The following is a 72,089-nucleotide window of genomic DNA, read 5'->3' as shown; positions in this document are numbered from 1 at the left end:
TTGACTTCATGATTTCTTTAATAGCTTATATGATAAAGTCAGGCCAGAGGGCCTCAAAAGGGCATACCAGGGCCAGTATGTCAGCCCCAAAATGCCAAAAGCCCTTTTTCCTGCAAGCAGAGGAGAGATGATTGCAGGGTGATTAGAGACACCTGGACCCAATGAAGGGCTAGTCCAGGTGTACTTAAACCCTGCCTCCCCTAAAGGGGAGGGGAAGCCCAGGAGAAGGAAGCTGGCAGCTGGCTTGTGGCAGCTGGAGGAGAGGCTTCCCCTGGGCTAGGAGATGGTGCTTCTCTGCAGCCTGAGGACCAGAGAGGGGGAAACTCTTGGCCCCAGCTGGCAGGAGGAGCCCCAGCAAGGTACCTCCCTGGGGAGACGGGGTGACTGGTGACTCCCTGGCCCACTACAAGGGGCAGAAGTGTGGGACCCACTACGGGGAAGCTGGCTGTTTGGCACACTTATTAGGGCTGTCTTTGTCACAGGCTTATTGCAAATCAAAATATTATTATTATTTCTATTATGGTAGCGCCAAGGAACCCCGGTCTGGGATCAGGTCTCCATTGTGCTAGACATGGCACAGACAAGTAACAGGGAGAGTCTCTGCCCTGGAGATTATACAATCTAGGCAGGATTCACCAGGTGAATGGAAAAAGACATAATGTTAGTGGAGGTAAAATGAGGTAACAATGAAAGTAACTGCATCTTAGCAGAGAAAACAGAAATCTCCACTATAATGCAAAATAACTGATTCTTCTCCATTGATCATTATGCCGACACACAAAGAATTGCTGTAGATTGCACCATTTTCCTTACAGAAGCCAGGCGGGCTAGTCTTGTTCATCTAGCCGTTCTATATTTCTATTTGCCCAGTTAGATGGGGATGTGAGGAGCTGCCAGCTTACGCTACAGTTACTCACTAGCTAGCACACGGCATCTGAATTTAGCTTTTAGACTAGAAAGTTAAGAAAGGATGATTGTGCTGGGGCTAATGTTCAGATGAATCAGACTTAACAGAAATCCACTTTGAAATTACGATTCAGCAAAGTCCCGAAAGAAGCACTTAACTTTAAGCATGTGAGCAGCCCTGTTGAAGTTGATGGGACTTATGTGCCATAAACCGTATTATCCATTGTACATTTGTTTCCAGGCATCACAACTCCAGCAAGATGTTGACAAGTTGAAGGGAGCTCAGAGAAGAGCAATGAAAATGATCAAGGGAGTCTGGAAGGGTTGATGTATTTGGAAAGATTAATGTAACTAAATGGGTTTAGCCTGGCAAAGCAATGATTAAGAGGTGGCAGGATAACAGTCTATGGGTATCTGAAAGGTGTTGACACAAATGTGGGTGAGAGAAATTGTGTGGTAGACAGGGTTATAGCTGGGAGCAATCGGATGGAATTAAAAGAGGAAATTTTAAACTGAACCTCAGTAAAATTTTCTTGACTGTAAGATATATTAGGTTGTGGAGCAGTGTCCCAAGGGAAGTGATTGAAGTCTTTTTGATTGGGTCATTTAAAACTAGAGTTGACAAAACACTAGCAAAGAGGGAGCAATCTTGCTTTGGTCTCTTCCATCTCTACATTCTGTGTTTCTGTAATATAAGATTATAAATTCACTACACAAAAGCTGTATTAGGAGAAAGAAAGACAAATATATTCATTAGTAACCAAGAGAACATAGAAAGATACTGGTTGAACAAATTCCGTGTTAGAAGTGTTCTGATTTCCTAGTCTGTGTGAAGCTCTCCGTCTTAAATACCTAAAGTGCCACATATAAGCATGATTGAAAGCCATGACAAGGCATAGTTTCAGAACAGCAGGGGAGGAAATCTAGATATTTTAAAACAAAAGCAGGAGAAAAAGTTAAAGAGAAGGGAAGAATGGATTTCATAAGGTAAAGAAAACAGGACATGGCTGTAAATTCAAGAAGCCAGATCAAATCAATGAAGCCACAGTGATTTACACCAGCTGCAGAGCTGCTTGACTTTCACTGTGATATTACTGCAGACCCCTTCAATGTATTCACAGCTTGATAACTCACAGTGCAGTCTCATTTCACTCTCATATTAATGCAGACCCTTTCAGTGTATTCACAGCTTGATAACGCATAGTACATTGTCAATTGCAGATTAAAAGTGCACAAAGCAATGCAGCTTATTAACTATTGTGATCTGCCTGCATTGCTTTTGGAGGGGAGGAAAGTGTAGGGAAAGATGATCTCCAGGTGATAATCACAGAGTCATGCGATAAAACAAATGGTCAAGTATTTGTTTTTCTTAGCTGCACCCTGCCCACTAATCTAACTAGCCCAGGATGTATTATAACTTCCGAAATACCCAGACCAGTTTTAGACAGATGACAACATGGAGAGAGCTGCAGGGAGCTCAGCAGCACCTTTGAAAATCAGTGTAGCTATTTGGGCCTGGACCCACCAGGGGACTTAGCCATTGTGATGCTCAGCATCACAATGGCTAACTTCGAGGTGCCTAGAAAATTGTAGAAACAACACTGCGGTCCACAAGGTCTGAGTGAGGTGCCTAGGCTCCTTCCATAGTGAATGGAGAAAGAAAGGTGCTTTAGAATGTGATCCACACAAACCCACACACTAGATGTCACCCCACCTAAGCTAGCCAATGGATGATACCAAGGAGAGGGATGTGTCTGTCAGTGGGAACCCCTCCTCCTGGAATCAGACAGTTTAGCCCCTAAATTATTGCTTCTGAGAATGAATGAGGCACCTGTCTAATTTGAGACAAAATGGTAGGGGGGTGGGGCGGAAGGAAGAGGAGATTGATATTTTGATGTGGGGCTCCTTCAGTCTCTCCTGTTGAAGTTGTTCCACTGTGTATAAATAATGAAAGAGTCATTGGGCCAGAGGGAGAGTGAGCATGGGGGTTCAGGCATCAAGGTGGACGAACCAAGGTCTAGTTCCACTAGTCAAATGACTTTTTAATTATTTAATCCAAACTGGAACAGCTTTAACAGATGAGATTAAGGCAGCCTCACCTCAGAATACCCTAAAGCACAGTGGTTAGTGCAGTTTCCTAAGAGACGAGAGACCTTTGTTCCAATCTTTTCTCCCCCTCTGGCAGAGCATGAGGAATTGAACTTGGGTCTCCCACATCCCAGGTGAGTGCTCTAACCATTGGGCTAAAAGTTATAAGTGGGGCACCACCCTTTCTTCCTCCAACCAGATTTTGAAGAGGGCCCAGTCTGGTAGGCAGCCTCTAAGCAAGCCTAATGGGTTGGGCTGCACATGCAAATTAGGCATGCGTACACCTACCTTCCCTTAGTTTGTGGCTTAGTCTGTGGCTTGGACAGGAGCCAGATGCCGGGAGTGCAGCAGCAGCGCACATGCACATGGGCAGAAACGTAGGTGCCGATGAACTTTTACCTGACAATATAGGCAATGACTGAGTTTAGGTAGATCTATGGTTCAGTGGGACTTTTGTGAATCATGGTAGAGCATCAAACTGGGATGTAGGCACCTAAACCCAAGATTTAGGTGCCTAAATACTATTGTGTATCTGGGCTGCAGATGCCTAACTATGAATTAAGGGCCTAACTTTAGGCACTGTTTGTTTGTTTATTTTAAGTCTTGGCCGGTGTGTTTATGTGAGTGATTCTAGGATCAGTGAAACAGCCTTGAGATGATATGGCAAAGCTGTATGGTCTTTGCTTCTTGCTTCTATACTGTTTAAGCCTGACTTACAGCTGTAAAACCAGAAGTGCAGTGAATCTGTTTATTCACATATTCATGAAACATATGATGCATAGGAATCATTCTGTTTTTCTGTAGGCATTAAAATGAGATGATACATAATTCTACCTAAATTTATCTGCTTGGTAGTAGAAAATTCCTTGCCCCTGTCTAGACCAGGTACAGCAAATCAGAGAACTACTATTTAAATATGGAATAAAGTGTAGAATGACTTTTCAATGAACTGGGGAAGTTACTTTTTGGGGGTCTGGGGGTGGGAATAAGATGTAGTTCACTGAGCTCTTGAATACTCGGATGCTGAAAAGCTCTTAGTGAAAAATGCGAAACCAGTTTAGGATGCCATTGTTTGCAAAGACTAAATGTTTTTCCTAACTCTTAGTTACACCGAAGTATATACATATTTTCTCCACTCCTTTATGAGACTGCCAGAATTTGGCATTCTAGCCTGCTTCAAAGCTTCCTCAGGAGGCTCATTCCAAGCTCCTGTGTTGCTCTTAAGAAAGGCTGGAGTGCTGAAATGTTTGGCAGTTTCATGAAGATGATTGAATAACAAAACCCGTACAATAAAAAAAGGAGAGAAAAGGGAGAACAGAGCTGTTGTGCTCTTCGTTCTTTTTATTAAAGTGGGAGGAGTGTGATAAGTTCTGCTCAAACTTCAGAGGAGCAGAGCCACTGGGTTATCTTTAACGGGACAGCACGGCTCCACACAGAGAAGTATTGTTCTGAAAACAGTTCTTCAGCCATTAGAAAAGAAGTTTACTGCTGAGATTCCTGCGGTGCACTTAGACTTTGGACCAAACTAAAAACACAATCACTAAAGGCCCAATGAGAGTTGGGTGTGTATTATGTAAGGCAAAATATGGGAATAAGCAAATAAATATGTCGCCATGCTGGAACGTGCTACTCGCAAGAGCTGAAATGGGGGTTGAAAATGACTGCATTTGATTAAAACTTTACTGGGCTACTTCAGCACACTGGTCAGTGTGTGTTACATGCCCCCCCTGGGCTTGCACCACAGATGCAAGTCTGTCACCGCTGTCTGGGTGAGAGTGTTGTTCTTTAGCTCAAGCTGTAGAAATTCAGACTTTCTTCTGGGGAGGTCCCTGGGTCATTGGTGGCCAAGTTGGTGCCTGTCTCACTAACACGGTGAGGTGGGCACCAGAAATGCTACCCTTTTACTATTACTATTATACCTGATCAGTGTCACTCATGTAGAGTGACAGCCACACAAATTACCCCCAGCTGTTTCTCCCTCTCACATGCCAGCCAAAGTGTTGCTCATAAGCCAGATTGCTGCAATGAATGAAGTTTCCCCTAGAGTTCCTCCTGAGCCCCTCGGAGCTGCTCCTGGGGCTTCTGAGCAGGCAGATGACTTCCTCCTCTTTTCCTTCTCAGTACTTCCCTTCTCTTGTGTCTCTCAGAGCAGCATGGTGGAGAGAAGGCTTAGCAACCAGTATTGCTGCTTCCTAGCTGTGAGGAGAAGCACATTGCACCTCTAGGACGTGGTCCTGGTATGAAGGAGATAGGGCCAGAGAGATTACAAAGAAAAATTTGAAGGGGAGAAGTAGGAAGATAGACTGAACCGGATTGCTGTGGAGGAGAGTCAGTGGAAAAGTGGGGAAAGAATGCCAAATAGTAGGCAAAGAGCGAGCCATTGGTGAATAAAAGAGGGAAGAGATTGGGACTAGGAGGCAGAGAAAACACATGGGTGACAAATGGGAGACGGAGGGTCTTGTGACTAGTGTTCAGGGCCAAGAATAAGGACTCTTGGGTTCCTTTCCCAGCTATAACTCACTATGTGATCTTGGAAAAGTCCTGCATGCCCTTCTTCTTTCCCTGTCTATAACATGAGGATTATACTGGCCTACCTCAAGCAACATAGGTGAAAGTCACATGACAAAGAGGCAAATTGAGGGGGTACAGGAAGGCAAGGAGGGTCAGGGCCAAAAGGTAAGACTGAACAAGCCATCGCAGGCATATTTTACCTGAGCTCAAGATGGGATATAAGTAAGATATTCAGCTACTGTATCTTTTTTTTTTATCCCAGTGATTTCTCTTAATATCTTTTACTTGGACTCTTGCATTTTTGCTTAAATCTTGCCCATCTCTTTTGTGACAACATCTTCTATTGAAATCTGACAATATTTTTTTTTCATGTTATACCAAAATTTAACGTTAAAACCCACCATTCTTTAGCTGACAAGTGCTTCTTCTCAACGTCCCTCAGCTAAACATCTCAGCCAATAGTATTTCGTTTGGGCAAGAGAAGAATCCTCCAGCACAATTTCATGTCCTCCTCCATCTTTCTTTATTATTATTATTTAACATGGACACTACAATAGAATGCAAAGGCCACAACCAGTTTGGGATCCCTCATGTTAGGTACCCTCCAAACAAATAATTAATGATGGAGCCCAGCTTAATTACTGTGATACCCAGAGGCCCTAAATTGATTGTGGTCCCATTGTGTGAGGCACTGTAGACACATAGTAAGAGTCTTTGCTCCGGAGAGTTTACAGTCTAAGTTGAGACAACTCATAATAAATGGGTGTAACAAACACAGGATGATGAGTGGGAGAATGGAGAAGAGTGACAGAAATACTATTTCAATTTCCTTCTTTGTGGTTTTACCAATGTCCATATCTTTAGGCCCTAGACCTGTAGAATACAGCTGCTGTGCACTTTTCCAAGACTGATGTTTTTTTAAAGGGTAGATGATAGCTCAAACAGGCATTATGGACTTGATGCAGAAATTATCGGGTGAAATTTTTTGTCCTGCATTTTGCAGAAGGTAAGACTAGGTGATCATAATGATCCCTTTGGCCTTAAAAATCTATCAGTCAAGTGTACAGAGAAGCCCACCTTGCATCAGTCCATCCTTGAATTAACTCCTCGAGATCCTCATGCACTTCAGAATCTAGTTCAAAATTGCTGTCTATGATTTTAAAAGCTTCCATGGACTTGTTCCAGCCAACCTTTCAGAATTGCCGTGCACTGCTCACTCCAGGAGTCTAACACCTCCCCCTCCTGACCTTGTACACAAACTCAACACTGTGTATGGCAAGAGATGTCTCCTGTAGAGTGCCTGACATCTGGAACAGCATTCCCACCCCTCTCTGTCCCAACAGCTTTCATCTGTATTCAAATCTTATCTGGAAATTTCTCTCTTTTCCCCACCTTATCTTTTTCTCGCCGTTCACTGATTTTCCATGTTTAACTGCATGGTTTTGCCCTGTAAAACGTTCTGGGGTACAGCATGTATGGAAGACACTAGATAAAATTGTGTTTTCGAGGCAATTTGCCAGTCTGCTCTGAGGGGAACTGGGAAGGTTGGTAATAGGAAAAGCTCCCAGTCTTTTTTAAGGCAATGCCTCTCTTCAGATGCTATGGCTATTTAAGAGCTGATCTTGGATTAGCAACAGCAGCAACAAAAATCACTGGAGCGAAGAAAGACTGATCTCTCTATCTCTCTGAGTAAATATTTCACAGTGATCACAGGCATATCTGACCCCCTTGTTTAGGGGCCCAACTCTGCAAGGTGCCCAGCCATTTCTGTGAGACGCTGAACATCTTCAACTCTTGCTGACATTTCTGTGTCCCCCACCACCACTAAACGAAATTTAATGGGATGAATGCTGAAAGCCTTACTCGTTATTATAGGTACTGGGAGCTGAAGATTCTCAGTATCTTGCAAGATCACAAATGCGTATAAATATTCCAGATTTGAGTTTGTCTTGGGGAAGTTTTCCTCCAGGATTATACCAGCAAGCCAGATTCTCAACTGGTGAAGTCAATGGAGCTACATCAGTTTACACTAGCGGAGGATCTGACCACTACTTAAATCCTAGTACAGGCTACTTTGGCATAAATAACAGTGAAAGGAGCAGGTTAACTCTTGCATAGCTAAGATGACTTTTCTAGACTTGATGTTCTGTGACTTGGCCACTCCATTACTTTCTGAATGTTTTCTTCCCATTAATTTCTCTGTAAATTAACCAAGAATCATTTAAAATGGAAGTTTTCCTCCCTTCAAGCTGTTAAAGAGCAATATGGGAATACAACGTTAGAATTTTCACACTGCCATGGATGCTTTGAATTTTCATTAAAAAGTTGATGTTCTCAATGCCTCCAGCCAAAATTCTAAACAACATTAAAGCAGCACCATTGCTATAGGAAAAGCTGCCTCTGTATTTCCCTTATATATTTGATTTCCAGGATTTCATCAATTTGCTGTAAATATGTACTTTGAGATGAAACTTGGTATATCGTTGTAAAGTTTTAGCCTGGGATTGGTTATCTAAAATGGTGAGAATAGTCAGGTTTACGTTCAAGAAAGATGTGTTATTCTTCCAGGATGAGGACTCTCATGTTGGGGTTGGTCCTGCTCTGAGTGGGGGGTTGGACTAGATGACCTCCTGAGGTCCCTTCCAACCCATATATTCTATGATTCTCTCAAGCCCTGCAGAACTTCTTTCCCACTTCCACCCATGCCTCCCAAAGACAAACCATGAAACAAGACAAACCTGGGCAAAGGGGCAACAGTGCATTTACCTTTATGTCTTTGTGACAAGCCACAATTTTCCCCCATTGTTCCTTCTTCGCACAAGTGCTACTTGTCCTAATAGCTAAGGCAAAATTGGAACTGCAGGATGAGTGATTCCCATACACAGGTCTACACGGCAGCAATGTCTTGCAATCAAAAGGGCAAATCATCTCTCGTTAATGTCTTGAAATTAAAGAGGCAGATCATCTCTTGTTAATGAATCCTCCCCATCCCATGGTCACTGGCAGAGCTGCACCACAAAAATTAGATTTTGCCTCCCACCCACCAAGGAAGAAAGACCAGACAAACTGAACAGTGATGCATCATTGAGCTGTGCCTCCTCCCTGTTCCACCAGACTCACCATACTTCCCTGTACATGGTTGTGCAGAAAGCTGCCCTTCTGACAGTCTGTACCCTTCCGTTCACTCTTTTTACCAGATTATGATAAATTTTGCACAAAGTATGCCTTGTGAGGAATCATTTGAAAACTCACAATCTGCTGAACATTATTGTCCTGGTAAAATGTGTGTGGCATCATTGTATGTGATGTTATAAAATTCTACTGTATAAGACATGTTCCATAGCTAGGGAAACAGCTCCAAACTAGTTTTCAAGAAACAGAAGTCTAGTCAGCACCTCTGCCAGGTGTCAGTATAATCAAATGGACTATCACCTGATTAAGTGACCTTCTTTGGTAGGAAAAAGGGTGTGAGTGAGAAATGTATATGTTGGCAAAGAAACAGATGGAAATTCCCATCTCCCAGACTTGCTGTCTCCTGAACCCCAGCTGGAAATTATTATCAAACAGGAGATAAAGATATAAAAATGAGGAACAGAGGACACAAATTGCCTCTTCCTTCATCTTTACTCATGGCATCGATGACTCATGAAAGAAAAAAGAAGCATCATTGAACTAGAGAGTGATCCTGGCTGAAAGATTCAGCCAGTATGACTGCTAGAACATGTGGTGAGAGAGATCTTTTGCTTTAAATTGATTTTAGCTTCTTAAGTTAGCTATTAGTTGCAGGTAACCAAAGTCTGTAACCATGTAGCTTTTATTTTCATGTAACCAAATTCTGACTTTTATGTCTCATTACTTGTAATCAGTTAAAAACTATCCTTCTCTAGTTAATAAACTTGTTTTATTGTTTTATCTAAGCCTGTGTGTTTGGACTGAAGTATTTGGGGAACTCCATTTGAAATAAGGCTTGTGCATATCATTTTCTATTAATGAAACAATGCATATTTCTGGAGGAAAGTCTGGGACTAGGAATTTTGCTGGTGTCGCTCTGCAGTGTAATTCAAGCATGGCAGGCTGGCTGGCTGAAGCACTCTTGCAGTATAGCTGGGGGTAATTTACAGGCTGAAGGCTATTTGTGAACAGGTCAGGAGTGGTTGCTTTCACAGCGAAGCAGTGTAAAAGGCACCCAGGTTGGAGAACTGAGGAGATTGTACCCCGGGTAATGTGACATCCATAGTCTATAATCTTTGCCTCACAGGAAGTATACAGATACTGGCATGTGCTAACTGTAGCCTGGATCCTGCCCAGCGTAGAACTCGGAACCAGCATCTGAGTCCATGCAGGCAGATTCCTTTGCAGGGATGAGGCCTGTGCCATTATGAAATCTTTGAGCCATTAAAAAATGAATGTAGTGAGTGCAAACAAAAGAGAGTAGAGCTTCCAGGTATGGTGTAAGTAGAGTAAATGTTGGGCAAGTTTACTCTGCACATGTCATTCATAAAGTGTAACATTGTTCCCCAAATGGTGAGCTACAAAATAGTCCTCCACTATGTAGGAACTTAATATAAAATCTCTCCTTTTTTTTTAAAAGTGATAATCAGTAACAAAACCAGACACCTGAATTTAAGTCAAGCTGCATTTAGTTGAAAGCAAAAAGACATCTTAAATTTAAAAACATCTTTTTTTTTTTTTTTGGTTTTTTTACACATGAAAACTGTTGCCAGTGGTGTTACTGGTGTTGGTGCTTTTCAGTGTAGGATGCATGCATGTGTCCTTGTGTAGGTGCTGTCTTAGTTCTGCCGATAGCTGAGACAGCGCTCATGATCGAATGAATCGACACAACGTGGATTAGCTGAGCAATGGAGGCACCCGGGCCAGGTTTTATTGCGTGCGGCACAATGAGAAGCGAGCTACCGAGTATCTACAGGTCTACTTCACATTTAAGTGCGGCGTTACAATGGATGTGGCCCAACAGTGGGACTTTCTGTTATCCCCTAGGCCGGACGAAGTCATTCCCTCTGACACCCTCCTTTATACACTGTCACAGACCATTTCGTTCTGCCCCCTTCGACGTAGGTAGTTGCCACCCTCTTGACGTAGTCTAATACCACCCTTTACCGTAAATTGAACAATCTGGGCAAAACAACTCAATTTATCAACTTATTAGACATTTCTATTCATCAAAATGTCATTTCAGGGAGTCCATTATCTCTTTGGTGTTAGGATGTCTTGGTGCCTTTTGCACCTGCTGTGTATTTTTAGTAATATTTTGATATTAATAATATTTTGGAAACGTGTATGCTTGCAGTAGCAGCATTTTCTCTGTGCCAGTTTCGGTTAGGTCGTACGTTCACAGGTTGGTTTCTGTTAACTTGACATTTTCCACTTAGGCCTTAAGCCTTAGCCTGTTCTGCTAGGTTGCAGGCCTTAAGCGCTGACTTCTTACTATAAAAACAACTGAGCCAAATTTTAGCTTTGAAAAAGTCAGAGTTTTAAGTTAGTGATAGAGTGGGTTTTTTAAAACTGTCTGCTCATCTGTCCACTCCAGATCTTTAAACAGCAAATGTCATGTTGATGGAAATGGGTATGTTTGTCATCCATTGCAGAATGATGCCTACTGTGACCATAAAGCCAAACTTCACTACCTTGATAAATAGTTCATCATTTGGCTGCTCTGCAATGAGACATTCTGGAGCCCTTAAAATATTAAGCTATAGAAAAACTACTTTGCAAATGATCATTTGTCTTTCTATTTTTAATTTCCAAGTGAAATCACCTCTCAATTTAAAAAATAATGAGCATGAAACTGGCTATTTAACTAATATCTCACTTTTTTTCTTGGCTAAGCAAAGTTAACTGTTATACTGCTATACACATTTTTGAAATGTATCCATTCTGCTATAATATACTCCTCATGAGGACCAGCTCTTGGGATTGAGGTAAATTGCATTATATAGCAAGGTGTACACCATGAAGGGATGGTCAATATAACAGTTTTGGTTATCTGAATTCTCATGAATTCTACTGCTGCCATTTTTAATGCAAAGCACACAACAGTAGTCAAATTAGAAATATTGTGGTGCAGATGTTTCTATAATTTAAGTATCAGTAAAACATTTGGATTTGTGTATTCCTTTCCAAAATATCCAGTGTGTCATTTAACAATGGCGAGTCAGAAAGCAGAATCTATCACACACAGCAACAAGCAATGCTAGAAACAATACATATCATGTGCCTAGTAGCTATTTTATAGACTTTGGGCCAGATATTCAACTGGCCTAAATTGACCTAGTTCCATTGAAGTAAATAGAGCTAGGTCAATTTACACCCGTTGAAAATCAAGCTGTAGATCACGCAGACACACACAACACTGTACTAGGATGATTTTGTGCCAAAAAGCTTTTCTATTCCACTTTCTCACGCAACCTTTCTCAGCTCCTGAAGGCTATAAATATCCTTTAGTTCACTTTCCACAAATCCAGCTAGCTGGAAGGAAAAGTTATCTACGCCCTGGATAAAAATCCATAATAGAGATAAAGACATTTAAACAGGACAAGGGATATGTATAACCAATATGAAAGCAATTGCTCTTAGCAAGAGCAGCTCTCTCCAACATGGACCCAATAAGCAATAGAAACGTGGGGAAAACAACCAGAGGCAAAACTTCCCATAGTTTTTTTCATGCTGTCTGCCTTTCAAGGGCCATCTGAGGCATAAATCAGGGTGCCATATTTGGAATAACCATCACTGAATTGGTGGTTTGCATGCAGTAATCAATTATGAGAGCTGCTGTGAGCAGAGGGGCACATTGTAACCTTCTGAAGGGCTGCACCTTTAACTCAAATGTTAGTGGCTCTCTGTTGTGGGATGAGTGGCAGATTGGATTTTTATGGCTCTGGGGATATGGCCCTATCTGGGGCATAGGTTTCCAGCTGTGCACGTCTGACAATATTGTATAATATGCTCTTTAGCCATACACCCATGATACCATCCTATAAGAACATAGGAATGGCCATAGTGGGTCAGACCAGTGGCCCATCTAGCCCAGTATCCTGTCTTCTGATGGTGGCCAATGCCAGGTGCTTCAGAGGGAATAAACAGTACAGATAATTAACAAGTGGTCCATCCCCTGTTGCCCATTCCCAGCTTCTGGCAAACAGAGACTAGGGATACTTCAGAGCAAGGTTTTGCATTCCTGCCCATCCTGGCTAATAGCCATTGATGGACCTATCCTCCATGAACTGTTATAGTCTTGGCATTCACAACATCCTCTTGCAAAGAGTTCCACAGCTTGACTGTGCATTGTGTGAAGAAATACTTCCTTTTCATTCATTTCAAACCTGCTGTCTATTAATTTCATTTGATAACTCCTAGTTCTTGTGTCATGAGAAGGAATAAATAACACTTCCTTATTTACTTTTTGCACACCAGCCTTCATTTTATAGATCTCTATCATACCCACCGCCTTAGTTGTGTCTTTTCTAAGATGAAAAGTCCCAGTTCTATTCATGTCTACTCATATTATGCTCATGTGGTTCCTCAGACATCCTCCATACCCCTAATCATTTTTGTTGTATTTTTCTGTACCTTTTTCAATTCCTATATATATATATATATATATATATATATATATATATATATATATATATATATATATATATATATATATATTTTTTTTTTTTAGAAGGGGCAACCAGATACGCACACAGACCTGAGGATGTGGGTGTACCATGGATTTATACAGAGGCAGTTTAACCAACATCTGAACATATACATGACCAGGAAATGAACTAAACAAAATATCCAATACTAACAGTATTCGTATACCTGAGCCACCTGCACTGCAACATTTTTTTTGCAGCAGGAGATGTAATGTTTTCTGGTCTGTAGCATGCCTCCTAGTGAAATGAAAGTCAAACCTATCAGCTGGCCTGTCACATTGATTACTGGCCCCTGATCCTCTTTTAATGCAATCTATCCTACCTGTCCTGCCACGAGGCTTCAGTGTGGGCTTCAGGGATACCCCTCTGTGGCACAATTTCTGACCTTACTACCTTTTGTTCTGAGGTGGCAAGTTGCTGTTGGCCTGTACTAACAATGGCAAATTGCAGCTTCCCCATGCTGGCTCAGCTGAGCTTGTTGAGGTATTGGGAGGCCCTGCCAAGATTCCACCGATTGCTCACCCCTGCCTGCTTATTCCCCTACCACCTACTTTGGGTAGGAATAGCTACCAAGCAATGACTGCTTCCTCTTGCATGCCTGAACCCACTTACATCCCTGCACAGGTGTGTGGAGTATAGGCCAAGTCCCCACCTAGCCCTATGTAAAGAGAAGCAGTTGCGTGAGTCAGATACGGAGAGGTATGTGAGTCAGCAATTCCAACATCTGAGGAGCAATCTCTGTTTTGTCACCAATTCCCTATGTGAGCTTGTGCAAATTCCTTTACCTATCTGTGCCTTAGTTTACCCATTTTGTGGAATGAAACTAATGGTATTTACCTACCTACCCGGTGCAGGGGCGGTGAGAATGAATCAGAATCTGAACAGTACTGTGAAGATGTAAAGTGCTATAAAATGGTAAGTGATATTATTACATTCTTAGAGAAAGTGTAATTAGCAGGTACTTCATACTTCATGATCTCCAAACTTTCCCATGTATGACCTGTGGTCTCTGTTTAACACTTTGACAATAAATTGTCATTTGTGTGTTTGTGCCTTGTAAAGATTGTCATTAAGATTGTGTCTCATAATGTTTCGTATTGGAAAACTGACTTACAGCCAAGTGATTGGAAACAGCAGGAAACAATTTAATATTTTTGCAATTCATAAAGGCTCAAAAAAACCCCAAACAAACAACCCCCGCCCCAGACAGGATCAAGCAGTCACTAAAAACATGCAGAGCAGCAGTTTTATTCAAAGAATTGGGTAAAAAGTAATCAAATATATAAATATACTTTGGAAAAATCTGCCACTTCCTGCTTTATGAAATATAATGTGTCAAACACAACAATATGTCACATCTAATCAAAAGTAATAACAAGGACATAAATGCTGTTTCTGCCTGTAAACTTGTAAGCCTCCTTTCCTCACCCTAAATTGGCTGGCTTCCAAAATTTGCCACGAACGAAGTGCGTTTTGCACAGAATGCAGAGAATCATCAACTGAAACAAACATTGAAGTATTTTTTTTTTATTCCTTGTATGGAAACATTAAAATAATTGGCTGTATTGGAACAAGTATAATGTTAAGAAATGTATTTGTGCTTCATACTGCAACAAAACTATTTCAGTAGGGTTTAGCACAATTTGAATGCCAATCAGGTACTGGAGCAGTGAAACATAACCGCCAAGCCTTATTCAGGGTTTAGGATTTACTCAGCTTACTACAAAATCAATAATGGGATAGTTTGTAACACAATCTATTTGCTGAGAAGGAATGTCAGAGTAGGTATTCATCACAGGAATGGGATGCATACACCAAAATGCCAAAACCAAGGATACAAATGAAGGTCTTTTGACAGTAAACTGGCTAATAGCTTAACAGATTCAAAAGCACAGGAAAGAAGAGGGATTTTAATGGAAATGAACAGATGGGCTAAGATTGTGGAGGGTAAATGTTCACAAAGCTAATGAATTACATCTTTGAGTTTACAAGTTTCACAAAACTAGTTGAGTCATAATCCTTTTATTTTCTGTAGTTTTCTGTGGTTTCTCTCAAGAGTAAAAATAATACTATTTTCTGGTTTAAGAGAAGCCTGTGATCTTAAGAAGCCGCTTTCCTCCCCCCAAAAACCTAGCCTGGCCCAAGAAGGACTCGTATACCCTGTATGTGTCCTGTGTTTATTTTTTTCATTACAGTTTTATTCACTTCCTCTCTCTCTGTTCTATTCTATATAGGTTCTTTTATTGCACTGATCACTGTCGTGCCTAAGTAGCCTTCCAGAAGTGAGTGTAGTGCCTAAGAAGCCTTCCAGCTAACATCTGTCATATGCTGTTTGTTCTCTCATCCTCTCCCCAGGGGGAGCTGCATGTGCAGTGGAGTGTCTTGTTTCGGTAGGGTTTGTTTGTTTTGCTTGTTTTGTTTTGATAAATAGACCTGTTGCTATGTGTTTATAGAGAAGGCAAGGTCAAAGTAATATGTCTTGCACTTGGAGAAAGAAAAGCGATGAGGTTTGTAACAGTCCTTAAATTCCGGGTGAGTTCATTACAATATCTCAGACCAGTTCCCCGACAAAGTTCTGTCTCCCACACAGACAAGCTTTACTTTTACTGTTAAGAGTTTCATTGTGTCAGGGTACAGAGCTGTCCACCATGGTCTTTTCCTGGACCTCTAGACCAGGGTTTCTCAACCCATGGTTGGGACCCAAAATTGGGTCGCCAGAATGTTTCAAAGGGTCACATGGCAGTTCCTGTGGCTCCTGTCTCACGGGGCTGGCTGGCTTTGCCTCCCTGCTCCAAGCATGGCAACCTCTGGGGTCCCAGTGCCACTCAGGTTTGGACCCGCTATCATGAGAGGAATCCAGATAGGTAAAATTTGAATGAGTGGCACTGCAACCCCATGAGCCATAACTCCTCTCACAAATTTGATCCAGTTGGGGGGGCGGGACCAAACCTGAGTGGTGCTGCAACTCCAGAGGTTTCAATGCCCAGAGCAGAGAACCAAGTCCAGCCAGTCCCACAGCACAGGAGTTGCAGGAGCTACCGCTGTGGGGTGAGTGCCGGACAGGACCCAGCCTCCTGAGGGGCAGGATTCAATCAAAACCATTCCAGGGGCTCCATCCCCAGACTATTTGCAAAAGGCCATAAACATTTACAAATGGGTTGTGAACCCAAAAAGGTTGAGAACCACTGCTCTAGATGATCTTTTAGATATCCTGGACTCAGGCTCTGGAGCGCCTTGAAGATAAGGACTGAGACCTTGAACTTGATTCAATATTCCATGGGGAGCCAGCGTAGAGAGCAGGGAACAGATCTGATCTGTTCGTGGTAGCCTGAGTTGCTGAGGAGATGTGCTGCGATGTTCTGTGTTAGCTGGAGTTACCTTAGCACTGAAGGCTTCATGCTCAGGTACATTGTGTTGCTGTAATCCAGCTGAGAGGTGGAGAAGGCATAAATAACTGTGGCCAGGTCTTCATCCACCAGGATGGGACAGAAACTCCTAGTCAAATGGAGATGGTAGAAAAAGCATTACTTGTGGAGGCTGCTATGTGAGAGTTTAGTGTCAGTGAGGAATCCAAGAGTACAGACAATGGACTGAATGAACCAATTGTGGATTTGAACCTACAACCAAAGGAGACTGCTTCATGGCAGCAAATTCTTCAAAATACTTCTCTCTGACCATGAACAGATTCAGCTTCAGCCAGCTGTTCTTTACCCCTGGATTTATGGCATCCGACCCAATGCTCATCTGTGATGATGAGGTTAACCTCTCAAGAAGGTTAATGATTGTCCAAGGTTTGAAGAGAACATTTCATTTGTCCCCATTAGATCTCTGTGCCCTTTAGGGTCTGTTTTACCCATTATTATTGTCATCCCCCTTGTGTTGCAACTCACCTATATTAGAGAAAGTGGACTTCTAATTTAGGAAATAACCTGGTCAAATTTATATTAATACAATGAAGAGAAAAATAAAAGCAAACTCTTCCTTTGTTTCACAGGATCTCCAAAGCAGAAAGCAAACCAACAACATTGGATTGTGTTCAAAAGCAGGTGACATGGCTAGGATTTCCAAAAGACTAGTTCATTTGGGTGCCTCAGTTAACCCAATCAAATCTCTACTTACTCTTGAAAGAATTAAAGGGGGCAAATTTTGAAGTTGGACTTCCAGAAATTGAAGCACCGCAAATCCTGAATTCTTTATTAGTTTAATCATCTCTTGCTACAAATGGGTAGTGTTCGGATCAGGGAAGAAATTTCCTGAGTCTTTTGCCCCAAAGCAAATCCTTCTGAGGTTTGAATTTTTTTGTTAATTTTATTAAAATATTGTTTTCTTTTGCATTCCTTCTGAACACCCTGTTTTCAGATGGGATCAGTGGAAGCAGAGGTGCAGAAGCAGCTAGAAAAAAACCTTGTTGTAACATTCTCCATCCTACCTGGAAGCACTGAAATTCTTGTGTGAAAGATCCTGCTCTTGTGAGAGTTCTGGCTCAAGAGTTGCAAGCTCAGGAAGTTCAGATGATTTGGATTAAGCATTTGTGTTCTGGGTGCTTATTCAAACCCATCTGAACTTCCAAAACATTTAAGGTCCATTTTTGATGAGGAGGATCCTCTCCTAAAAAGATTTTCCAAGTGTTGAAGAGCATGTCTCATTTGTGCCTAGTAGATCTTTGTGCATTAGGAATGGGTATGGCCTGTTTTTCCCATTATAATGGTCTTTTCTTGTGTTGCATCATGACTATATGAGAAGAAGCTAATATGTGAAATAACATGTTCAAATTTTAGGTTAAATATGAGGGGGGAAAAGAAACTAGCTGGAGACTGCCTAACCACCAAGGACTAGATTGTCCCTGGTCCTTATGTGAATTCATTAGACAGGGAAGAAGGCATCTAAGGACAACTGCAGTCCTTGCACTCCTGGAATGCTGTTTCTACTCTCTCTGTGCAACAACACAAATTACTTCAAAGGGAAGAATGGACTCTTCACACCCCAGATCCAGCATGCAGAGCTGGACAGGTGAAATAGGAGAGTAGGCTGCACCATCCTAGAGGACAGTACGTCCACTGCTTTGGCATAGTTGGTTGCTCAGACACTCGTGCTTCCTGGAGGAAGAGAGAAGGGGTAAATTAGGCCAATTAACTGATAGGCTGCACCTGGAGAAAAGCCCAGGAGCATTTAGGCCTACTTGGGTGATGAAGTGCAGCTGGGAGAGGAACTGGGCAGGTTTACAAAGCCAGGAAGCTGGCAACAGAAATAGGTTGCAGAGAAGGGAAAACACACACCGAAAGGAAGAAACAAGCACCCCGAAAAATTCTAGAATGTCTTAGGGAGCATGAATGAAAGGAAGAGAGTTTAAACTTTGCTAGTTTAAGAATAAACAGTGTTACAGATATATGTATGTTATTCCAGGAAAGAGACTTTTTCTATTCATTGTTTCTGACTTAATTTCTACTATGTTAGCCAAATAATGTGGGCCAGTATCAAATTTTAGAACAGGCAGCTTCTACATCAAACAAATCACCTGGGTCAAACTAGGTATGCACAATGGGTTGTCTTTTTGTGAAAGAGGCTGTGATAGGTCATATTGTCAAACAAATTTGAATATTTTTACCAAAATAGAGCTTGAATTTGAAAGCAAAACATAGAAATAAAATCAACTTGAATTTTCAAAAATAAGAAAAAACCCGAAAATTAGCCAGTATAAGCAATCTAGAAATAAGAACATGGAGATCACACAAGAAACAGATTTGATAACAAGTAAGATGTACTACATTTGTATGAGTGAGATCACCCATCCATTGTGTGACACATGGGTAACTTGTAAATTTATTTAATGAACAGTGATATAACTGACTACATCTGTCTGGCCAGGTGAAGTGGAAAAATCTCTCAACTATGCAGTTATTGTTGATAAATTCCCATTTACATGCTGAGTTTGTCTCATGAAAAACAGTTGTACAGGAAATGAACTGCAGAGAAAAATTCTCAAATGCTGATATCTGCCAAGCTGATTCAGGGTCCACAGTACAAATCTTTGGGCAGACAGGTACTAGGGAGGGAAAGGTATTGGGGAAATACAGTTGTAATCTCACGAATCTGGGTAACTCTGGAATTTGCAGACATGGACTAGACTCTCTTCAGCCCCTTGCACTGTTCCAAATGCCTCTGCCCTGATTGGGGAGCTGAGGATTCCCTTGGCATTGTGAAATGCCTGACTGGTGAAGAGTCAATGTAAATGACTGTATGCCACCCCTCCTGGGCTCCTCAGCAGAGGAGTCATGTTGAGGACGTATGGGAGCATGCTAGGAAGAGGATTCCAGCAATCCCCACCCTGCCCTTTTTAGGTACTTACTTGATGTCATAGGTTAGAGCATTCCTGATGCTTGTCCTAACTTGCGCTGAGAGCTGAACTAGCCATGGTAACCGTGTGGATCAGGAGGCTACAAGAGTGGTACCAAATTAAATTCTTTTTAGTCTCACGGCCTGGTTTTTGTGTCACTTACAACTACATAACACCATTCACTTCAGTGACATTACTCCTATTTTACATAAGTATAAATGACAGGAGAATCCAGCTCCGTGATTTCTCTGCAGTAACCTGACTGTTGCCTGGCCTTTTCCAGTTACTGCATCTCATAACCTGAATAGTGAAAGGGCAGGGGACAGACAAATAGTTTAACATAACGCTGGGTGAATAATACTTCGTGTTCAAAATATTTGAATTAGAATTGGAAACAGATTGCAACTTTAGAACCAGCATCACATTGAATTTAGGAGGATTTTTTTCAATCGACAGCAAGACAGAGGCATAACAGATGTATACAAGGCACCTTGTCCAGGTCTCACTGCCCCTATTTATGGAGATCATTCCTCATCCTTAGCTCTCTCAAATATCTTGTCTATCCTATCTATTGTCAGAGACGTTTCTTCTTGACAAACCTAGTTTAGGGGCTGAATCAAGCATATTAAGCTCTCACTGATGGTGGGTGGTTCAGGAGAATTCCCCTTCCAGTTTTGTTCTGTTCTTCCCTTTGGATATTTTCTTAGATTCTTATATTAAAGTTGAGTTAATAGTTTGTGAGAATTTAAAAATAGAGATACGATTCTTTCTCGGGAAGTTCATCCATGCACGCTCTACCTCCTTCCAGCAAGTAGTATCCAATAATCCTGTCATTATTAAGCAAGGAAGGAGAAACTAATGACCCTTAGACTGGCAGGATGTGTTCTGATGGACTCTATGTTGACATTGTGACAATAGGTGAACAAGCTGAAGTTCATCAGCTACAAGGGTACACTATTAACTTTTGCATAAGGTCTCTAGTAGTGAAGCATTTTTAAAAGTGGTGTCTCACGTTTTTAAAGTGAAAATACTGTGAAAATAGATTTCATTAAAAATGGCATCATGGTTCTATGACAGAGATTTAGTTACTTACCAGTAAATTTTGCTCAGTTTATAAGGAAATACAATGTTTTAAAGCCTGGTGACCTCTCTAACTCACCCCATAGGAGGAAATTTGGATTTCTTTTTGGTTTCATAGAATTTTAAGGCCAGAAGGGAACATTATGATCATCTAGTTTGACCTGCTCCATAACACCGGCCACAGAACTTTCCTGAACTAATTTTTGCTTCATGTCCAATAGCTGTGATTGAACCACAGCATATCTTTTAGAAAAATATCTAATCTTGATTTAAAGACTCCAGTGATAGCAAATCCATCACAACCCTTGGTAAATCTTAAAATGGTTATTTCCATCCACTGTTAAAAAATGTGCTTTATTGCTAATCTGAGTTATTTTAGCTTTAACTTCCAATGTTGTAATACATCTTTGTATATTATCACCCGTAACAAAGATTCTACACACCAAATTCTGCACTCTGGTACATTTGTGCAGCTCCTTGATCTTCAATATTAATTTAGCCCTGGTCTACACTACAAAATTATGTCAGTAGAACTAAGTCACTTAGGGGTGTGGAAAATCCACACCCTTGAGCAATGTCGTTATATCGATCTAACCCCTGGTGTAGACAGCGCAATGTCGATGGGAGAGCTTCTCCCATTGATGTAGCTACCACCTCTTGGGCTGGCAGAGTACCTACACTGAAAGGAGAAGCTCTCCTGTAAGTGTAGAGAAGACTTAGCTAACAATTCTGTTGATATATGGATAATAACATATACAGTTACTTTAGATAGGATCATAAGGCTTCACACACAAGAGTTTAGATCATGTTCATGGCATACGCCAAACCTCTAAACTGTGGGATTTAGGAAGAAGCTTGTCCTAATGGAACTAGTACCCTTCCTCTGAAGCAGCTGATAATGGCCATTCTGAGCAGGATACTTCACTAGTCTGGTGTGATACGCAATTCCTATGTTCCCACATTCTTATGTTGATGCTAATGTCAGCATAAACTCCAAGTCCCTCTTCCATAGCTGTGCTGGCTTTGCAGGGCTAACAGAAAGAAAAAGTGAAACATTTTTCTCTTCACAAAAGTCATCAGCTGGGACTCAGAATGCTATCTGAGAGCAGATGTATGGAGTATCAAGGTGACATTTCTACAGCGACCATTTCTTGTCCCCAACTGGGCTTTGATGGTTAAACGCCAGATTCTCTTCTGCATCAGGATCTACTCAACATGGAATGTCATGGCCAGTGAAGGCACCATCAGTGAACCAGCCCAATTCTCTGACTTTGTCAGAAGTTATGATGGCCTAGGAGATTCCTACGATTGTAAGGGCCCCTGTGCCATCTGAGATTTTGTGAAGTGCAGCTACTCTCTGCCCCATCTACCAACATGAACATGATGCACCCCTGAATCCTCCAACATACCTCCTGAATCAAGGTGGTGGTGGGGGGGGCAGAGAAACCTTGCACCATCAGCTCCACCAATTTTACTCCATCTGAGATCTTTCCCACCCTGTGAGAATCCTGAGCTAAGCAGCGGTAGCCAGAGTCTGGTACCTGTGGTGCCAAGGGGTCAGAAGAGGAAGCAAGAATCTGGCCTTTAATTTCCCAAGGGTGTGTTGCTACTAATTCAGACCATTGTTTCCTCAATACAGAGGAGCAATTAGAGTCTGCACCTGAGGATCATATTCAAAGGGAGGCACAATGAGATACACGTGAGATGTGGCTGAAAAAGTTGCACCTGGCAGGAGGGATGTGGCCAGGGGCATCCCTCACCAGAGATTTTAAATGGAGAATACTTGGCCACTGGCATTTAGAGGCCAAAATATCTGACCTAAGACTGCATGCATAAGTGCCAACACAAGAGTCCCGATTCTGTAAGGTGCTGAATACCTGGAGAATGGCTGTCAAAGGGGGGTCACAGTTCTTAATAAGTGGGCATCGGTTCACAAAGATATGCCCCTCTCACCGCAATTCTCCTGCATTCTCCCTCACTGCTCTCCTGCTCCAAAAGACCCCATGCAGAAGCTGTTTCTCCATTCCAAGCACTGATCACTTTTCTGCCTGCTGCCGCCACAAACTCAGCCCATGTGCCATTAATCATTCCCTAAACCCTGCATAAATCCATTCGCATTCTTCACACTACAGCAGAGGAGTGCTTAGAAGTACTGCTGTAATGCTGGCCTCAGGCCCCAAAGTTGTGTTCACTGCTATTCATTTACCATCCATTGCCATGGCAGTCTGTTAGACAAACAGAAAAGATAAAAGCATCTGAACAATATTTCGCTCATCCAGTTGGCTACACCTAAGATTCTGTTTTATTGATTTCATGTTGCTTATACTGCAATAAACTTGGCCTCATTTAATGCACCCTCCTCCTCAGCGGAGCTACCATGATTGAACCCAAGACTTCCCAACTTAAAAGCATAAGCTGCTGCAGCTTGAGCTAAACAGTCAACCCTCTGTAGTGGGTGGCTATAACAACTCAGATCCTCTATGTACTGGCACAGTTGGGGGACTTAACACATACTCACCGGTGTTTATTCATCATTCCAAGTCAAGGAATCAGACAGAGATCTGCTTCATTCAGTGTCTGAGTTCTGACTGGCTGTGTGTAACAACGTGCCCTTGCCCAGACTCTCTCCAGGAATTTAGCCCTTAAAGGCACAGCCTCTAAGATCACAGAGTGTACCTTTCCATCGTGGTTTGTCCCTCCTATAGATTCTTGATTGTTTGTTGCTCAATGCAATTAAATTTTGATTAGTCCTTTCAAAATGAGGGCTTCCTCCTGAAATATTGCTTTGGCCATGAGTACAGGTAACATTATTCTTTAACAAAGCTTAAGAAATCCCAACACTCCCCATGCCCTGTAAACCAATACCATTGGTTTAGTGCTTTATAGAAGTCAAACCACCCATCTCTCTGCTCATGTGTTGGACCAATTTATCAGCAACTCCTAAAGATAGGATGCCATAATTACTAAGCTATAATTGTCCTAGTGGCTGCATTTGCTATGTCATGACTGAATAGTTGCTACCTGGTAGCCAACAATATATTGACATTTTACTTTTTCAGAATCAACAGATAAATGCTTTCTTTTTAAACCCCCATCAACATATTGCTTCCACTGAGTCTTTTGAAGTGAGAATTGTAGTACTTGTATGTAAGTAGATGCAGGTACATTGCTTGCTTGTTTGCTGTTTACTGTTAGACTGATGCTAGGTATTCTGGTACCATGTTGGTGCTCTGATATTGCTGTCAGACTGGCACCATATGAAGGGAAATAGAGGACATTGGAGTAGAGGTTACAAGGTTGGTGAGTCACAAATGTATTATCCTTAGATTTTACACAACGTAAGCAGGGTCTGAATGAGCTCTCCCCTGCCTACCTGGCTGGAGGGAGGGGAACAGGCAAATATAGTCTGGCCCTGAAGCATGAGCACACCCACCCTGCCTAGGTACTCAGCATGGTGGGACTGCTTTTCCCAAATGATCCCTTTGGCTGGTGTTGGGTTACAAATTACTTTAAATGCAAGGGTAATGAAATATTGTTCTCCTTATTGCATGAGTAAAGGGCAGAAGAACTGTGCTTAGCCTGTCCTGATTACTGAGGAGATCATCCTCATCTGAACTGAACTTGGTAAGCTGGGGCCTCAGATGCAGACCCCTGGGAAAGATAGAGTGGATGGGGCCAGGTGTCCCTGCTGGGAGGTGTGGGCTTTGCATAAGAGCCCTAGGCATAGTCTGACCTGCCTCTCCCCACTGTTCAAAGATAGAGCTAATTATGGCTCCATTCGGAGTCTTTGTTTTGTTAAATGATCACTAAAGCCGAAACCACTTGCTGTGGGACAGCGGTCTTGCCCAGCCTGCTTCAGTAATGATGTTCTCCCATTAAGAGCTAAAAGTCACTGAGAGCTGCAAATCACTGAGTACTGAGAGGACCCTCAGGAGACTGACCTGCAGAGGTCACAGTAGAGGAGCAGGTGGCAGCAGAGAGTTTTGGTGTGCATCAGAGCAGCTGGCATGATGGTCAGCAGAGTAGAGCAGTCGGCAGAGCGGAGGGGCCAGTGGAGCAGCAAGCGGCCAGCAGGGCAGCCACCGGGTGGAGCAGCAAGTGGCATGCCCAGAATACTCTGAGGTGGGAGTTTTGCTCATAGTTTTATGCATGTGAATCCTGCTGGCGGTACTTTCCCAAGTTAATGCCGGGTTACTTTTCCCCTTTTTTATTAAAAGTCTCTTTTCTACACTTTTCTAGACTCTGTGCTTGCAAGAGGGGAAGCATTGTCTCTAGAGGAGCCCAAGGGGTGGTGTGTAATTGTCCCAGGTTACTGGGTGGGGGCTTGAGCTAGTTTTGTGTTGTATTGTTGAAATGAACCCCTAGATTTGAACCTGGCTCTTTTTGCTGCTGACTCCAACTGGCAGAAGGGTTACACCTAGAAATGTAGGACAGGAAGGGGTATTGAGAAGCCATCAAGTCCAGCCCCCCGCATTGTGGCAGGACCAAGACTATGTCTTCACTAGAAAGGCTGCAACAGTGTTACTGTAGTGCCTCAGTGCAGACAATCACCACTGCAATAGGAGGGGTTCGCTAAGGATGTGACATAGCTGGGTTGGCCCAATTTTTAGCGTAGACCTGGCCCAAGTAAACATAGACCATGCCTGACAGGTGTTTGCCCAATTTTTTCTTAAAAACCCCCAATGATGGGGATTCCACAATCTCCTTTGGAAGCCTATTCCAGAACTTAATTAGCCTAATAGAAAGTTTTCCCTAATATCTAACCTAAATTGCTCATGCTGAAGATTAAGCTCATTACTTCTTGTTCTCCCATCACAGTCCTCTTTATAGCAGCCCTTAACATATTGATGATCAGCTCCGCCCTTAGTCTTTCTTTCTTAAGACTAAAAAAACCTAATTTTTTAACCTTATCTCATAGGTCAGATTTTCTAAACCTTTATCATTTTTGTTGTTCTCTTTTGGATTCTCTCCAATTTGTCCACAACTTTCCTAAAATTGTGGTGTCCAGAACTGAACATAGTACTCCTGCTGAGGCCTCACCAGTGCCATGTAGACAGACAACTACCTCCTATGTCTTACATAAAACACTCCTGTTAATAGTCCCCCAGAATGATATTAGCCTTTTTCTCAGTTGCATCACATGTTGGCTCATATTCAATTTGTGATCCAGTATAACCTCCAGATCCTTTTCAGTGGTACTACCACCTAGACAGTTATTCCCCATTTTGTAGTTGTGCATTTGATTTTTCCTTGCTATGTGAAGTACTTTGCACTTGTCTTCACTGAATTTCATCTTGTTGAATTCAGACCATTTCTCCAATTAGTGAAAATTATTTGGAATTCTAATCTTGTCCTCCAAAGTGCTTGCAACCCCTCCTTGCTTGGTGTCACCTGCAAATTTTATACGCATACTCTCCGCTCCATTATTCAAGTTATTAATGAAAATAATATTGCTCAGTACTGCACCCAGGACTGAATGCTGTGGGACCTCATTAGATACACCCTTCCAGTTTGACACTGAACCATTGATAACTATGCTTTGAGTACAGTCTTTTGACCAGTTGTGTGCCCACCTTATAGTAAGTTCATCTAGGCCACATTTCCCTAGTTTACATATGAGAACGTCATGTGGGACTGTGTCAAAAGCCTTACTAAAATCAAGCTATATTACATCTGCTGCTTTCCCCTTACTCTCTAGACTAGTAAGCTGGTCAAAGTTCTGAACACCTGCAGCTTGGCTCCCAGACGGTACATTCACCAGAATGCACAAGCTCCTATTACCAAAGAAAACAATTGTTTGTACCACATTTTTATTCTGTGTTTGTACAGTGCCTAGCACAATGGGATGCTGGTCCATGACTGGGGTTCCTAGGCACTACCACGGTACACATAATACATAATTATCATATAATAACTTTACTTCCATGTCCACAGTGTGGTGTATATACTGAAAGATTTACAAAGGTCAAAATAAAAGGGAGACCCAGACCCCCCTGTAAGAAATATTTATTTGTATCTGAAATAATGGAAAGAAGGCTGAGCTTGCTTTCTTGGACCTGCCTTAAAAACACTACTGTATTTCTCATGCAAAGTTTCCATAGCAGCCTCTGCTGGCTGACAACAATTATTTTGCATTCTATTTGATGTTGACCATATTGCCTGTCCTTGTAAAAACCTCACTACCTTGGCAGCCCAGGAAAGGATGCACTTTACGAGAAGAAACGTTTCCTGTCCAGTGGTGCCATTAGTGAACCAGTGGGGTGTTGCACTTGTTTGGAGCTATTCCATAGTTTCAGGATTGCAGATATGCTGTAACAAGGCAGAGAGAACTGTGGAACTGGAATCAGGTTGTAAATAGAGCTGGTCATGCATGCAAGCCACATGGCTGATGCATGCTAGCACTGCAACACTTTGTAGCCAAGATGTAGACTCTGCTGTTGTTGCTGTGGTTCCCTGGGCATCACAACTGTGTAACTGATTAGCACAACATATGCTTTTGATGAAAAGGGGGCCATGTGTTATGCTGGTCCATCTGTGCATGTATTGCACTTACTGCTCTGGGTTATATTGTTCTCCACATAAGCAGGGAAGAGAGATCTCATTAATGTGCGTAGTTGATGGGCCTGATTTTCTTCTTACTTACAAAGGTGTAAAAGCAATGTAACGTCATTGACTTGAGAAGTGCTACTCCTGACTTACCCTGGTGTGAGTAGAGAATCAGGCTAGGCATGATTAATTATGTGCTAGCTTATTCTCAGTTTCAGTGGTTAATACACCTGCCTCTTAGCTGTGAAATTTAAAACAGTTACAAATGTGTGCGTGTCTGTATAGTGAGTGAGGCAACATTCATTTTAACGTAATGACATACACCACTTCCAGAAAATAAGGCTAGCACTTATTTCTACTTAAGATTGCAAAAGACAGTGGAATGAAAACTCTTCCTCAGCTCCTGCAGAACTAGGAAAGTCCAGCTGGAGCTGCTGCAGTACTCCAATGGGCTTTATAAGGGCTGATGGAAGATGAGAGAGCAGCTCCAGAAAGGCAACTGCCTTCTTTAAAGTGTGCAAACATGGGGTTTCCTTTGAGTGCAAATACGTTTCTGAAAGCAGCTGGCCCACACTGATTAAATCAATCTGACATCATTCCCTGATCCACAGGAATTCAATTTGCTTTTCAGACTCTCTTAAACATTGACAGAAATTCAGATCAGCCCCTAATCACTAAAATATTGTACCATTTCCCCTGGGAACTGGATCATTTCATGTAGAGTTTTTTTCCCAGGGTAAACATACATCCAACTTGATTAATTTCTAAGGCCTTGTCTTTATAGACAAATTGTACTCACGTAACTAAAGCAATCAAGTTATGCGGTGCAAACTCTTCATGTAGAAACACTTAAACCAGTTTAAATCAAGTTTATATTGATTTACATTAAATCGAAAAATTCCCAGCTTGAGCTAAATGGGTATTAATGAGCTTTAAATGCATCTACATTCAAAGTTTGCAGGAATGTAACTAGGTCAACCTTAAATCAATTTAGTTACTCTGCTGCAATTTTTCTAATATAGACAAGGCCTAAGGAAAGACTGCCATTGACTTCAGTGGGCTTTGGATCAAGCCCTACTACACTACTTAATGCCCACTCTGAATTGAGAACATACAGGATATCTCCCTTTGTAGTAGTGGCTTCCTCCAGATGCATCCAGTTCCTGGGCGGGTAACTTGTTCATAACATTCCCGTTTAGTTGTAAGGGAGTCACAGGTCTCAAACCCAGCTCCCCAGGCATTGCTTAGGCCATGATCGCCAGCCATCAGCTCAACTGAGCAACCACAGAAGGGAATCAGTCCAGCTTACAGAGGACCCCACCCCCTAACCTCTTGATTGAGGGAAACATCCAGCATCTGCGATTGGCTGAGGGGATCTATATAACCCAGGAAGTAGCACAAGATATTGTCTGATCAACTAGAGGAATCTCTGGCTGGCTGTTGTTATAGACTTTTCCTGCATACGTGATTCCTGAAACCTGTATTCTTCCCTGATCTTGGTTCCTGTCCTCCTTATCCTAGACTCCTGTCTATTCCCAGTTCCTCCCTTACTCCAGGTCCCTGCTCCTACTCCTTACCCCGACACTCTCTCCATCTCTGACCCCTGGCTTGGCACCTGACACTGTCTTTGGTGCTGACCTTTGGCTCTGACCATTAGGGCCTCACTGCCTGTGCCCTAGTCATTGCAATAGTTTACCTAAATGCATTCAATCTAGCTAGAGATGTTGCAGACAGGAGGATGTATAAATGTTGTTAACTATGTAAGGAATTACATTGAGAATGAAATTCTACAATCAACTTTGGCAATTTTTATAACAACAAAGGGATAGCAAGGCTAGGTAGAGGGCACTCCTCCTCTGCCATTCTCCCCATCTGGTGGAGTCCCTGCTGGACACTCTCCTTAGATTCCCCCTTCTTCCTTTCAGCTATTCAGTCCCATGGGTTCAGCTCTCACCCAGGATGTCCCAATTTCATTTTGGACCTTTCACCTTCTGTCTAGTTTGGCTTCTCTGACTGTCACTTTGTAGTTTCTTCTTAAATGTTTCATCACTCAGCATCTCTAAAATGGGCTCATTGCTGTAGAGACGCTTGCTCCTCTTCTCCATTCTCTTCACTGTGAGTAATTTCACCATCCTCCCTGTCCCCAATATTCTTCTTTGAAGCTTCATTTCCCTCATACCCGTTATCTTCTCCCTTGCATTCGCCCCCTCTCTAATATTGATAAAGCCCATCTTGTCCTCTGCCTCTGTTATGCAAACACCTTGGTTACGTCTTGTTTAACTGTAGCAGCCTTTTCTTTACATCTCTCTCTCTCCACCTCCACTCTATCCAAAGATCATTTCCCCTTGCGATGACCGTAGAATTGTAGGACTGGAAGAGACCTTGAGAGGTCTTCTAGTTTAGTCCCCTGCACTCAAGGCAGGACTAAGTATTATCTAGATCATCCCTGACAGGTGTTTGTCTAATCTGCTCTTAAAAATCTCCAAAGACGGATATTCCACAACCTCCTCAGGTAGTTTATTCCCGTGCATAACTACTCTGACAATTAGGAAGCTTTTTCCTAATGTCCAGCCTAAACTGCCCTTGCTGCAATTTAAACTCATTGCTTCTTGTCCTATCCTAAGTAGTAAACAAGAACAATTTTTCTTGACTTTCGTAAGGCTCTTGATACTGTCTCGAATGACTTTCTCATAAACAAACCAGGGAAATACAACCTAGATGGAGCTATTATAGGGCAAGTGCATAACTGGTTGGAAAATCTTTCCCAGAGAGTAGTTATCAATGGCTCACTGTCAAACTGGAAGGGCATATGGAGTGGGGTCGCACAGGGATGAGTTCTGGGTTCAGTTCTGTTCAATATTTTCATCAATGATTTAGATAATAGCATAGAGAGTACACTTATAAAATGTGCAGATGATACTAAGCTGGGAGGGGTTGCAAGTACTTTTGATTAAAATTCAACATGATCTGGACAAACTGGACTGAAGTAAATAGGATGAAATTTAATAAGGACAAATGAAAGTACTCCACTTAGGAAGGAACAATCAGTTGCACACGTACAAAATGGGAAATGACTACCTAGGAAGGAGTACTGTGGAAAGTGATCTGGGGGTCATAGTGGATCACAAGCTAAATATGAGTCAACAGTGTCACCCTGTTGCAAAAAAAAAATCAAACCTCATTCTGGGATGTATTAGCAGTAGTGTTGTAAACAAGACATGAGAAGTAATTCTTCTGTTTTACTCTATGCTGATAAGGCCTCAACTGGAGTATTGTGTCCAGTTCTGGGTGCCATATATCAGAAAAGATGTGGACAAATTAAAGAAAATCCAGAGGAAAGCAAGAAACATGATTAAAGGTCTAGAAAACATAACCTATTTGGGAAAATTGAAAAAATTGGGTTTGTTTAGTCTGAGGGGGCAGTCAGACTGATATCAGTTTTAAAGTACATAAAAGGTTGTTAAAAGGAAGAGGGAGAAAAATTGTTCTTCTTTATCTCTGAGGATAGGACAATAGGCAGCAAGAGCGGTTTAGTTGGACATTAGGAAAAACCTTCTTAGTTGTCACGATAGTTAAGCACTGAAATAAATTGCCTAGGGTGGTGGTGGAATCTCTGTCACTGAACATTTTTAAGAGCCAGTTGGACAGACATGCTTCGGAGTTAAAGCCACATTTTAAGCTCTTTATTCTCCCCTTTAATGTTTGCATAGTCTGCTCTACAGTCCTGTGCTGATAAAAATATGTAGATCCACATCCGATCTGCATCCACTGGAATAAACTTTTACCCGACACGCAAACTGCCCTCCCTCTTTTAGATTTAACCACATCCACATCCGCGCATTAGCTGTTTTGGAGCCAGCAGCCCTCCATCAGCTGTTGAGCCCCTGCCATCCCAAACAGCTGATCAGCCCCGCCCACCTAACAGCTGCTGAGCTGTTGAGCCCTGCTGGATGCCTAACAGCTGATCAGCCCCACCCCCTTCCTGCTTAACAACTGATCAGCCCCTCCCCCGGCCTAACAGCTGATCAGCTGTTTGCTGCACCCATGGCTGGCAGCTGCTCCAGCCCTGCCCCAGAAGTCACAGAGATCCCGACCTCTGTGACCATCTGATCCACTATCTGCAAGAAATGGTCCCATGGTTATCTGCATCCGCATCCACAAATGTGGATATCCGCGGATATAAAGTGGATATCCATGGATTTGCACGGCTCTAGTCATTATCCATTTTAAGGTTTTATACTAGCATTATTCCTCTCCTCCCTATGTTTCCACATTGATTTCACCATATATTCCCTCTTGCTTTTTATCTCTCCTCCTAACTTGTTGTTTTTGTTTTTTCACCTTCTCTAAGATTTGGACCCTTGCCATATATCACTGGAACAGCTTCCTACTTTCTCCCTTAAGAAACAACTTATTTTACGCTGCCTTCTGGTGAACTTCACTGACTGGTGCACCTTCATTTGATTTAGATTGTAAGACCCCCATGGAATTTGGCTTTCCCTGGTTTTGGTAAATGTTAAGAGGCTACTTGATCACAGATTGGATCACAGTCCATTCATGGGGAACAAACATTTGATAACAGACTCTTAAATTTAGCAGACAAAGACATAACAAGAGCCAATGGCTGGAAGTTGAAGCTAGACAAATTCAAACTGAAAATAAGGTGTAAATTTTTAACAGTGAGGGTAATTAACCATTGGCCTTCACCACATGCATGGCTCAGTATAAGGTGGAAATTTCATGTTAAGGGAAATTTAACTGGCCTGTGGAACTAAATATAGGTTAATGTGTAAGGCCAAATGGGTGGCAAATAGCACATTATCTCAATTATACTTTATTAGAATAGCTTTATAACTGGTGATGTATTTGAAACAGCATACAGTGACCTTCACAACAGTGACTGCAAAGAGCTCCAAAGTAGGTATCTAAAGTAATTCATATACGAAATCTCCAGATCTGGGATCATGCCCAGGTTTTTGACAGCTATATCCATCATGTAAAGGTTGAAAGGTAGGAAGGAGCTTTAAGAAATAATGAGAACCTAGAAATAAGATATTCATCTTATCACAATTTAGTTAGAGGAAATTGGGCATGAGCCAGTATTTGAAATTGGAGAAGAAGAAATTAATGGCAGAGAGTGATAAGGGTTGTAAATCACATAAATTTACATGCCATCACTCTTGTCAAGCCAGGGGATTGAACTATGATTGACAAGTGAGAAGGTATTAATTTGGCAGGATCAAGATTTTGAAGATAATAGAATTTGATTAGCTGGCATACCAAAGGCATGGAACTGGATTCAAATGGCTTCAGAATAAAGCACAAAATAGGTAGGAAGAAAACCAGTGCTGCTGTATGCCAGTCCACAGGGTCTGTGTTGGAAAAGGAGACACACTGTAGTGCGTCTGCTCCATCCTTTCCTCCTTGAACTTTCTGCTGCTTTTGATGCAATAAATTGTAACCACTGACTTCTCTGCATACATCCAAGCTGCATCCAAATGGTGTATTGGCAATGTGCTAGCCCCTCTGTACAAGGATGAATTTCACCCCCATATAGCACGATGAACCATTAATTATACTTAGTGAGACAAGGAACATCACCACTGGGTATAAAGAGGTGAGTCTAACATGAAAATGCATTACCTCTCCTGCCCATAAGCTGGTGGTTACTCTCATTCTGACTTGATTGCCCCCGCGTTTCCATTGCTCATTGGTATATGCAGGGTAGAATACCTAATGAATGATCATTTACTCCTACTGAACCGTCAACTCAAACACTTGACTGAGAGAAGGAATGGCCCAGTGGCCCCGAGCACTGGCATGTGACTTGGGACGACTACTTGTCTTGCTACAGCCTTCCTGTGTGTTCTTGGACAAGTCACAGAGCTTTTTTGTACTTCATTTCCCCATCTGCAAAATGCAGAAAATAGTTCTTTCCTGTCTCTCCGGGGAGTTGTGAAGGTAAGAATTAGGGGAGGGGGTGCACAGAATTAGGGGAGGGGGTGCACAGACATAGATAAATATGTCAGTCCTTGGAGTATCGGGACCTAAATAGGAAAGGTAAAGACTATGTAAAAGGGATATAACATGCAATCAGTTGACACATTTTTTCCCCTTTCTGGGACAGAACTCTCAGAAGATTGAAGCACTTGGACACTGTGGTAACGGGAGCAATAGAAGTAACACCAATAGACTCAGCACCTGTTCTGTAGGTACAGAACAGGCAGCTGAAATAAAGTTTTCAAAATAAAGTTTGAAAAGTAACAGCAGTTCACACAATTTAACCAGTGACTCAGCGAACTGCATCTTAAAATTTCCCAGCTTTGACACATCATGGGGTGACTTTATGTCCCACTGTTTTCACATTCTTGTTGATATCTTGAATTAGCTGAGCATCTGTTACTCCAGTGAAATATCTATTTTAATACAAAAGTTTTCAGCTCTATGGTCTTGTTCAGATTAATCCTTTTGTATTAAAAAAAATCCCTGTATTCCAGTTTCTTCTTCATCATCATTACAAAAGGAAATTATTTGTTCCAGTTGCTACTTTTTTCTTTTAGTTCAATCAGTTTTACTTACCAGTAGCTTTTATCAAAGTTTTTAGTTATCTTCTTTGGTGTTTTTTATATGAAAGAATAATTACATTCAAATAGAAAATAAATTTTGAATCATAGCTGAACTCTACTCACGGAATAGCTTTCTGTAAATGTCCCTGCACCTTCTGGTGGCCCATTAATAACATCAGCCCACGTTAAAGAGAACGGATGGTCTCTGGAGATCTGGGTTCAATTTCTGACTCTATCACAAATGTCTTTTGTGTCCTTGAGCAAGTCAATTAATTTCTCTGCGTCTCAATTCCCCATCTGTGAATGGGGATCATGATCTTTCCTGTTCCCTGCAAAGTGTTTGTCTTGTCTATTAAGACTGTTAGCTTTTTAGAGCAAGGACTGTCTCTTATTGTTGACTGGCTGAACACCTTGAAGTGCCCGACCCCAAGAAAGGGGCAGTGCATAACTGCATTGCCCTAGGAGCAGAGCAGGCCCTGTGTTGTGACCCTGCTTTCCTCTTGCTCCATGGGGAAAGAAATCTGTGACAGCCTTCCTCCTGGCAGAGCTTCTTTCTTTGTTTCTGTGGCTCAGCACATTGGCATGTGAGTTGTGGGGCGAAGCCAAGGCTCTACTTATTGCCTAGCCTCCAGCCACCCACCTGCACAGGAATGTGAATTGTGGCCTGGCAACTGCTCTATGCTCCTGGCCCCCCCACCCCAGCAACATCATCCCGTGATGCTGCCTATGATATGGGTGACTGGTACAGGGAACTAGTAGGGAGTTCCTTGCACCCGATTGTTCCCTGTATGGGAACACCTACCCCTATGTGTTTGTATGGTGCCTTGCCCAACCAAGCCCCAATATTTTCGTGAGACTGTAATCTAAATAATACATAGTACTGCTAATAAACCTGAAAGGCCTTACTTATTATTTACTCAGGAAAACATCCATTGGCAGATGCTCAATGCCTCTCAGGGTTGGACCCTCATAGACCTGCTCCTGCTTCCACTGATTCAGTGGGAGTTTTGCTATTGTCTTTAATGCAAGCACGATTCAGTCCTGCAGCGTTGCATACACAAAGGTGCTGCAGTCCTTGTGTGCTGTAGACTGCTTTCTTGGTAGTCCTGGTTCTTGGGAAATTCTGTGGGGAAAGATCGTAGCTAAGTGCCCTAACTTCCTAGCTGCTGCTGGAGCTTATTAAAAATACTAGCCAGATTCTGCGCTCAGTGACACTGGTGAAGTGATGGGCATTATTCCAGACTTACCCCCCTGTAATTGAATGCCACTGTTCTAGGAACGCATAAAGCTCTGGTGTCATAGGTCCAGTCACGTGAGGTGCTCCGTAGGTCTGGCCAGAGGTTTTGAAGTTTGTTTTCGTTCTGATGCTCCCTGCTCACCTTGATTTGGAACAGGGACTCGAAATGTGGGTCTCTCCCATCCCACATAAGTGCCTGGGTGGGAAAGGGGCTCCCCCTGAGTCCCCACTTCAAGTTGTATATAATGCCCCTCCCCCACTTCGTAGCATATGAGGGGTTCTCTAAGCAAAACAAACAAAAGAAACAACCTTTTCTCTCTCTTTCCCTTATGAGAGAGGGGAAATCAAATGAAAGAAGGAAAAAAAAAAAGGCAAAGGCAAAGGCGGCCTGTCTCTTAGGAGTTGCCCTTTCTTCTGAGCTTTTCAGCAGTCTGTCGTCTTTCATTAAGGTCTATCTCCAGCCCCTCCTCGGGGCATTCAGCTTTGCAGCCTGTTGAGCCGGGGACCAACTCGGATCGATTAATGTACTCACAGCTGGGCACTCAGTGATCATGCCAGTGAAGACCAAAAAGTCAGTATCTTCAATGCAGAGCTATTGCTTATTGAAAAGCAGATGTCACAGACAAAGAGAGAGGGCCATACAATGCCTCTCCTTAGTAAGCCTCAGTTTCCCAAGCATAAACCCTCAGTAACTATGCTGGCCCCACAGAGTACCCTGGTTGGTAAGCAAAGCAGGATAGCTACCACTCCTAGGTGACGACTGTCTCTTCCTCCTTCAGGTTCCCTCAAGTCCCTGGTCTATTTTCTGAGTCCCTCAGTGCAGTTTTGGTTACCTTGAGGCCCTCTGATCTATGATCCCTCGGAGCAAAGTCTAGGTTACCCTGAGGTCCTCTGGTCTTAATCCTTCTTCTGTCTGACAGTGTCACTGGCCCTCTTGGATATATGAGATAGAAAATTTAGATACCATGTGATCTTCTCAATACTTATACCCTCTTCCCAAAGGAGTCACATGTCCCCAAAATATGCTTTGCCAGCGAATTATGTGGCATACGCCAATTAATTCACGATTTGGGAGGGGGCTGCAGGGATTGGCTGATATTCAGTTATCATGGACTACTCCCCTCCAGGCACCTGATGTCACGTCATTCCATAGGGTCAGTTCGCCCCAGATTCGCTATTACGCTATTACACATGTACACACTAAGAGAACTGGCCATTGGCTGACCATGACCATTGGTCTTCCACATCAGCATAGCTGCTTACACAGGATCTGGACGAACCATTTGTGACACATGTTGATGCCAAATGCAAGTTTGGCCTTTTCAGTGATTTTTCCACAGTTTAGTGCTATGAGGCCCTGCTCCCAGAATCCTCTAGCACTCAGGCTCACCCGACTTGTCCATTGTGATACTATATAGTGATTCAGTGCCATCCCAACAACCGGTCTCTGCAGTTCCAGGGGCACTGAGGCCCGTGACTGACTGACTGACTTCCTCTCGGCTGACCTCCCTCTGTGGTCAGCAGTCTCTTCTTGTTCACCACTCCTTCCTGCGGCAGGTTTTCCTTTTTAAACTCCCCCACCCTCCAGGCAGAGCTAGTCTCATAGATGAGCCTCTTTAGTGAATAAGAGCTCGTTAGTCCCCTCTCCACCAAAGTGAGTACAGCAGGGTCTTCATCATGCCTTCCTTGCTTCCGCTTCTGCTGCGCTCACACAGTTACTCAGAGACCCTAGGGTTCAGTAACCACTGATGCAGTTTTATTTACGGGTTGTGCTCCCACCACCTTTTCATCATATACAGCTTGCAGTTTAACATCTGCATCCAGGAGGGAAAAGCTATCATTCTGCTTCCACTCTCTGGCTCCTTTTCCCCGGCTTCCTTCCTCTCAGTCCTTTTATACAGCCCCAGGCAAATTGGGCAGGCCACTGTCTCCCATTCTCTAATTAGACACAGGTTTTCTCCAGCCATTTCCTTCTGGAAATTGGAGCTGGCATGACAGAGGGCTGACTTAGCAGTTCTTGCCCAGCACCCTATCACAGTGAGGGGGTGCCAAACCATTTGCTTTTGCTCTCCTTTCCCCCTCTGGTAGTCCATTTTTTTTCTTTTTTAGTTTGAAGAAAGTTTCATTGCCTTTTTTTTTTTTTTAAAAATCATGAATTGTAGTGCTTAACTCCTTCACAGGTCAATGGCAACTTTTCCTAGTGGACTCTAGAGAGTGGACCACATCCTCCACTGGGTTAAATGAGTGTACTGACTTACACCAGCTGAGGATCTGACCCATCATCTTGAGGGTATTTTTAACGACTTCTAATACTATAGCACAATAAACGTTCTCAAACCTTATGGCTTATTTCTGAAGTCACTTATGCTGTTGCACCCCTATGACATTTTGGGGTGCAGCCCACTCCAGTGAGGGGTTTTTTCACCACCGGCTCTGCAACCCTGAATGTCTTAGTGCTTTGCTGCTGCAACATCAAAGCTGGACCATTCACCAACAGCATACAGGTCACACCAAGAGTCTGTATATAGCTGCAGCCTGCCAGCACACCCATGTCACACTCTGGCTTCCACCAGCCTTGGTGACCACTTGCAGGGTGACCCCAACACACTCCCAGTCCTGGATTTGCCCCCCAAAACGTGTGTTCTGCATTGTCCAGCTCTCTCCTGGGCAGTTCAGATATTTTAGGTCTGCTGCCCCTGTAAGGGAACAATATACCAGGGTTTGCTACTTTAAATGGAATTACCCAAACAATTCACAGCACTGGATTAGTATTGATTAAAAAATAAAACAAGTTTATTTAACTACAAGGGGTTAGATTTTAAGTGGTTACAAGTATAATGCATTAAAGTCAGAAATGCTTTCAAGAGAAACAAAGATAAAACCCTTCCTAGCACTAAAACTTAACAAAGTAGACTTGCTTCAAGGTAAAATCCTTTACCACATGTTTCCAGTAACATTGCTGACCAAATTCTCAGGGCAGGATCTGTTCCCAAAGTCAAAAGCCTGTTTCTTTTGTCATCTTAGGTGAAAGAGAGAGAGATAAATAGGGGAGAAACTTTGGAGTATTTTTACTGTTCACTTTTATAGTCCAGCCCCCTTTGAAATGGACTTTCCTGATGGTTACCCCTAGATAAAGGTCATTCCTGGTGTGAAGATGGAGACAAGGATTCTGATGGTGAAAGAGGCTCCATGCTGTTGTTTGCTAAAATGCAGATCAGTTTGTTCCTGCCCCACTTCCTTGCCAAAGAATGGCCACTTGACAGGTGAATACCCATTAAATTTGACATCTGGCTAGAGGTGTCAGCTTGTTGTTTGTCTTGAAGAATCTGGTTTACCCAGACTTGTCTGATAAACACATAAACACCTTCTGTTTATAACTTTACATATAATGTTGCTACACACAGTTCATCATGATGTTATTGATCAATGAGTTATTAGTTTTCAAGGCACATTACTACAATAGTATGTAGGATTGTGGATACAGGATTGCATTTAGTCACAAATGCCAATGATTTCCTGCCTGACCCTGCTGTGGATGAGATCAGAATTAGGTACTCATACTTAAGCAAAGTGATTCTGTTCAATATACTTCTTGCTTAATCAGGGTTTTTAATAGTTTACCATAGAAGAACACTCACTATGGGTATTGTTGAGGCGGTCTCCTCCAAAGTGTTTCACCTAAAACAGGTGTGTGTGCCAAATAGGTTTGGCATTTGGCAATGTATCACGGCTGGACTTATACCTTTAGCTGATGGGGAAGGGACTGACATTTTTGGGTTGGGGGAGGGAGCAGAAAGAAAAGGTTACCTCTTTTAAGGCTGGACCATGTATTTACTGAATGTCATGCATGATGAGGCCCCAAACATTATGGAGATGTTGCATTTTTAATCCACCTGTGTCCTGTTGCATTGTAATCACAATACTCATGATGATGAGAACTTCAGAAGAATTAGTACAAAGCTGAAGAAAGTGTTGCTGATTGAAGCATATCATAGATCAAATGGAAACTTTTTGATCCATCCACCCCAAATTAAGAACGTATTTGTTTTCTATTAGGAATTATTTATTTTGACATAAGAAACTTCTAAGGCCTGATTCTGGGAGGAATTATTTAAACTCTGCATTACTTTCTTGAGATGTCAATTGATTTCTAATGCATGTTCCAAGGGTATCTTTTTCACACTTTTAACTAATTTTGAGCAGCACTCTTCCTCATCAGGGAATATAGAACTGAGTTTATCAGGAGTTCACTTGTGGCTTTCTGTGGTGACACTACTGAACTCACCGTACTACTTACAAATTTGTTGGGAACATATTTAAAGCCCAGGATCACTGCTGTTTATTGGACCAAATCCTATCTATCTTAGTTAATCCTTCCATTGATTTCAGTGGGACCTTCTGCTTGATTAGATACTTCAACACAGGATCCATTTAAAGTAACATAAACTACATTAATCTATATCCAGTTCAGTGTGAAATCACTTTAGATCATGGGTTCCCAACCTGGGAATCATGAGTCAAGTGGAAAGAATTCCCACAGGAATTAAGATTCATCAGAAACCTCACCACCTTCTGCTTTAAGGCAAAGTACACTTCTTCGACCTTGCCTTCTCCCGCAGAAATATAGAAATCTGTAAATATATATTTAACAAAATGCAAAACACAACTTTCCACTGCACGTTTCTCTCTCTGGGGAGAGAACAAACAATATCTAACAGATGTTAGTCACATTGCTTAATGTACTACTGGAAGGCACCAGTGGCGTAGCTACAGGTGGGCCTGGGTGGGCCATGGCTCACCCACTTTGAAAGCAGGCCCACTCAATCGGTTGCAGAAGTTCTTCTGCCGATGCTCCTCTTAAGCTACCTTAGCAACTGGAGTGTCTAGGCAGCTTAGTTTCTCAGCCGGTCACTTCCCAAACTTCGGGCTTTCAGTCACGTGGCTGGAAGCCAGAAGTTCGGAAAGCACTTGTTTTTCGTCCAGTTAAATTTATGCCCACCCCTGTCAACCATAGGCCCTGCCAAAAATCAGTTCTGGCTACACCTCTGGAAGGCGCTAAAATACTATGGGGATGAGCATGGAATAAAAACCTATGTAGAATAGAACAGAATAGAATAGATACCAGAAGGTAATATCCAACCTGGCCCTTCAATATTGCTAAATGGGAGAGGAAAAAGAATAAATATGAAATAAAAAATAAGAAAAAATATGGAAAAAGAAGTCCAGGTATGGAACTGAGAACCACTCTTTAGATCAAGTTGTATATGTTAGAGGCCTTAGAAACATATTAATAAACAAAAATATTTATCCTTAAAATGTGTTTTTCTGACAGATTATAACATTAAAGATGTAGCTTCCTTCTCATAATGCATCAGCAGAAACTGCTCATTCTTTGTATTTAATGAAGTGGTAATAATAAACTCCAACTGGTGCAATACAAAAATTCAACTTGACGTAAAGGCATAACCTTTGATCCAAGTTTGGATGTAAATAGTCTCATTAAAGAACCGGGGGGTTACAAAAAACTGTTGCTGTAAGCTATGCTAACAAAAAAGAAATTATTGCATGCACTCTTCCTGACCTCCCTCTATCTTTTCCCCAGCAGTTGCATTCTCAGAGCCACTCTACAAAGTTCAAAAATACCTCCCAGCTAAACAGTACTCTCCAAAAACTGAACCCGATGAAAAAACATAAAGCTTGATATTGATTTAGGACTCAGTCCTGCCTTTGGATACGTGGTATGCATTGCAGTGTATCTAGGAACGTCATGTACTACACTTGTGATTTAAGGGATTGAGAGATATGCTGCAATAAACAGAAACGAGGGATTCAGTTAATCCCAAAGACTACAGGAGTTTCATGTGCAAGATGGTCTTACTTGGTTCCTAGGATTTGTTATCCTCTTATATGCTCTGAGTTTGTGCTCTTACAAAAGGGTGTGGTAGAGACGAGGAGTTAACCTCCTGGCTGGACATTATTCATGGTGCTATCTTTATGGTGGTGAGGTGCTAACTGTCTCTTTCAGTACCTCCACATCCACATTCTCCCTTTTTACCACCCAATCCATTCTCTATCCCTTTTCTCCCTCATCTTATAATATGATGGAGGAACAGACTGAAGGGGAATGAAGGGAGAAAAACCTCACCCATCCTTACCTGATGGTGGAGGAACTAGAAGCCTTGCGCCATCAGGATCCCTTTTCCTGCAACACCAGCCCTCATCCAGGGGACAAGAGCTGGGACCCATTCTTTATAGCACTGAGATCTCCCATCCCCACTGTCTTCCCCAACCTACTGAGACATGCGCTGGCATGTACACCCCAAAGTATTGGGAACATTGACCCACCTGTTCTGGGGACCTGATCCAATACCCGTTAAGAATAAACCCATAAATTTCTGGGAGGTGCTCAGATACCACAGCAATGGGGGTTATATAAATATCTAGCTAGATAAAAGCCCTCAAGCTGTCAACAAGCATCCTCTGGTAAATTTACAAGCTTTTGCAAACCTGACTTGCACTGCTGTAAATGAAAGGAGAATCATGCCCCAACATCTGTCAATTAATCATTTATTTTAATTGTGCTCTGACTTTTGTGAGTGGAAAAATGTATAATTTATCATTTAAAATTGCACAAAATAAGTATAGAAGGAGTAGCTTTGCAAATCTGAGTAAGCAGGCATTTTGCTCATATAGTAAGTTGTGATCTACTGTATTTCTCATTTGAGATAACCAGAACCGGGAATAGTGTGGTTTGTTTGTGTGCTGCATGGATTGTTACCTATGAAGAATTCAAACCATGTTTCTCGAGCCATGCTTCTATGATGTCCGAGATTGCGCTAGCTGCCTTTTATCTTTCGAAGTCCAAAGTGTTTTCTATTGTTCCTGATGATGGCTGGAAATAGTAGGCAACAATAGGATATCATTTTCATTTTTTTCTATTTCAGTCATTACAGTCACCCAAGAGCTAAACCTACACATCACAAAGAAAAGAAATTGGGCTGCTTCTTCGTGTCTGTTAACAAAGTTGACAAAACATTTTTAGTGGCAGACTTGCTATGTTCTGCCTGTCGTTCACTGAAAGATCTTGAATCAGAAGAAACTACTAGTGAAAGACCAATATAGCTGTCTGTTGATCTGCAGGAGTGAATTTGCTACACCCCTATAATAAATTCCCGTAACCTCAGCAGTAAAAATTGTCACTGGTTTGAGCTCTTTTTATATGTTCCCGTAAATGGAACTCCCACAAAAAATAAAACTACACATACAGTAAATGTTTTTACCCTCCTAGAATATACCAGTGGTCTACTGTGTGGTGTCCTTGGAGCTCCTTAAACAATGTCATGTTCATGACAACAGAGATATGCCATGGCATGTTGCAGACCCAGTGTAATTATTCTGCTCCTTTATGTAAGTCACTATTACAACCCTGATGAGCTCCCCCTGCTGGACACTCACCAGGTTGCTGAACTGGACCAAATCTTGGGTCCCGCATTCCCTTGGCTTGCTAGGCATGGGCAGAATTCAGGCACTGTCTCAGGTGACACTAGGTGCACGCTCCAGGTGTAGACCCAGTGACCATCACCCAACTTGGCAATGGGCACCCTGCAGACCAGTTGCCTAGGCCCTGAGAGTAGTGTAGATCCTTCCAAGTTACACCTATTCCAGCGCTCCATCCTCTCCCTGATCTAGTTCTAATCCAACCCTCTGAGGTGTGCCCATCCCTTACATCCTTTCAACAACTAGTTATAGTGCAGCTCCCCACCCTGTAACAAGGGGCTGTGCCTCTAAGAGAAGGGATGCACCTTTTAGCCCCCTGTGGTGTCCATCACAGAGTTCTACATTGTCAGCAGGAGGGAAGAAGAGGGAGATGCAACCTTCCCCCAACTGATGGGAGGAGACAACAGCAGTCCCTACCAGCCAATTACAGGACAGAAAACAGCCAGGCAAGCAGCAAGCATTCCCCGACCCTGGGCAGCACCCCAGATGCCTGGGAATGCAGGAGGGCGGCTGTGGCTAGCCCGGCTTTCCTGGCACATAGCAAAGACCAGCCGGGAGCAGAGGGGAGAGGTAGGGTTGCCACCCATCTGGGCTTTACCTGGACAGTCTTGTTTTTGGCTTCTATGTCTGGGTGCCATTTAGAATTGCCAGTTATATTTATATATTATAGTTAGACAGGTAGTTAGGATTTAATCTTGCACCATGAAGGCACATGGCATCTGCCAATGCGCTTTCATTTGCCTGGATCATCAAGACCTGCACTGCCAATTCCCAGTATAACAAGGTGGTTTCTAACAGGCCTGCAACGTCTCCATGTGTCCCCCTCCCCCCACGGATACCTGTGATGTGGGGAGAGAGACAAAACTGAAGGGGGGGATACTCTTGTTTAGGAACACTGGGGAAGTGTGTGGTCAGATGACCTAGTTTTCTTGTCAGCATAGCCTTTAGTAATTAAAAAAAAGCATTATTAATATCTCTAATCATTGTAATAATTTACTGTTTTTACAGATTGTATATTTCTCTTTAATCAAATCCTCATTTAAAGTTGATAGTTACTGTTTTTAATTTGTTTGCTTGTGTGAGTTTGTTTGTGGGTTCACGTGTGCTAGTCACTGCCTTAGTGTGGTTAACCCCTGGTGTCACTGGAGGCACCGCCAAGTACGGCTATTACAATAATATGGAACATTATCAATTCCAACTGAGTCCAGACTGAGAAAAGTAAATGCATGGAAGTATTGTTAGTGGTCATGTTATGATTGATATTGAAAAAGAGAAACATTGGGACAGAAGTTAAATGGCTCCCGCCTTCATACTAGTATGTTCAGATAATTACTGTGATGTTCTGCAGGTCCAGGACTAGAACCGGGGCTGTAGATGGCCACATTGCCATGCCACCCAGCAGCCAGGTAAGGTTGCATGCATTATCACATGGACCTGGGGAGACAAACACCTAGAAATACTGCCCGGGAAAGCCAGACTGACAGCTTTCCTTTATGGCTCTGTTTGATGCATGGAGAATTTTTTGGTGTGAGGTTTGATACCTCTGAGTGCCTCAGTTTCCCTCTGTACTTTGCATTGCCAACCAGTGAGGGCCAAAAGGGGAGTGCAGGAAACACAGATGTGTGTTTGTGTGTGTGTGTGTGTGACCTCACTGTCTGGGTGGAATGAATAGGGTTGTTAAGGAACTGGTTGTAACTGACCCAAATCAACATAAGGTCCAGAAAGACGATAGGAAATCCCAATAACTGAACAATCAACACTCAATAGTGGGAAGCTCTGGCAGGGCTGAATTCAGCATGGCCCTGTCTAGAGACAGAGGACTGAGATGGGACTAGAAGGGAATAAAGAGGGGGCTTCTGAAGAAACTGGAAGCTTTTACCTGGTTGGACACAGGGACAGTGAGAGAGAGTCTGAGATGGAATCTGTTACAGCGTGGCTGGCTCATGGCACTGGCTTGTCCAGAATGGACTATGGCTTAACCTCTGCCTCTCTTTGCTAACCTAAGGACTTTCAGATTTTGTGTGCCAGGTTACTAATCAGTTGTTACCTTGTTTGAAAAGGCTGCCTGTGTCACTGCAAATACTTGCTGAGAAGTACAGTACAGTACTTCCACAGGAGTCTGGCTTGGATGGATTCACTGCAGGAGTCAGGGAGAGAGACGGGGATGTCAAAGGCCTAGTCTTTGAGGACCTGGGCCTGCCCGTGTGAAACTGTGTGGGCCGTTGGAGCACAGCCCATTAAACGAGTCACTCCCAAGGGACTGGTTACAGGCTAGGGCATAGACCAGATCCTGTGGATTCATGACACCCCTGATTGGTCCATGTGCCCTAATTAAGCCCAGGAGAAGTTCCAGAAAGTGTCTATGCAATGACATGGACCTCTCTGCTGGCTGTAGTGATGGGACCTGCCTCTGATTCTGGCTACCGACCCTGTCTTGTCCCCTTGAACCCTGGATCTGTTGCTTCCATCCACTCCCTCGCCGGCATCTGTACTAAGACTCTAACCCCAGCCCCAAACTTAGGCTACTGCTCTGTCGCTCTGACCCTGGTTCTGATCCTTGACCTAGGCCCCTGGACTTTGGCACTGGCCCAACCATTAGGCCTGACGACCCAAGCCCCAGTCATGACAATTACACTGAAGCCCCATTTCCCACTTGTTAAATTAACCCCTGATAATTTCTCTGTTTGATTCATTCCCTTTACAAATGGTTTCCAAAAACACAGTCCCATGTATGTTATGTGAGGGAAAAGACTGTGTAAGAGGTTGTCAGGTGCTTTATTATCTCCATGGTCTCAGAAACAATGTGGCACCGATCATTCTAGTGTCTTACAGGAATCTTTAACTAATAAACACTAAGAAAAGATTAGGATAAAAAACCAAACCAAAACATCAAACCTGTTCATTTTCCTCACAGCAAAGGCAAACTCTTCACTAGGAGAGAACAGACCAGTCACAATGTATGTGATCACTGAGTGCTCTTGTGGGAGACCAAAATGAGCTTCATCTGTCAGCTCTTTTCTCCATGCCTGGTAGCTAAAACACTCTACAGTGCGTGGGCCCCTTTACTCAGGTCAAGGAACAAATTTAACCCCATGCTGTTAGCTCTGTGTGGTGCAGTGTGCATGCCGACACCATGTCAGTCTGTCAACAACAGCAACGCGGTTCAAAGAGTCTTCACCTCATCTGTCCAGATGGATTTACATGGAATTAGACATAACTGCTCACTAGCCATGTGTCATGCACATAACGGTATGGTTGGATTACTCATCCAAATGAGTGAGTGGGTGCTACAGAATGACGTATTCTTTGTTTCTTTTCTCATCTCTCTAGCACTCTCATTTTGCACATTTAATTGTTCTTTCTCCATCCCTTTTTATAAATTGTCTCCTTTTAAGTCTTTTTCTGATTTTTCTCTCTCCCATTTCAATTTATTACATTTGTATGTTTGTGAGTTCTTTTCTGGCCTTTACTTTTTTTTTTTTATAATTCCCCCCAACTTCCCTCTTCACATTTCCTTTCTATTTATTCTCCTGATTCTTCCCTTGCTGCTTCCCTCCAGATTTCTGGTTTCATCCCCCTCTTTTAATTATTGTTCTGCCTTTGCCATTGGGAGTGCTGCTGCTGCTTCTTCATTTTCCTATATCATTCTCTCTCTTTCATCCTATTTCAGCCTTTTGGCGAACTGTGGTTTCAAACTGTGAGATGGGCACTTACTTCCTCAGCTGGGATCATTTTAGGGGGCAAAATGAATTGAAAACATTGCCGTTTGTTTCAACAGCTCCAAGTTTTGATAGTTGGGGGGGGGGGGGAGGGAGAATCAAGTTGAATAAACGCTTAGGAAAAAAAACCCCAAGCCCTATGTCTGCGGTCCCTGATTGATCAAAACTAACATTTCATTTGGGGCCTCATTTTCCAGCATTAAAGCTGCTTTGTGCTGCACTACCGCATTGTGAAAAAGTTACTGGCCACAGGAGGGTCCCCAGATTTGGAGAGCTCATTCAGTGGTGCGGGGCCACTGTAGCAACTCCAACACCATCAATCATCACTCCCTCTGGTCATCAGCATAAGGGTATGTCTGGAGTGTCTCTGAATCCCAACAAATCCTGGATGTCATTACAGCCCCTTAGGGCCATTGGCTTAAATAAGAGCAACCTTCAGTTGAAGAGTTGCGGATCTGAGGTAGTTATGTTATCTCTGGGCCTGATTTTCTAGTTACTCTGCTCCTTGTGTGGTCATTTATGCCTGTGCAAAGTGTATCTAAAACAATACCTCTTGGAACTGGTGGCATTTGACAACCACTTTGCGCTGATGCAGATGACAGTACAAGGTGCAGAGCATTGAGATCAGGCCGTAGGTGCTCACCATCACATTACTGGGCCTTCTTTTTTTTCTGTCCCTGAAAGAAATTCTGACTTGGCCAGATGAGGAGAGGGAACCAGATAACACCACTGTGGTATGTATTGAAAACTGTGTTAAAATAGTAAGCTAGTATTTTAAATTCTCAGGGGTTTTCCTGGTCCTGCTTTCAGCCTAGAGGGCACTGTATAGAGAAGTGTGTGATTTGAGTCTAGCAGCAGTCATTCTGTAAAGAGCCAGCCTAAAGCAAGCTGAGGTGAGTTGAGCCTGTCTTAGGGAGCAGCCTGCTTTGTCTCTCTCTGTTTTTGGTTCTTGTGTGCTAGGTACTGGAATTTAATAAATAAAGCAGTGTGATATTTCATCCTTCCAGAAGTCTTATAACTTCTCTGTTTGTATGCTGTGAACATAACAATCACCATCCCTGTGGCTGTGTCCTGAACAACTCTTTAGATTAGTACCCAACATTCTTTCTCTCCTGAAGCCCTGTATGCAAGGTCCACTTACTCCTGCAGTCTTTGCACTGTCCTGAACTCAAAGTCTGATCCTTATTGGTATTCCGATGGATGCTAGCCATACAAAAATATGTGAAGGGGAGGAAAGGCCATGAATCTGCCCACTATACTGTTGGTTTATTGGAGCTGGCCAGCCATAGAGAGGGACTTATCAGTAGGCACAATGCTTCTGTGTATTGTGCCTTTCTGAGGTACAACAAAGCTTTCTGAAACTCTGCTGGGGCTGTTCACTGCCCCAAAGGCAGGCCAGTGCCTAGTAAACATGACTGAGCCCAGAGTTATCAGTTTGCTGTGCCTGTTATTTCTGATGGAGTCCAAGGGAGTTAGATACCCATATATCTCCAAAATTCAATGTGAGTTGGGAAATGTCTGGAAAATGAGAGCCTTCTCATGTAAGCCTCACTCAGTCATCAATGGGACAATTCACCTGAGTAAAGGTGGTAGGATCAGGTTCCTAATTTGGAAGTTTATAAGGCTAAGCAAATTCAGGACCACTTTTGATGATTGTATTGTTAATTTATGCTGCTTAATTGCAGGTAAATTAAGTATAATAAGGGTAGCATCAGGTAATGCATGAATAGTATATGCTAGGATAGTCAATAGACTCTAAAATAGTCATCACTGTATTGAACTGACCCTTTTGTGTTTCACTGTTAATCTGAGTAAAATTATTAGCATTAAGGTAGTACTCAGGTTTCTGGATAAACCATTGCACAGGTGGTAATTACACTGCTCTGAGGCATAGAGAAGACTATGGGAATAAGGATGTAGGTCAGTTGGAGGGCAGTCATATTTCAAAATTAAATGTGGTTCACCGGACTAAAAGCTTCCTTTCTTGGCCCTCAGACATAGTCTGGGCTTTCATCTACATTAACAAATGTTCTCAATTTACTCTTTTCCTTCATCTTAACTGGATATTATGTGCTCTCAAACTGGATCACTCTATCACATGTATATTTATTCATGCAAAGAATAATTTAAGGCAATTATATAACATTTCACCTGTCCAGAAGAGTAGTTTTTGACATAACACATGGCACAGCATGCATAGCAATAAGTGAAATGTTTATTTAAGCTGAAGGGAAACAAGCACTAGTAGAGGTTTATGCTAATAACTGCAATACTCTGAAGCATGGGACGTTTTAATGGAAAAATAAATTAGCAGATTTGACATTATTCTAATTGCAAAAGAATGAACTATTAAATATCTTTATTAGGATGGCTACTTTTTTTTTACCTGCTCCTCATATTAATGGGTATGAAGGGTATTTCTTAGGACATGAGCTACAACTTTGCTGTGATGGGAATACAGCAGTTACAGTTGCAACCGGATTGATCTTTAGCTCAAATAGTTTGACAAAAGGGTCTCATAGTTAAGGCATTTGACTGGCATTTAGAAGAGCTGGATTCAGTTCCCAGCTCACATGCTTCCTGTTTGACTATGGACAAGTCTCCAGATCTCTGTCTCTTGGTTTCCCATCTGCAAGAAGGGGCTAGCAATGCTTTCTTTGTCTGTCTTGTCTATTTAGATTGTAAGCAGGGATGGTCTTTTACTACAATGGGGACCACTAGACACTACTATAATACAAATAAACTGTAAGTAACTAATTGCAAAGTTGGTGGGAAAAAAACACATTGTTTGGGGCTTTTTTTCCCCAAAAGCCAACTATTTTGCTCTCTCACCTCTATTTTTTTTCCACAGAGAAGGCAGTGTCTTCAGACAGGATCCTAATTTTGTTATAGACATCTGGTTTCTCTGTGAAAATGCCCAATCTGAGTCTGGAACAAATTCAAAACATTCAACATTTTTGTGTAGAGTATACAATTTTGTAAAGTTCATTTTTCTGCCAGCACAGCATGCTTCCTATCGCTTCAGCACTGAGACTGTTTCATAGGTGGGACGCGACCGGATTCACAAACACATGTGAAATGACAATTGGTATTTTCATGCCACTCTTTCTTCACCACGACTCTAGCATTTAAGTCATGGAACCCCCTATGGAAATAATTAAGGCTATGTCTTCACTGACGGTGGCAAATTTGCTGCCATCAGATCGACTTATCTGGATCGACTGAGCGGTCAGTGAAGACCAGCGCAGTCGATCCAGAAATCAATGTATTAAGACCACCTTCTCAAATGGCGTAGCGCTGCATCGACAGGAACGTGGTTCCCATTGGCACAGTGCAGTGAAGACAGCGCGCAGAACAAAAGCACCGAAGTTGATGGGAGTTATGCAAATTTTTGTGTAGTTTGCATAACTCCAGTCGACTGCCACCAAATTTCTGAGGTAAGTGAAGACAAGCCCTTAATGAGATATACCCAGATTATCCTGGCAAGTGACTTGTATGCACACACTGCAGAGGAAGGTAACTCCCCCCTGAAGATCACTGTCAATCTCACCTGGGAGAAAATTCCTTTCCAATCCCACATATGGCAATCTTTTAGACCCTGAGCATGTGAACAAGTGCCAGCCAGCCAACCTCCTAAGAGAGAGATTGTTTGGTGCCACCCCAGAGCTCTGGCCCATCCAGCTCAGTGTCCCATCTCCATTCCTGACACCTGCCAATGGGCAGCTGAAAACCTGGAGCATGAGCTTTAGAAACATAAGTTATAAACTGTAAGTGAGCCCTGCCACCTCAACCCCGCTGATCGCAAATAGCCCTATCATATAACTACATTCATAGATTTGTCCAGCTCTTTCTTAAATCTAAGTTGTTTGCCCCCACAACTCCTATTGGGAGGCTGTTCCAGAACCTCATGCCTCTGATGGTTAGAAGCCTTCTTCTAATTTCCAGACTGAATTTGTTCCTGGCCATTTCTTCTTGTGCCAACATTATCCTGTAGCTAATCTGCTTTTTGCGAGACTAAACAAAACAAGCTCTTGGTCTCCTCTCGTAAAACAGGCCCTTTGTTCCTCTGATCATTCTGGTAGCTCATTTCTTCCCTGTTCCGGTTAAAATTAATCTTCCTTGAACATGGATGACCAAAATTGTACATCACATTCCAAATGAGATCTTACCCATGCCTTGTACAATGGCATTTATACTCTACTGCACACTGTTAAGGCCTCAACTTGAGTAATGTATCTGGTTGTGAGTGCCACATTTTAGGAAGGATGTGGAAAAATTGGAGAAAGTCCAGAAGAGAGCAACAAAAATTATCAAAAATCTGGAAAACATGACCTATGAGGCAAGATTGAAAAAGATTGGATTTGTTTAATCTGGAGAAGAGAAGACTGAGTGGGGACATAACAGTTTTCAAGTACATGAAAGGTTGTTACAAGGAAGAGGGTGAAAAATGTTTTTTGGTATTCTCTGAGGATAAGACCAGAAGCAATTGGCTTAAATTGCAGCACGAGAGGTTTAGGTTGGACACTAAGAAAAACTTCCCAACTGTCAGGGTAGTTATGCACTGGAACAAATTGCCTAAGGAGGTTGAGGAATCTCCCTCATTGGAGGTTTTTAAGAACAGGTTAGACAAACACTTGTCAGGGATGGTCTGGTTATTACTTAGTCCTGCCTTGAGTGCAGGGAACCTTTCAAGGTCTTTTCCAGTCCTACAGTTTCATTATTCTATGATTCTCTCTCTCTCTCTCTCTACTGCAAATGCCTCACCTAACACATCCCAGGATTCCATTTGCCTTTTTCACAGCCACATCATATTGGTGACTCATAGTTGTCCGGTGATAGACCCACACACCCAGATCTCTCTCCTTCTCTGTTGCTTCCAACTGACAAACTCCCATCTTGTAGCAAAATTCTTATTATTAGATGCTAAGTTCATGACTATGCACTGTATATTATTGAATGTCATCCCATTTCTACCACTCCAATCTTCAAGGTCATCCATATCTTCATGTATAATATTCTGATCCCCTTCTATATTGATGATGCTTCCCAACTTTGTATCATCAACAACTTTAATTAGCACACTCCTACTTTTTATGTCAAGGAATTAATAAAAATATTGAATAACACTGGTCCCAAAATAGTCCTTGAGGAACTCCATTCACCTTTCAGCAAAGCCCATTGCCTTCTTCTTTGTAGCCAATTTCTTATCGGTCTTACGATGTTTGTACTGTTCCCCATCTTCCATAATTGAACTAATATTTCTCATGTGGTACTGTTTCAAATGCTTTACTGAACTCCAAAGATATTAGATGTACTGCACTTCTCTTATCTTAAAAATCAGTTATTTTCTCAAAGAAGGAAATTGGGTTAGTCTGGCATGATCTACCTTAGGTGAACCCATGTTTCCCTTACAGCCCCTTTACCATTTATCTCTATGAATTTAATATTCTTTCCTTCCCAGTTTCCTCTAAAACCTTGCAGACTACTGAGATCAGACTAACAGGTCTGTAATTGCCTATAGATCCATAGCAGTCAAGTAGCAGTTCTTCAACTCGTTCTGCTGTGTAAGTCAAAGGCCTCAGGTCTCCAAATGACTCAGGAATCTTCTTTACTCCTCATACAGCTATGAATAATGTGAACTCCCCTGAACCCATTGATAGACACCAGCAAAGGGTGGTGGGGCATTGGCTGCACCTTCACCAGGGTAGGCATGCCTCCTTGGATCCATGCCAGTCAGTCCTTCCTTGTTTTCCAGGAGGGCCAGCAACAGCATATTGCCTGGAGTTTGCATTGTTGCTGCAGGAGTAGAAGAGGCGCCCTGCACCCTCCTTCTATCCTCCTTGCCAAACAGCCTTGCATGGCCAGTCAGAATTTAGCCCAAAAAAGGAAATTACTGAAAGTGCTATGTCTAGTTGCAGTTATCACTGCAAAGAAAGCAGCTTTTCATAGACAGCCTCTTTAATTATATAACATAGGTCAATAAACTGTTTAGTCAGGATGTGCTGAACCGCCATAAAATGATTCAGATAGCTGGCAGACAAGGTTGTCTCTGCGACCAGTTTTATTAACAGTGTGGGTGTTTGTTTTCTCACCCTTTTCCTTCCAGGTTAGTACATTCTGATAAAGGGGCCATTTACACCTTCTATGATCTGTCTTATCCAAAGCTATAAACTTTACAAATGAATGGGACAATCTTTGACTGCTTAGCTTTTCCCTGACTTGCTGTTACATCTATCTTATTTATTCGCCTGCTTTTGAAAAGGCAATGAAGTATTGTGGTTTCATGAGGAATATTAAAATATTCAAATTAATCTCTGTGACTGATATTGACACCATTTTGGGTGGAAGATCCCTTTGCAAGATCAGCCCCTGGGCTGATTCTCCATGCCCTGCACCGTGTTGAGTTATTTACACCAGTGAAAAGTGGCGGTGATAGGCAATTAAATCAGAGCAGTAGTCTTTCTACATTCTCCTCTGCACACATGTAAATGAATTCACAAGTACAGCACAATGGAGAATCCACTCCCTCAGTCTTTTCACCTCCGAAGGAGTCCCGCTTATGATTACAGTGTGAAATTTTTCACACACAACTTTTTTTTGTCAAAAATGCAGATTTGGCAACCCCAAACCATTTCATGAATTCATGATGATTTCACCAAATAGTCATTTCACTGAAAAAACAAAACAAAACAAAACCTAAAAAAAAATTCTGAAAAAATCAAAATGTGGTGTTTTGGCATTTTTTAAATAAAATGTTTCATTTTGGAGGTTCAAAATGCTTTTTGTTTCAAAATTTTCTTTAATTTTCTTTTAAAAAAATCCCCCCAAAATAAAAATGGTCAAAACTAAAACATTTTGACTGTTGAAAATAAACATTTTGTCCAACTCAAAATAATTTTTTTCCACTGTTTGATTTGTCAAAAATTTCATTTTCGGTTCGACTCAAAATGATTTCCTTCTCCCCCCCCTGATTTTTTGTAATTGCCAGTGACCACATAATTCACCCATCTCTACTTTTTATGTCTTCTGCTGACACCTGTAATTTCTCTTTGAGAGATCATATTCTTATTATGAGTTTGTTCTATGTCATCATTAGGTTTTCAAAAGCCATGAGCCACAAATACAAAAAACAAAAAAAAACCAACAACACAATTTTCAAGCATAAATTTCCCGGCTAGCAACTTTATGTGCAAATTGGATGACTGCAAGATGTTCTAACTCTCTGGGTCTAAACAGTGTTGTCAATCTGGCTTGGACGATCGCAATAGAGTAACAGACATTTTTTTTGAAATAACTGCAACAGACCAGCTAGAACAAGAGCACTCAGCAGTGTGTTAAGATATTTAGCAGACTTAGTTTGTGGCTTCCCTGCAAAGTTAGCTCAAAATTTTCATGGACTCTAACAAATCGGGTTATTAGGAGGCCTATATCTATGTTTCCAGTGTCTGTCATTAACTTCTGTTATCTCTTGTCTTGCCTAACACATTTTGGTAAACACACATTTATGTTTGTCATGTCGAAGGCACTTGCCCTTCAAGGTACTAAGATCCTGATTCTGCAAGGTGCTTGAGCGTAGGTTTGACTATAAGCATGTGAGACATTCCACTGAAGCCAGTGGGACTTCTCATGTACTTAAAAGTTAGGTCCATGCTTAAATATTTTGTTGAACTGGGTCCTGATCTCCCTCTGTCAGCGGCTGAGTGCCCTCACTCCCACTACTTTAAGAGTATCTCATATAAGAAGCAAACAACATTACACTGTGAAAATAAATAATGTAAGTACACACCAACACTGTTAAAATAATAAGCAATATATTGATACACAGGGTGCAAGCTGTGGGCCTAATTCCCAGGCTTCAATAGCTTGCATGGGTGGATTACTTTAGTAGGACAGGGCAAAATTTGGCTTACAAAAATGTAGCACTAATAGATGGCGTCTAGACAATAATAAGAAACCAAACAAACACTGGTGAGTGATCACATGATATTTCAGCTTTCTACATGACCTGGGAATTAATTCAAACATCTGAGGTTGATTTGGAGTTCCAGGACCCTATGTCAGTCCCAGGGCCACCCAGAGGGTAGTTTGCCCTGGGCCCTCCATTTGAAAGGGCTGCAAACCAAGTGGCATTGTGACCTGGTGTGCAGGGTCTCAGCACCACACACTGAAATTTGGCCTGGTGGCCCCCCAACATGGAGGAGGGGAGGCGGGCCCAAACCTGAGTGGCTCTGTGACACCGCACACCAGCTCACTACGCCAAGTCCAGTCCTGTGGGACATACCCAAGCCATTGAGGGTTGAGTGCAATGCAGGCTTGCTCGCTAACTCTCCTCCTCCCGGCATCACCTCCCCTCAGCGGTAATTTTTTTTTTTTTTGAAAGATGGGGGGGCCTCAGTTTCAGATTTTGTTCTGGTCAATCCCATAGCCATCCAGTCCCGCTGTTCCTTTTGTTACCCACACACTAAGGCACCCCACCTCTACCCCAATCCATAGGGCTTAAGGCATAACCCAGTTAATGTAGGCACTCCCACCCTTTCCCAATTCACACTTTAAGGCTCAAAGGCACCCCTCCCACCCTTTCCCAATCCGTAGGGCTCCGGGTGAAACTAACCTGGTTTATCTAAGTACCCACACCCTTTCCCAAATTCGTAGGGCTCCGGGTGTCTACTACTGTGTGTTTGCTGGATCTTTTACCATTGAGAGAGTCTTACACAGTAATAACCTTAACCTCTATTTATTAACAATTACGAAGCACAGTACCCATGCTAAGTATACAAGGCTATGCTCACCAATCCTGATCAGGCAGGCACAGGCAAGGTCAGTCTCATCTGGATTCTGGATTCATGATTGTGCAGAGGATCTTAGCAGCTCTAATCTTGGGTGGTGTCTTGGAGACGGATCCTTCTTCTTTCTTCACGTCTCTCCTTCTTATTCATCTTGTTCCTCTTTTCTTCTTCTTTTTCCCAGCTGGTCTCCCTCTTGGACCCCAGTTTTCATAGTGAAACTTGAGTCCTGCTAAACTATACCTTGTCCAATCATATTACAAGATAATTCTTTGACCAATCCTAACATGTTGCAAAACAACATTTTAACCAATCATACCCGACCACCTTAATTGATCACACTTAGTTATCTTAATTATGCAACAGACAGAAACAATTAAAGAATGAGACCAAAATCATTCAGATAAACAATAGAGACTTGGGTGCCATAAAGACAAAACAACAAGAAGTGTAGATTTTACAACCACAACTGTTAAGTGATTCCTTTCCAGACAGAATGTTATCGAGCAAAGTTTTCTTTAAGCATCTTAAGATCTGATTTTTAATTTGGTGGTAGTAGGTACTATGAAGACAGTAACACCTTCTTAACAGCCTGAAATTACATTGTTTTGAAGTAGTTTCAGGAATGTGAAGATGTGACTACCTGCTCCTTAGCTTATGGCTGCTACCTCTCCTAATATGGCTGCTACTGCTTAGCCCCAGAACAAGGCTTAAGTTTAGTCAAAAACAAGGCCTCAGACCTTACACTTCCTTCCTTCCTTCAAGCTTGCAGTCTTTATTTACCTTCAAGGTCACTATGCAAGAAACCATCCCTCTTCAGGATAGCACTTAATCATGTGCTTAAAATTGAGCATGCATGTAAATTTCTTTCCTGAATTGGGGTCTAACTCAGTTTTCTGGACCCTATGAATAAAGAGTCTGATGCAAAGACCATTGAACTCAGTGGACATCTTTGCATTGACTTCAGTTGGTTTTGGATCAAGCCCTAGAAGAACTGGGAAACCTGCCTTTGACCTCCAGGTGCTCTTGGAATGCTGATGTTAACTCCTAGTTTAACTCCGACTGCCCATCAGGGAAACCTTTTTCTGCAAGCACTTAATCAGTAGGACTTTTGTAAGAAACTTGTCATTGTGTCTAACCTGCACAGTGATGTCTACCTTTTCCATTACCTTTGTTTGATTTATATTATTAGGTTTTTTGTTATGTGTGTGTTTGCTTGCTGTGATGTTGGTTTGTTTGCTGGCCATGCCCCCAGGAACTTTATAGAAGGGAGATGTTGCACCTCATGTGGCTATCCTGCTAAACATTTTACAACAGATAAATGTATCTAAATATGAACAATGAATGTCTCTTAGAGGTGGCATTTTGTACGGTGGCTTTTTTTTTTGGCCCAGGTTATGTGTCTTGACTGAGCTGCAGCTGGCCAGAAGCTTGTCTGGCTGTTAGATGGAGCACAGTGTTTCACGCTACCTAAAATGGAACTTAATACTGTTACCTTACCATGGTAGCTGAATGACTAGTATTTTTATTATATCCATTTTACCAATGGGGAAACTGAGGTACAGACAGGCTAATACATCTATCAAAGGTACGTATAAGGCCCCCCTTACTGTACTATCTAGTAACTCACAATCCTTTTTATGAATTTATCCTTACAAATGGGGAGCCGAGGCACAGAGATACTAAGAGTCTTGCTTGTGGTCACACAGAACGGAGTGAACCTGTGGAGGAGGGAACCTGTATCTCTCAAATTCCAGGCTAACACCCTAACTACTGGATCATCATTCCCATCATCTCGCACAGTGAGTCAATGGAAGAGCTAGGAAAGAAACCCAGATTTGACTCCCATACTGGTGTCCTGTCGCCTGAGACACACAAACTTCCAAAGGGCTGGACTTCCCACCCCTGTGATAAAACCCAGAGCAGAGAGGTATGGGGGTTGAAATGTCTGTGAGAATCTCCTTTCAGATATCTTTCTCCCACCTCATTCTGCTCGGAGATGGGGTTTGCTCCCCACAAGGCAGGATGTGCATGATGCCCAGGAACATGGCATAGGACAGAGGACTCTGCAAGGAGGCCCTGAGCTTCCACAGTGCCTCTGTGCCTGCCCCTAATGTCTTCATTGCTCTCTGGCAGCCTGGCTCCAATCAAAATGCATGACCAAGGACTCCTCTTGTCTGCTTCTGGAGCCTCCCATAAAAGGGGAACTGCACCATGGAAGTGGTTTCAAAGGAAAGGTAAAAGCTGTATTATATTTCGCAGGGGATCTCTACAGGTCTTGTGAGGAAGATGATATATCTTCTCCCAGCATTACCTGCACCCACAACAAAGCTGTCTAGTCCCTATTCCCAGCCTCCCTGTCCCCTAGTGTAGTTGCAAGTCCTACAGTGCGCCCTCTGCAGTGTCTGGAGTAAGGGGCAGTAGAGTGTCCTAAAAATGGCTGTCCCCCCTCCTGTTCACGTGGGATGGGTGAAAAACTACACATAGGGAGCACAAAATGTGATCTAGTATGGTTAAGGGCTTCCTCATACAACAGAAGGCTTTGGGTGAGTTTGTAGGATGGTACAGTTTAAGCAAAGCCGACATTATTCTTACTCCTACTAGTTAAAATATCTCTTACCCAGTTTGGTAGCCAGCCGTTTGAAAAGTTCACAAAGAAAGTACTGCACATATTGATGACAGGCTATTTAAATTTCATACTTCATATCTACAGCTGAATTTGAAATCAAAAGTTTCTGCTAGTGAAGCTAAAATGGGAAGGTACTTCTGCTTTTTATAGATGACAACATCAATCAAATGTTTTACAGAGAAACTGCAGTGATTGCTAGAAAAAAAATGGCACAGTGGGTCCTGGTCCATGACTAGGGCTCCTATTCAATATGGTAATAAATTATAGTAAGAATTAATACTAACTGTAAAGAGAATGGAAAAAACACTAGGTTTAGACACTGGTCCTATGAAGGAGACATTTCCCTGTCCTTGTTTTTCCTCTTGTGTTGCAGAGATGGAGAGGAGAATTGCAAATGAAGTTGAGAAAGAAAATGGAATTCAAAAATAAATTGTATTTCTGGTTGTTTTTGTACAAACTTAGCAAAGACAGAAAGAAAATAAAAAGGGGAAACAGAAAAAGGGGAATAGGATTTGAGCTAGCTGGGAACTTTTCGACTAAATGTTTTTTTTGTCAGAAAACGATTAGTGAAATCAGACATTAATACGTTAATACGTTAATATCTTTTTTTGATGAGTTTACAAGTTTGGCTGATAAAAGTAATAGTGTTGACATAACATGCTTGGACTTCTGTAAGGCGTTTAACTTGGTACCATATGACATTTTGATTTAAAAAAATAGAATGATATAAAATTAACATTGCACACATTAAATGGATTAAAAACTTGCTAACTGATAGGTCTCAAAATGTAGCTGAAACCGGAGACTTGTCACTGAGAGAGGCTGTTTTCAGGGGAGTCTCTGAGGGACTGGTTCTTGACTCTATGCTATTTAACAACTTTATCAATGACTTAGAAGCAAATATAAAATCATCACTGATAAAGTTTGCAGTTGACACAAAAATTGGGGGAGTGGTACATAATAAAGAGGACAGGTTACTGATTCAGAGCAACCTGGATCTCTTGATAAACTAAGCAAGCAAACAATATGCATTTCAATACCGCTAAATGTAAGCATATTCACCTGGGAACAAAGAATGTAGGCCATACTTACAGGATAGACTATCCTGTGAAGCAGTGACTCTGAACAAGGTTTCTTTGGGGAAAGGAGGGAGAGAAGTGGAAAATCAGCTGAGCATGAGTCCCAGTGTGACGCGGTGACCAAAAGAGCTAATGTAATCCTAGGATGCATAAACAGGGCAATCTCAAGTAGGAGTAGAGGTTATTTTACCTCTGTATTTGGCACTGGTGTGACTGTTCCTGGAATAGTGTGTCCAGTTCTGGTACCCACAATTCAGAAAGGATGCTGATAAATTGGAGAGTGTTCAGAGAAGAGCCACAAGAATGATTAAAGGATTTGAAAACATGCCTTATAGTGACAGACTCAAAGAGTTCAATCTATTCAGTTTAAGAAAGTGACGGTTAAGGTGAGAAGTGATTATAGTCCATACTTACCTACATGGGGAACAAATATTTAATAATGAGCTTTTCAGTCTAGCAGAGAAAGGTAACCATGATCCAATGGCTGGAAGTTGAAGCTAGACAAATTCAGACTGGAAATAAGGCGTACACTTTTAACGGTGAGAGTAATTAATCATGGGAACAATTTACCAAGGGTCATTGTGAATTGTCTTTCACTGACAATTTTAAAATCAAGAATGGATGTTTTTCTAAAAGATCTGCTCTAGGAATTATTTTGGAAAAGTTCTATGGCCTGTGCTGTGGAAGATGTCAGACAAGATGATCACAATGGTCTCTTCTGGCCTAAGAATCTATGAGCTTGTCTTGGCACTAAGCCTGTCTGGGGAGGTGCAGCAAGAGACTCAGAGGAGTGACCAGTGATTTGGGTCCTCCTGTCACTGACCGTAGCCCCTGTTGGTGGGTGACATATTGGGCTGGTTAGCTAGCAGCTGAGACTTAAAGCAACCAAGCCCAGGCTTGGAACCTGCCCTGCAGCGATTTGTGTAGGAGAGGCTGGGAGACTCAGAGGAGAGGTCAGTGAGCAGGTCCCAGTTTCCCAAGCTGTGCCAGATGTGGAAAGGTGCCCAATGGGCTGGTGAGTTGGCAGCCTGACGAGGCTCAGAGCAGCCTCCCGGAATTTCCATGTGGCGATAGGGAGTGGGTGATGCTGGAACATTTGAGGAGTCCCTGATGAGTGAGGCCACCTCCCTCAGAGTAGAGGGTGCCTTGTTATGTCAGCAGGGTGCTGAGACCATAGCATAGACACAGACCCAATGGCCCAATCTGGATACTTCCCACACTCTCTATCCCCAACTGCCTTCCCATCCTACCGCTGCAGAGAGAACTTGAACAGAGTACTGTTTTGTGATGTACAGTATGCGGGGCCCACAATCTGGAACCCCCTGGCTCAGCACAGAGTCCATATGCAGCAGAACATGGGGGGCTCCGTTGCTTTGCAGGCCTCATGCACACAAGGGGGGACAGCTTTTGCCTTTTCTACAGCAAATAAGCTTCACAGCAGTGGTACAGATCTGAAGCTTTATTTAGTAGGTGACAATTAAGCTACTAAAAGCTCGGAGGTGATTCAATAGTGACCTACTTCTAGTTCATGATGTGTGGAGTACAAGCGGAAAGTATGTAATTGTGAACATAGCGGCAGAATGGTATTTCAGATGAGGTTAAGGCAGGCGAAAGTACGGCCTGACTGAGTAATATCTCAGACCTGTCCATCACTGGTCAGTCGACGTGATATGAGCACAGTAGTTGAAGTAGTTTCCTTGCTTTTGAATTAGCCTTTGATTTGTTATTGCCAACAAAATGCTTCATCCAATTCCATGTAGATCGGTGATATTTTATACAATTTTGCTGTTTTAATTCTCTACATTTTTCTATGCCTTGTTCTAAACAGGTTTTGTGTTATCAACTATCTCAGAAATGTTAACAAATAAGAACCTGACTTTCATCACAGTTACGCTGGGGTCATTTTGGAGTAAGTCTGTTGAAATTGATGGAGCTACTCTGGATTTGCCTTGGTATGATGAGGCTCAGAATCTGGCCCACTGATCTGCACTTTTATTCTAGTTCCAGGGAAGAAGATCTTTTAATTAATTTTTATTAAAATGAACAGACTTGTGCCCCCAAATCTTCCATCTCTTTCCCCGCCCCCAGGAGGTACTATTATACATTTCTTAATATGAAAACAGCCTGAAATTGTTTTGTGTGAAAATGTCATATGTATATGGATCCACAGCACAGTTACAGTATTCCAACTAGAAAGAAAAGGGGATACATAGGTATACAAGAAAGAATGCATCTGATTGTACTGAGAAAAGATTGTACCCACAAAATGAAGTTGACCTGCTTTTAAGTCCATTTCGTCTTCGCGGTATTGTGGCACCGTCTTCATTCTGAGATCATAAATGAAACAGTGTGATTTGGATTGTTCTTTAATGAAATAATTTGCCCTGTGCCTGGTTATATTATTGGACTAATGCAAGAGGAGGCCACAGCCAAGAGGAATCTTTCATATGTAATGTATAATTGATGTAGCATTTGATTGACAGCAAAGCCTAATTTTCTAAAGTAATTTTTATCATTCCTATCCTAGTTGGGATCGCTCTCATCTAGGTTAGAATTTAACTAAGAGGACACTTTTAGAGCAAAATCCTTATTTTATTCATGAAATTTTACTTGATTTGACATAACAATTCTTCTTTTTAAAAAAGTCAGGTTGCAGCTTTTTAGTTAGGGCTCAATCCTGCAAGGTGATCCTGGTCATTCTTGTGAGGGATATTTGTGCTGTTGTTATAATTGTTAGGAATGTTATAAGAATTATTATTCATTCTACTTCTGTGTACAGTGTCAAAGGTGTAGATGACATTTGGCAAACAAATAAAAGACACAGTGATACCTTCCCATCTCTCTTAGACCAGTTTATAGAGTTTATCCAGTTATGTCTTGGTGTTAACAATGAACCCATGAACATGAACTCATTATTAGTCTCTAGTATAATTGTCATTGTTAGTCTCTAGTATAAGTGCCGTCAGGATTTTGGCTCATAGGAGTTGACATTGAAATTTGTGGGAGCTGAAGAAGTGCAGCACACCAAAGGATGCTCAGTAACTTGCAGGAGTGAGGGTCTTTAGGAAATTTTTCTTTTTTATCCTCCAAATTTATAAATGAAAGATTTTACGGCAAGGTATTTCTAGGCAAATAATGAGGTAAATGATCATTTCACTTGATAAAATCTGCAATAGCTTGTCCATTGATATTGTTATGATGGAGATTGGATAAAACCTGGATGAAGGTTGTGGGTGTAACAGCTGCCCTTCATTTCAGGATCCATGTAAAAGGCAGTTAAACTCCTTTTTGGATTAAGATAGGTGAAACAATAGAAGTCATAGTTTGAAACTGACCGGCTTTGCATGTGGTCTGAAATTGAGCTATATGGGCAGAGGGGTTTCAGAAGGTAAACTTTGATGGAGATCTGTCTGAGCAGAACCAGCCAGGAAACAGGCAGAGAGAAGCAGTCAAAAAGCTAAGTAGAGAGCAAGAAAAGCATTGCAACTGATGGAGAGCCTACATAGTTTGGCTGGAAAAAGATTTAGAACTGTGAGCAATGAACTATGAGCCTCCTGTTGTTTGAGTCCTGCTGCGTTCAGGGAAAGAGGACTTTGCATACATTCTTTGTAAATAAACAGGATTGCATCAAATAAATACTTCACTCATAAAATCAATTTCTCTTCTTAATGAAAACAACCCAAAAGACCCCAAATCTTGGCTAATTGGTAGGGTCAAAAGGGATAACAATATCTAGTTCTTAATGTATAACTCTCCTCCTGCAAAGACGTATCTTAGGCCTAGTGAGTAGGCCCAGACAGTGGAATGTACATCCCGTGGGAAATTCTGATTGTTTGAGATTTTGTTTTGTTCCAAATCGAAACAAAACCTCAAGCCTCCGTATATCTTGTGAAAGGAAATATTCTAATCTGGGAACATAAAAGTGCTGCAGCCACCCCCCCAGGTCTCCTTGCCTGCCTACACTTCTCCTGGGTAGGAAACCCACAGACTGATGATGGAAGGGGGAATTCCCAGGCTGATGATGGGACAGCATTTCAGGGAGTCAGAAATCCTAGGCATCTGAGCAGACACCTGGCTGGGGGCTGAGGACCCTGGAAGCTCTGTGAGCCATGGCTCTGTGATATCTGCCTGGTGCACTGCCCTGGAGCATAGGGGTCTGAGGTAGCCCACCTGGTGAGCACTTCCAGATCCAGGAGCCTGGAAGCTCTTGGAGACCAGGGGCTAAGGAGTCATGAGTCCAGGAGCTGGAGCTGCTGAGGACCCAGGCAGGAGAGTGGGCAGGAAACCAGGTTTTGAAACCTGTCTGGTTCAGACTGGAATTTAACTGAAATCAGTATGTTCCCATAGTACGTTGATTTCAACAAATCAGCATTTCTGATCAGCTCTAGTGTGTGTATGACTTGGATTTTCATCTGCTCTCTTATGTTGCACAGTATCTCTTTCCCATTCTACAAGACACATCTGGTGAGAAAACATCTACCTTTCTAAAGAGTGCCAATTAAATTTCTCAAGCTTTTACCAATGATACAAGTGAATAGTTTTATGCAGCCTACTAATGGAAATTCGTAAATTCTTCTGATCTGGATTAGGTTACAAGAGTAATTTGAGTTTGGTGGTTTTATTATAATTTTTAGTGGACTCATCGCACAAATTAACAATACATAAAACTGAGTATGGACTTCTCAGAGACATCCAGAATTAGAATAGCAGGGGTGGGGCAGATCTGGTGCCAGATTCACTAACAGTAGTGCAGGAAGGTCTGAGCTGGAGAACTAATTTGAGGATGAAAGAAACCGGATTGGGTGAAAAAGTGAGCATAGGGAAAACTGTGGTGGAGAAACTGGGTCAGCCAAGACAAACGTGTTGGTGAGGCATTGTGCAATAAAAGTACAGGCAAACTTTGCCATACAGTTCTGATACACAATCCTACAATCAAATTCACCCAGGGTTTATGCTAGCATAAACCTTGGTGGAAAGCATCTGATCTGGAAAGTCCACCTTCATGCTAGGCGGGAGAAGGGAACCAGAAATGGGTGGTACTGTCTGTGAAGAGGGGCCAGTTCATTGCATCCTCTGAGCAGTCTCCACTGATACAGGTTCTGTTGAATGCAGGCCATTAACTAAAACTGCCCTCAGGCAGAAATCATCAGGTTCGACCATGCCACCACCTGAGGAGAATCCCCTCCCCAGGACCTTACTGGAAGAGGGAGAATTGCCATCCATACTCAGTTTTGTGCAGTTATTTTGCAACATGAATAAAAGCCCGCGTCCAGTAAGGATTAAGATAAAATCACCAAACCCAGTTACTTACTGCTGCACCCCCACTCTCAAATGAATAATATCTTTGGATAGGAGAGGAGTTTTCCAGGCCTCCAGGCTCCCTCCTGCTGCTGCCCCAGTACTACAGGGGTGGAGTCCTGGGAGCACAGAGAGAACCTTAGACCAAACATTTCAGAAATAGACACTAATTTTGATTGTCCAATTTTTGTGACACCTAAGGCCTGGTTTTCAGAAGTGCTGAGCACCCTCCACTCCATTAGAGTCAATGGGACCTATGGGTGCTTGCTTTCGTTGGCCTTAGCTTTCACCCACACTAACTGAAGTCTGAGCCCAGTATCCTGTGCTGGCCTCCATGCTATGTGAGGGTTGAATCTAGCTGTGAGCCAGCTCCCTTACTGAGCTGCTTCACCTCAGGGGCTGCAATGGGAACTCAGCAGAGGCATCAGTGCGGAAGTCTGCCTGAGAGGCAGGCAGGCACTTCAGACAGGAAGTGAAGTCGTAAGTGCACAACTTATCATGGTCCTGATCCAGCAAAGCACTTAAGCCTGAGTAGTTCCACTGAGGCCAGTGGGACTGTGCACATGCTTAAAGTTAAGCCCATACATATGTATGGATCGGGGTTTGTGTGCACATCTCAGAGGAAGAATGAAAAATAACAGAACAGCAGCTAAACGGAAATGAACTAAACACTACAGTGACTGGCAGTATGTTTCTCTGGGTTATTGTCTAGAATGTATCGTTTTCAGGTGGAATTTTAAGAAAAACGTGGCAAGCATATGCAAGACATAAACAAAATGTTTCACAGCATCCACAAAGTTCTGATCAGTGGAGCTGTTCTGGGTGGCTAGAAACCTGGTTAACCCACATTATTTGCATCTGGTTAAGACTCAGTAACCACCAGAAATTGTATATGAGACCTTGCTCTTGTGCGATTTCCAGTTCAGAGGGTTTGAATAAAGAAGACCCTCCAACAAACAAACAAAATCCTAACTCTTGTGTACCATTTTACAGATGACAGACTGAGGCAAAGAGGATAAGTTACTTACCCAAGGTCATCCCGTAGACCAGTGGCAGAGCTGGAAACCCAAATGTGTCACATCAGCATGTTATCCACCAGATCTCATTGACTTCCTTGAGCTGCTTGGTGCTTATCTGAATTGAGCCTCTGGATTCTTCAGTTTCATCTATCCCTAGAATAAAATGCTCTTTTCAAATAAATTCCACTGGCAGCTTGACAGGCCTGTTTGTACTCTGCTGTACTAGAGACAGTGATCAACTTAATCTGCATAATACTTTTTAGCAAGGAGGGAAAGCCTGGAGGAGAAAATACAATAATAATTAGTCATGAGGTCATTCTCCCAAAGAGGGTGAAGAATCAGGGCATGAAGAATGTGCTCTACTGTTTAAACCGAAGAAGAGAAGAGGAAAGATAAGGCAAAGCCTACTGGCAAAATGATTCTGTAATTGGGTAAATGCATTCTTCTTACTCAAACATCAAAGGGACACCAGCTGCTTTTTAACTCCCCCTGTTCCTTTCTTCCCCACCCCCAGACACTAGCCTGCACCCTGGGCAATGAAAAAACTCTCACACAACAGCGTATGTGATGAAAACTTATATAAATGAAAAAGGAGAAAATACAGTGCCCTTGACTTTTTCTCCTTTAGGTTGTGAGGGTGTTAGTTTTGGGGTTTCCTTTATCCTTCCTGCCTGCACCAATCCACACTACTATGTTACTATTGTATCAATCATGTCTTCAGCTCTCTCTGATGATGTACGCATAGATATGAAGAAAGTGAGTGATAATTTTTCCAAGCAAGGTAATGTCTTACAGTTAAAGGACTCATTCTTCTGTGTGTAGCTCAGATAAGTACTGGAAATTCGAAAGCATTTCTTGCCATTAGAATTGCCTGATTGTGTAGAATAGAGGGTAGATCACAATTCCTTCTCTACATATCTCATGTTTTTTTGAGGTGGGGGGAAAGGCCTCCTTCTCCATTATAAGACTTTAGAAATGTAGAGCCAGATTATACATGGCCCTACAATGGTGTGATAGAAGGAGGGCAGAAGATAGGGTTCCCTTTTCCTTGTCTGAGGACCCATAATTGCAAATGCTGGGACATTTATTGGGGCTATCAGAGGGGGAAAGAGCAGCTGGTTCAGCCACCAGCACTGCTGACTGGTCTTATGGCTCTGGAGGGAGCATGCATGGATAAAGACGAGCTGAGTAGTTTTGTAGATCTGCTGTACATAAGCATGTGGGAGGGTATAGCGTGAGTCCCTAGGATGAGAAATGCTAGCTGAGGCGGACAGATTTTTTCCTGCCCCTCTGCAGCAGGTGAGGTCAGCTGCCTCTGCAGCATTGTCTCCTGTGATAACAGGGGTCATCAGGTGGCGCTGTTCCCCATAGTGTGAGACTTGTTTTTCCCTTAACATGTGAGCAAGTTTTTAGTCTTGAAAGGAACTCTGTGCTGTTGGGAGAGCTGTTGCAAGTATCAAGGGAGTTTGCTTTCTGTCTCACTCTCTGTAACAAGAGCAAGTTCTTGAGGTAAAGGTGTTCCATGGGAACTTGGATTTTGTATTTGTGCTGAGCTTCCAGCAAGAAGGGATTGCCTATGTGCTGTTTGTATCTTCTTTTGTTCCAAGGCAGGAGTAAGTGTGTAAATAAAGCAAAGTGGGCTAAGAACGGTCCCAAACTCCACATCACTGATTGCTTCTTCAACAGGAAGCTGATCTGCAAAGCCCTGAAATCCACCACTGCTCGGGAGAAGGTTGACACCCCTCTTTTTCTGCAGCCCGTGGAGACTTCTCTGCTAGTCTGGGGATCCATGAGGTGGGGAGGGGAAGAAGAAAGCGGGCCAGGAATTCCATATCCTTTTCCCAATGGAGCTTACCTGGAAAAGAGAATACAACCTAGAATTATTAAGTATCCAGGCCTCCCCACCCCTTTCTCAAGTGACTGCAGAGCAGTTATGGTCAAGTGGAGTACATGGTAGCACACCTGCATTGGAACCATACTGCTAAGCAGAGATGAATTAACCCATCACCGGGCCTTAGGCAAACATACACTTCTGGGCTCTTAGTTTCTAATGTGAATAACAAACAGCGGATAAATGGAAAGAAGGGGGGGAAATACATTTCAGTGATGTTCCCTCCCATATATGCCTGTGCAGTCAATTCCCATCCCATCCTGTTCACTTACTGCTATTGAAGTAGGAAGCAATTTCTTTACCCAGGGTCCTCCTCTCTCCTTGGGTCTGTTGGGAATGGCAGAATGAGTCTCAGCAGTGTGCAAGGCCTATCTCTGCCCACTCATCACTTGAGTGAGTGGCATTGCCCCCTGGCACACAGGTTTGCAACACCACTCAAATTTCACCCAGCCAATCCTGCATCATGATGGAGGGATGGCCAGGCCAAATGCGAGTGACATTGTGAGTGTGACCCTGTCTGTCAGATTGCAATGCCACTTATTCAAGTGGGCCAGGTTTTTTCAGTTCACATGCAAATCTGCATTGGTTCCAAACAAAATATTCCTCCCCACACCCTACCTGGCTAGCCCGTGTGTGTGTGGGAGGAGTAGGAACAGGGACTGAGGTCATGGCCACTTGCTCATCCACCCTCTTTTCAGGCAGTTTGCACACACCGGGGCACAAGCAGGAAGCAGGTCCTGCACTTCTAAGCAACATAGGATCTTGCCCCTATATGGGAGCATATGGGAGAGATGGCCCCTTGCAGCCTCCCCCATGGCAGCACAATGGGCACAGCCTCCCTTGAGCTCATTGGTGAAGTGGGGGCTGTGTCCCCATCTCTCACGTGTACCCACAGAGGGTACACACTTACAACTTGCCCCTATTTTACTTCATACCACTTTAATGTCACTAGACCAGTGTTTCTCAATTAAATTTCCCCACGGAACCCTTTAGGCTCCGTGGGAAAATTACACTCATACTCGATACCCTCCGCCGAAAAATCCGGGACATCTTCCCTTTTTTGGCGGCGCGGAGAACAGCTGCTCTCAGCGGCGCGATGTCACTTTCTTGCGGAACCCTAACAGTGTTCCCGCGGAACCCCAGGGTTCCACGGAACACCAATTGAAAAACACTGCACTAGACTTTAATTACACAGCATATACCATATGCACAATATTAGCCCAGAGACAGGAATGAATATCGGGAAAGCAAGCAGTTGCTAGTTACAAAATGTATACTTCCCATAACGGAACTAAGTGTAAGTCTCTCTGTCATGGCTGGCTGGCGCACATTGTACACCTCTGATTTATCTTGGCCATCAACACGTTTTCTATTTTTTTCTTCCACACTTTTTCCTCCCCACACCTGCTTGGTTCAGTATACATTTCCCTACAGTTTTGAGAGAGAGATAGGATCTGACACTGCCATTCCCCTAATAACGGTTTCTCTCATGCCTGAGGAAGTGTTTAAAAGGAAAAAAATCCTTCTGTTTTCTTTTCTCTTTGCTTGCTTTGGATTTCTGCCCATAAACAAGGAGGGATTACATTAGAATTATTACCCTGATAGTTTAAGACGTCAATGTTGGATAAACTTGTGAAGCAGAAGTTTTCATTTATTATACTAAATTCAAATGGCTTTCTACACTATGATAAAATGCTTTTGAAGAAACATTCTAAGAGATCTTGATCCACATCATCAGTTACGGGGAACTGGCAATAATTACACTGTCTCTAAATGAGCTATGCTGCTTTACACTAGCTAAGATTCTGGCTCTTCTATTTATCTTCATGTTGGGCCATATAGTGCTCTCATTACTCAGATATAACATTGATTGGGATCCTGTGATGGGATGGAGTAGGTTTAGAGGCCCCTTGCTGGAGGGCTTGTGGCCCTGCCACACCCCACCCCAGAAAAGGACAATAGATAGGTCCTCCAAGTTGCCTAGAGCGGCTATGTGGGAAACAGCCAATAAGAGAGGCTACAGAGAGCAGCCAATCAGAAAGGCTGTAGGCTAGCATAAGAAGAGCTACAGGGCCAGCTGCTGTGAGATTAGTTTCTTGCTGGAGCGGTATGGATGGTGTGCCTGGTTGACTGAGAGAGGAAGCTAGTTAAAGGACCTCAGACAGCAATGCTGGCAGAAACTGGTGGGAGTGAGATGGTGCTCTTGGCTGGAGGCTGGGGCTCAACCTGGACAAGGCCCTGAGATAAGGGTGGAGAATGTGCTGGAGCCATGGGGGAAGTGCCCCAGGGAATAGTAGCAGCAACACAGCATAGTTAAAGGGACACAATGGATGGCTGCTATTTTTAGGGTCCTTGGGCTGGAACCTGGAATAGAGGGTGAGCCTGGTCCCCACCTCCACCCGCTACTGGGGAAGTGGCCTAAACTTTGATGCACCTCAGAAGGGGAACTGAACTCTTTTAATGGCTGAACAGGAGAGCTGGGGCCAGGCAGGGTGAAGACATTGCCTCCAGGGAGGGAGCCCTGGGGCACTGCTCTATACCAGAGCAGGGGCAGTTTGAGAGAGAGCCCAGAACTGTGAGACAGTTTGAACCAGGATACCGTGACAGGCCCTGCTGGACTGATTGAGGAGTGTGCCCAGAGAAAGGGCTGCAGATACAGAGATGTTATGGAGGCACTGAGGGAGGCCCCTGTTGGACTTGTACCCCAGAAGGGGTTTGCTTTTTATTTCACCTACAGATTGTGTATGACTTGTCCAGAGGGCTGGGTCAATGAAGACCCACTGCAAACTGAGAGAGAATGCAGGCAAATACACTTGGTCAGGGGGTGCTCGCATAAGGGAATGCGGCCCCATTACAGGGCCATTCTGCTCTGTCACTCCAATATAAACCTTGAGTAGCCAAGATCAGAATTTGCCCAGCTGACTTCAATAGATAAGCAGGATTTGGCCCTCTGAGGGCAGGTCTGCACTTAAAATGCCGCACCAATGCAGCTGAGACACTGTAGCGCTTCAGTGAAGTCGTTGCTAATCCATCTCCCTGAAAGATAGTAATTATGTCAATGAGAGAAGCTCTTCTGTCAACATAGAGTTATCGAAATGGGGGGTTAGGTCGGTATAACTACATGACTCAGGGGTGTGGATTTTTCACGCCCCTGAGCAATGTACTTATACTGATATAGGTCTGTAGTGTAGACCCGGCCCGAGATTTACAACAAGAGGGTTGGATCCTGTAATGGTATAGCTCCATTGAAATAAATGAAGATATGTCAATTTACACCTGCTGTGGATCTGGACATAATATTTTAGATCTGATTCCTTTCTTTCTTCAGATACTAGTATAGTGCTGCATCCCTCTGTGGGTCAACAGCTGCAGGGATTGAACTCAGGACCTCTGGATTTAAAAAGCATGTGTTTCTACTGCCTATGATGAGAGGTTGTTCTCACAAAGGCTGTAACAGGCTCATCAATATATTTGTCCCCATCACTGGCAGGGGATGACCCCAGAGTACCATACAAAGTGAACAGGAGAAACTATCTGAATGACATGCAGTCTAATTCTGGTTTGTTACATCTGCTGTATATATCAGAGTAATTCCTCTGAAATCAATGGAGTTGCATCAGATTTACACCGGTATAAGTGAGAGGAGAATCAGGCCCACAACCTTGGCTTCTTAAAAGTCCAATTGCCATGCAGAGTGAATCTCACTGAATTCTACTGAGTTGGTGATAAAATAAACTCTTCCTAAAAGACAAGAGGATTCTGAAGCAAGATGGGGGGTTCCCACCTCCTGGGGAATTTAGGTGTTAGCTTTAACTTGAGCAGGATGGGGCCCATGAACTGCAAAGTTAGGCTTTGTTCTGTTGGTGGGGACTGTAGCTGTCAAATAGCATCCACAAGATCCTGAAGTGTCACCCCTAAGGCTAGGCATATCAACAGGCATCGAGAAGACCTGTGATGGCTCCGCTCGTGTTTTAACGTCCATCAGAGAAATTTGATGCTGCAAACTCATTCTTGGAGGTGCCACTCTGCACGGTGCTGGTCTGAAAACGACATCTTAATGCCAACCCAGGTGATTTACCCCAAATGCAATGTCACTCTTGGAGGTATGGCTTCTGGTCTGAAGCTTTTAGGCATACCGAACAAGATGGTAGCCCCCACTGACTATTATGTGGACAGCTTCAAATGTCTCTTCCAAGAATTCCCACTCAGTTTGTAGTCGTATCTATCGTGGAATGGCATCAACTAGAAATATATTAGCCACTTTTGAAAATCTTGGACATTACTCCCAACAGTAAAGTAACTACCAGCTCAGCAGCCTGAAATGAACAACCTTCTGACTCTTCGTTTGTGATGCACAGAACATATTTCTAAAGATGCTCGTTCCTGCTTAGCTATATTCTTTAGACAAAATGTATGATTAATACTCAATATCTGAGCACCTTCAAGTTGTGCATTAACATCTATCATCTGTTTGCTGTCTCATCCTCTCCCAGGGGAGATGTGTGTGCAGTGGAATATTTTTGTTCTGTAATATTTAAGAAGTATGATTACTAATGTATTTATATTTCTGTCGAGCATGCCCTTCTATCCCCAGAATGGTCAGGGCCTTATTGTGCTAAGTGCTGTACAAATGAGTAAGCAAATTCAGTCACTGACCCAGAACGCTCCCAGTCTAGAATTTATTAAAAGAAGGAAGAAACAGACACACGGGGGGGGGGGGGGGGAATGTCATATGCAAATGAATGACAAGTTGACATATTTGAGATAAGTGAGTGCTTTGGTGTTCTTGATAGTCTCAAATTCACATACATAGATATTAAGCATAGCTCACTCAACAAATTACTTGATATTTCATATACAGTTTTCTTATTGCTAATCCCAATTGTAATAATTTACATCAGGCTTTTGTTTTACTATTCCACTATGCATTATTTATCTTATTTACTTTCCATTATTAAAGCTGGTTTTGCTGGACTTTTTTGGGCTATACTATTGCTGCAATAGAGAACAATAAAAAGAAGGGAGAATTAGTAGCATGTTTGGAGTTTTATATGCTTCCTTTTGGAAACTCAAATGATCTGGCTGCTACAAATTGTGTCTTTAGAGATGAACATTGCAGTGAAAGTCAATCTTGTAGATGCCTGGAAGGGCAATCTGGTGATGCCATGGAAGGAATACATTTTCTAGAGGCATGAGGAAGAAAAAGGGACAGCAGCAAATTCTCCGTCAGAATGTAAGACTTTCC

At 42.6% G+C, this 72,089-nt stretch overlaps 1 long non-coding RNA gene across 1 annotated transcript; it reads left to right on the top strand.

Moving 5' to 3' along the window:
* Positions 1–13,869: 13,869 nt before the first annotated feature.
* On the top strand, positions 13,870–40,630 carry LOC137165801 (uncharacterized). The gene is made up of 3 exons (XR_010923499.1): positions 13,870–13,927; positions 14,021–14,081; positions 40,532–40,630. It is a non-coding gene; the product is annotated as an uncharacterized lncRNA (long non-coding RNA).
* The last annotated feature ends 31,459 nt before the right edge of the window (positions 40,631–72,089 follow it).

This window comes from Emydura macquarii, unplaced genomic scaffold, assembly GCF_026122565.2.
Source record: "Emydura macquarii macquarii isolate MOO-44397 ecotype Brisbane River unplaced genomic scaffold, CSIRO-AGI_Emac_v2 contig_318, whole genome shotgun sequence".
NCBI lineage: Eukaryota > Metazoa > Chordata > Testudines > Chelidae > Emydura > Emydura macquarii.
The sequence above is the reverse complement of the archived record's forward strand: the minus strand, read 5'-3'. Positions and strand labels throughout refer to the sequence as shown.